Raw genomic sequence first — 66,664 nt, 5'->3', positions numbered from 1 at the left:
CAGCTTAGTCCCTCCCCGCCACCCCCCACTTCCCCAGGGCAGCTGTGACAAGCTTGACCGAGTGGATGGCCACAGTTAAGGGAGAAGAGGGTGCTATTTGTTTCGTTCGCTCACTGCCATGCTTGCCCAAGCAGGCAGCCCCGGCTGGCAGGATGCCCGAGGGAGCCCTTCCCTCGATCAAGCCAAACATGACTGGTGCTGGGAGGAGAGTCGCGTTCAGTGGGGACAGGGCCGTGTTTCCATTTCCTCTCCTGGCAGCGACAAGAAACTCACTTGTCAATCTTTCAGCCCAATCAGAACAGGACGGAGGCAACAGTGCAGCAAGAGGGATTGCAGTCAGACGGCAAGGAAAGAGAAGACACACTTTCCAGGAAAGGAAGTGAGGGAGAGGGCCAGCATGTTAACCTAGGAGTGACAGCCCCAGGCTAGCCCCTGGCTGTCTGTGAGCGGGCAGGTCATGTCTCGCTTGGCCTGTTTCTCCATCTGCACTGCAGCAGGGGGAGGCCTGTATGAGCTGAAAACAAAGGTTGCTTCGAGTTCTGGGATTCTCCATCTATATCTAATTCCTGCCCCCTAGACACATGCAGGAATGGAGCAGGGTGGCCCCTGACCCCTTGGGGGATAGCCAGTACTTGCTGGAGGAGCCGACACCTCACGACCAGGTCCCTGCAGACGTGACAGCTACTGGGTCTCAGCAGGCGACAGGCCAGATTGATAATCGACTCCGGCCATGGGGGAGCCAGCCTGACCTAATTAGTATGCAGTGCCTGTGCAGAGCGCTTAAGAAAAACTTATTAATTTCCCCTCCACAAAGACTGAGAGTTCGACAGTAATCACAGTATCAAGTTGTAATAAAAAAAAAAAAATCCCTCTATTGAAAATAGCGGTTGGGGCTCTGGAGAGTTCAACAGGAAAAGATTGTATTAAGATAAAGGAGATTATAGCAGAGCAGACATTAAAGGTTGTCATTGTCTGGTAAATCACCTCGGGGAGGCCCTGGGACTGCTATTGCCCAGCAAGGTAGCAAGGACCAGGTTCCTGACCCGGCAACCCGCCAGCTGGCCCATCTCTCTCTGGTCTCTCTCCTGCCCTCCAAGGCTGGAGCAAACTCAGTAATCTGATGTCACTGCCCCTTGAAACTGGCTGAGGACACTCATTAGGGACAGAAGGTGGAACAGTCTCCGGATTCTGGAAGACAGATCTCCACTGAGGCACTCTTATAGTCTAGCCTGACGGTGGGGGCTTCAGGACATTTGTCCAGCAGTGGAGGGACCTGGTGGGGCGGAGTGTTTCTGTGTCACCTATCCTGTTGGCATCTTCATGGTAGGGACGGAGTCCCAGTGTTTGAATCCTCCGGACTCTGCCTGACCTGCTTCCCAGACACAGGCTGAGTCAGAGAGAATGTCCTTACTTGCCCATGGGGAGGTTCCAGTCCTGGTGGAAAAAGCCCAGAAATTCTAGTGAGAAATTATCAGGATTGAGACTTCCCTGGTGATCAGGTGGTTAAGAATCCACCTTCCAGTGCAGGGGATGCAGGAAAAGATCAGGGCATGACCGTCCCTGGTTGGGGAGCTAGAATCCCACACACCATGGACAACTAAGCCAGCATGCTGCAAGTACAGAAGTCCTTGCACGGCAACAAGAGAAACCCCCGAGCAAGGCAACTAGGGAAAGCCCACTTGCAACAGTGAAGACTCAGCACACCCAAAATACACTCAGGTCCTAGATGGTCGTCGCCCCTGGGACTCTCACCAAGTAGTGGCTGGCTCGGTGTGGTGCAGGGCAGAGCCAGGGAGTAGGACCCTGCTCCCTTTGACATCTTTGCTTGGGCCAAATGAGAGGTTGTATAGACTCCAGAGGTGCAGTCTGATCTGAAAGTTACACTGAAATCAGGACAAGAAGTTTCCAGTTGTTAATGGCTGGGAGGCTGCCTGTAAGAGTGGAGTGATGGTGTGCTGAGGGGTTTTGTTACCTGTAACGGGATTGTAGGGAGAGGATAGTTTCCTCAGCTTTGAGTCCTGACTCTGCTGTGTATGAGCCGTCCTTAGGTGAGTTACTTAACCTCTCTGTGCATCAATGTCCTTATATATAGAACAGTGGGAACAGTAGTAATGCAGCCATAAAATTAAAAGATGCTTGCTCCTTGGAAGAAAAGCTATGACAAACCTAGACAGCATATTAAAATGCAGAGACATCACCTTTTCAACAAAGGTCCATATAGTCATGTATGGGTATGAGAGTTGGACCATAAAGAAGGCTGAGTGCCGAATAATTGAAGCTTTCAAACTGTGGTGCTGGAGAAGACTCTTGAGAGTCCCTTGGACAGCAAAGAGGTCAAACCAGTCAATCCTAAGGGAAATCAACCCTGAATATTCATTGAAAGGACTAATACTGAAGCCTTATTAATACTGAAGTCTAATACTTTGACCACCTGATGTGAAGAGCCGACTCATTGGAAAAGACCCTGGTGCTAGGAAAGACTGAGGGCAGGAATAGAAGGGGGCGACAGAGTATGAAGTGGTTGGATGGCATCACTAACTCAATGGGCATGAGTTTGAGCAAACTCCAGAGGATGGTGGAGGGCAGGGAAGCATGGTGTGCTACAGTCTGTAGGGTTGCAAAGAGTTGGACACAACTTAGCGATTGAACAACAACAGTAGTAATGGTATCTACTTCGTAGAAATGTGATAAGGATTAATGTATTATACATGAACAGTTATAAATTAAAATCTGCTCTTATCTCCTAATTGCCCTGGCCTGGGTCACACAGTCAATAGGTCGCCAACTCACAGGGCATGGCCACCTTGCCCATCACCATCTTTCCACAAGCCACTTTAAATTTTTTATTTGTTTAATTGGCTGTGCCGGGTCTTAGTTGTGGCATGTGAACTCTTTAGTTGCGGCATCTGGGATCTAGTTCCCTGACCAAGTACTGAACCCAGGCCTCCTGCACTGGGAGCAGGAGGACCACCAGGGAAGTCCCTGTGCAAGCCACTTCCTGGGGAGTGCAGTGTGGTGGCCAAGTGGGTGGAGCCCAGATGCCCTAAGTTCAAATCCTGCTTCAAAACTTGGGCAACTGACTCGGCTTCTCACTCACTCAGCTTCCCCTTGTACAAAACGAGGAGGTCACTGGCCCCAGTTGAAGGTGCGGGTACCATGAGGAAGCCAGAAGGGAACGGTCTCTGCCTGTGGACGACAAAGCCAGCAGGCAGAGCCCTCCACGTGGCATTGCCCTCTGCAGCTGTCAGCCTTGGGCACGGAAGACTGCTCTGAAGTCACCCTGAGTTTATGATGCTGAGCCAAGGGGACCAGGCTTGTTACCTGTAATGGGGTTGTAGGAAGATTAATGTGAGGCTGGGTGAAGTAGCTAAGGCGAGTCTTTTCCCCAGTTAATATGCACATTTAAGGAACGATTTGAGAGTGTGAAAACTTTTAAAAGGAATGCTAATTTTAGTGGGAGAGATAAATTCTGGGAAGGAGAACATTCAGAGAAAGGCTGCTCTGGGATGGAGGTACCAGGAGGGCCTGCTCAGAATTCAGCCCAGTGGGGAGATTCTCTGAGGGCCTTGCAGTGCCCACTGTTTCCAGGACCACAGGCCTATAAGGGGGCAACGGAGGATGAGATGGTTGGATGGCATCACCTACTCAATGGACATGAGTTTGAGCAAGCTCTGGGAGATAGTGAAGGACAGGGAAGCCTGGTGGGCTGCAGTCCATGGGGCTGCAAAGAGACGGCCACGACTGAGCGACTGAACAACAAGATCTTGAGGGACACCCAAAGCAGACACTGGGTTGGCTGTGGTGACCCTGGACCTAGGTTGGGGCCTTGCTGGACTGGAACCGTGTAGTAGTGGGGGGCCCTTGGGTGTATTATGGAGAGTAGGCAGTGGAGGGAGTGCGACTCAGAGGGGCAAAGTCAGGTTAAAGGCTGGGAAGACTTCATGGAGGAGGTGCCACTTGAACTGAGCCTTGAAAAATGGGTTGGGAGGAAGGGGTGAAACCTAATGGACGGCGGACTTTTGGTCCAGGAGATCCTGGTAGGATGCGGTGCCCACAGACAGGTGAGACCCAGGTTTCTTCAGGCCTGTGTCCAGGCTCTAGAAGGGTCCCTGTGAGCAAGCTCAAAGGAGACTAGGGGAAGTAGCCTCTCTTCCCCAGGGGAGCACTTCATCTCCTGGAGCCTCTAAATGGGACATGTGGATTCTCTGCTTTCACACGCTGTAAGTTTCCCATGGTATCCTCGGCCCTGGCAGGAAGACTGGAGGCCAGACGTGGCCCTCACCCCCATGCTCCCCAGCAGGGCAGGCCCTTCCTTCCAGAGTCTCATCTCTCTGCATTAGAAAAGGTGTCACGCAGGTTCTTCCAGGGAACCCTGAACTCTAAGACCCCATCCCATCCCATCCACTTGTCCTGCTCAATAGGGGTGAGGATTTCCCTGGTGATCCAGTGGTTAGGAATCCGCCCCCCAATGCAGGGGACATGGGTTCAATCCCTGGTCTGGGAAGATTCCACATGCCATGGATCAACAAAGCCCGTGTGCTGTGACTGCTGACCCTGCATGCCTGGAGCCCATGCTCTGCAGCAAGGGAAGGAACTGCAATGAGAAGTCTGTGCACCTTAACTAGAGGGTAGCCCCAGCTTGCTGAAACTAGAGAAAGCCTGTGCGCAGCAATGAAGACCCAGCACATCCAAAAATAAATAAAATTTTAAAAGTGGGGTGCGCCTGTCCTCCACTCACTTGTTCCTTCTGTATCCACCGAGACCCAGGTGTTGAGGAATCAGTGCCTGGGAAGCTCAAGGAGATGAAAAGCCTTTCCAAGAGCCCAGTGCGGTTATTAATAACATCTCTCAGCTCCGAATGCCTCTTTAATTCCTCCGCTTAAACCACTCTGGAATCCATAACAGTTGCCCCTTAGCCTGTGGTTATTCCACTCCCTTAATGGCCTTTTATGGAGGGACCTTATTGAAAGCTTTTCCCCAGCCTGAGTAAATCATGTCCTCTGGGTCATCCTTGCCTGCAGTTTTATTAACTTCTTAAGGGAAGTCAGAGGGACCAGAGGGAGGCCAGTGTTCGCTCTGTCCCCCTAGTCCCAGTGCTCACCTGGGTCTCTTACCTGGCTGAGGTCCTTGGAGGAGAAGGTGACTGGGGACCTTGGAGATCAAAGATGTTGGGGTGTCCCAACCCCACGCCCCTCCCTCCCTCTCATAAATCAGTCTTTCTAGGGGGATGGAGCCTGGGAGACTTGGTGATATGAGCTAGGCACAGAAGGGAGCAGGGGCAAGCACCAGGGAGGGCAACACCCACATCAGTCACCTGGTGTGTCAGTCACCTGGTGCTTTGGTTGCCTAGTGCATTAATTAATTGGGGCATCAGTTACCTGGTGCATTAGATACCCGATGAAATTGGTTACCTGGCGCATTGGTTACCTGGTGCATCAGGCATGTGGTGAGCCCTAGATTTGACAGCAGGGAGGGGGAAGCAGAACCAGGGCAGAACATGGGTGCTCAAAATGGAGAACTGGAAAAGGTAAAGGACCACACTGATGCAAGATGTTAATAACAGGGAAAACTGTGTGCAGTGGAAAGGCATGCATGGGAAGTCTCTGTAATCCCTCCCCAATATTTCCATAAACTCCAAACTGCTCTAAAAGTAAAATCTATTAATTAAAGAGAAACTCAAAGGAGACCCCAGGAAATGGAGATGCCTAGAAAAGATCAGGGGGTCCCCCTGGAGATCTGGGATGACTTTCAAGGGGCCCATGTGCCTCTCCCCTGCCACAGAACGAAGAAAGGAGGGGAGCAGCAGATGCTGGGAGAAGTGAGGAGGGTAGCAGTGGGGCTGGGCGGGGACTGGGTGTCCCCAGGGAGTGGAGGGGGTTTCTTAACGGAGCCTGGACCTGTCTCTATGGTCTATTCCTTGGGCTGTGGGCAGAGGTGCCCATAGAGAAATACCATTTCAGACTGTTTTCCTGCTGTCCTTTCTCATCCCAACTCTGAACCCCTCAAAAATGCTGGCTCCTCCCTTCTGGTCCGGGAGAAGGTCAGAGCAGACCCCGTGCCCAGCTCTAGAGCCCTGGAGCTTCCTCCCCATTGGGAGGTTATAAACCATCTTGATGACTACAGCTAGAGGAAGAGGAGAAAGGCAGGACGCAGGGCTGAAGACCACTTAGAAGGGGCCTGTGTCTCTCTGACTGCCCCTGGGAAGGATCTCAGAGGGGCTTCCAGCTCTGCGTGACTGGGGCAGCAGAGGTTTTGAAAATTCTGTCTGTAGCCCAGGAAGGCTGGATCCCCAACAGGCAGCACTATGAGGACCTGCCACCCCTGGTGTCCCACCATCTGGACCCAGTGGGCAGGTCATCGGAGGAGGGGTTGGGGTCTCCTCTTCTCCCACGTCTGGAAGTGGAGTGAACACCAGGAGTCAGGAGTTGGACTCTTCCTGCCCACCTGTAAGAGGGTCCAGGCCTGAGTCTGACCCGTGGGGGAGGAAACGTCAGGCTCAGCTGTCTGGGGCCCCTCCTTCCTCCAGCTCTGGGCTTGGAGTTGAAGGCCAGTTCTGACGCCCTCACCTTCCCCTCCATGTTCCCAGCAATAGTGACTGATGGGTGCCGGCATTTAGCACCCAGCTGTGGTTGAGGGATGTATGTGTATGGTCTCATTACATCTCACCCTATCTAAAGAGATCTCTTTATCCTAATTATTATCTCCCATTGCACCCCTCTTTTTTAAAAAATACTTTTCTTTCTTTAGTTGGCTGTGCCAGGTCTTTTGCTGAGGCATGCGAACCTCTTAGTTGCGGCATGTGGGATCTAGTTCCCTGACCAGGGATTGAACCCAGGCTCCCTGCATTGGGAGTGTGGAATCTTAGCCGCTGGATCACCAGGGAAGTCCCTGTACCCCTATTTTTCACTTCTTAGCAGAGATTGTAAGTCATATTAACTGTTGCCTTGTTGCCTGTCTTCCTTTCGAGGCTATAAATCCTTTCGTTTGCTGTAACATTCTTAGCATCCGTGGTAAATAAGGCCTGGAACACTGCAGATACTCACTAAATATTTGTTGAATAAATGCAGGACTTAATCAAGTGAATAGGCTCAGAGAGGTTAAGTAATTTTCTCAGGGTCGCACAGCTTGGATCTGGTGGACCTGGAGTTCTTGCCCAGGTTGCTCATGTACAGTCTGAGCTCTTACTGCTCTTACTTGTTCCCCTGGTACTGGGAGGAGCTTGAATCTCAGGCCCAGCAAGAGGCTGAGAATAGCCTGAACCCTAGGGCCTTCACATACCCTCCTGCAAAATGGGTTGGGCTTCTCAGTGGTGCTGGGAGTGGAGTTGGATTCTCCCCTGAGCTGGAGCCTGGCCACTGGGCGACCTTTCTGGTCTGAGGTCTCCTTCTTCTTCCCTCCATGTAACTATAGACATGGATTTATAACCTGGCTGGGACAGTGAAAGACAAGCCCCCAGATTGGTGGCTGTGGAAATAAAGGCCACACTCCTCATCCCTGCTGGGAGACGAGGCAGCAGGGGAAGCTGAGTGTATGGACCAGTGCTGCAGCTCGACCTGGGAAACACACCTGCGTCAGTTCCCGTCACCTGGCCCTGGCATAAACCAAGGAGCCTCCCCTCCTCCCTGACCCCTGCAGGCCACTCTCCATTCAGGAGCCAGAGTGATCACAAAAGACAAACTTGATTCAAACTTTAAAAATGTATTTATTTTTAATTGGAAGATAATTGCTGTACAATATTGTATTGATTTCTGCCGTACATCAGTGTGAATCAGCCATAGGTGTACATATGTCCCCTTCCTCTTGAACCTTGCTCCTTCCTCCCACCCCATCGCACCCTTCTAGGTCATCACAGAGCACCAGTTTGAGCTCCCTGTGTTTTATAGCAAATTCCCACTGGCTATCTATTTTACATTCGGTAATGTATATGTTTCCATGCTGCTCTCTCAATTCGTTCTTACCAAACCTGATTAAAACTTTCAGTGGTTCTTCATTCTGGTTACCAAAATATCCCAAGTCCTCTTTGTGCCCTGCGCCTAATCTAGCCCCTTGTGCCTTGCCCAGCTTCCTCTCACCCGTGACCCCCCTCAGCCTCCTGCCACCCTGGTCCTCTCTGGCCCTGGCCGGCCAGAGCTCCGCCCCACTGTGTACCTTTGCCCTGCCGTTCTCTTCTTCCTCGGATCCTCTCAAGGCTGGACCCCTCTCATCCTGCAGGTCTCAGCATCTCTGAGACAGGTCTCTCCAGATCCCAGGCATTCCTTAGCTGCCCTTCCTGTTTCATTGCTGTTGTTGTTTTTCAGTTGCTAAGTTGTGTCCAACTCTTTGAGATCCCGTGGACTGCAGGCTCCCCTGTCCTTCACTTCTGCAGTTTGCTCAGATTCATGTCCGTTGAGTTGGTGATCCCATCCAACCATCTCATTCTCTTCTCCTTCTCCTCCTGCCCTCAATCTTTCCCAGCATCAGGGTCTTTTCCAGTGAGTCGGCTCTTCACATCAGGTGGCCAAAGTATTGGAGCTTCAGCATTAGTCCTTCCAGTGAATATTCAGGGTTGATTTCCTTTAGGATTGACTGGTTTGATCTCCTTGCAGTCCAAGGGACTCTCAGGAGTCTTCTTTTCTCACTTAACACTGCAAGTTTAAAGTCTAACCTGGCCTCATTCATTCGTGGCTTATTCGTTTCATGTCTGTCTGCCTCACTACAACCTGTGTGAGCTCCACGAGCATAGTGACCATGTCTGGTAAATACTGCTCTCAACCTGGACCCTAGACCACTGAATACCTCATAGTAGGTGCTCAATAAATGTTTGTTGAATGAATGAACAAATTTTCACCACTGGAAGGGGACTCCCTTGGGCATCCCTGCTGGGCAGCTCAGTTCTCTCCTGCTCCAGGACTTGAAATGCCAATACTGGAAAGTGGGAGAGGCGGGGAGGAAAGTGGGGGTGGGCCTGGAGCACCCAGCCTGAGTGCTGACTAGTGAGGCTGAGCACCCCGAGAGAGAGCAAGGTAGAGGCACCTGCAGCAGATGGCCACCTGGATCCTGCTTCAATTCCTGGGTCGGGAAGGTCCCCTGGAGAAGGGATAGGCTACCCATTCCAGTATTCTGGCCTGGAGAATTCCATGGACTGTATAGTCCCTGGGGTCACAGAGAGTCAGGCATGACTGAGCAACTTTCAAAAAAAAAAAAAAAGCATTTGCTGGGGCTTCCCTCATGGCTCAGTGGGTAAAGAATCCACCTGCAATGCAGGAGACACAGGAAACTCAGGTTCGATCCTTGGGTGGGGAAGATCTCCTGGAGGAGGAAATGGCAATGAAGGAGGAAACAGACAGAACAGGCTCCATCTTGAAAGCAGGACTCCATCTTGGGCTGGACTGTGGACTCTGAGCTGTATGCCCAGAATCTATGGAAATGACTTACCAACTGGAAAACCAGACCCCGCCCCCCCCGCCCCAAAACAATGGAAGAGCCCCAGGGCTCATACCTAGACTCTCCATTGCCTAAAAGAATACCTTAATTATCTGTGTAACCAAATAGAATCATACATTCTATTGTGCTTATTGGGGTGTGACCACAGGCCTATTGATAATTGTCCACTGTTAACTACCTAGGCTTAAGGTATAGGAATCACATGTTAACTTTGTATCTTTCTTTTCCTTTGTTCAGACTAGTTTCAGAGAATTTGGGGAGGTGTGTTTGAGCACTTACACTTAGGGTATGTTAGGTTTTCACAAAAACTGGTCAGGGTCCTTGGCTAAGAGGAGACTCTGCCTTGGGCCCGCCTGTGTAATAAACTGCACTCCACTATCCGCATTGTCCTTCTGAGTGAGTTTGTTTCCTGGAACACGTGGCTACAACAGCAACCCACTCCAGTATTCTTGCCTGGAGAATTCCATGGACAGAGGAGCCTGGTGGGCTACAGTACATAGGGTTGCAAAGAGTCAGACACGACAGAGTGACTAAGCACACACACAGCATGTGCCAGGAGGTGGTGGGGAAGGAGGCAGCTGTCCCAGAGATGGAATTATGTACTCCCGCTACCCCAACCCTCCACACCCCTCCCCCATCTTCCCCTCCAAGATGGCCCAGAGCCAAATGGGAAAATGGCACCCTATTTTCTAGAATGTAATTTTTCATTAGGGCTGCCTTGTGAATGGGTTTGTGGCTGATCCTGGGCCCTGCATGTGGATGGCCCCTCTATGTGAGTGGACCCCACAAGCCAGCCAGGGAGAGGCAGAGGGATATTCCCTCCCCATCTTTGGCTGTGGCTGGCCCAAGAGAGGCCACACACTGCTGGAAGGGAATAGCCTGGGCCTGGGGGATGGGGGAGGGTGGACTTCTATCTTGCTGGGGGAAGGGAGGGGGTTTGAGGGGCAAAAATCAAGCTGAGTGGGAGGGAGGAGAAGGTAGGGGAGACAGAAAGGGTGCGGGCTGCTTGGTGGCAATCAGGCCAGGGCAGAAAGGCCTGATTCAGACCCCACCTGACACCCGGCTTAGCCCTGGTTTGTGTGGGGGGGCTTTGAGGAGCCAGCAGAGCTGTTGACAGAAGCGGAGTTGAGCTGTTCTCTCTCCTGACAAGAAGATGGACGAATCCCCGTCGCTGTTATGTTTAGGGGAAACACAGTGCCCTGTCACCTCCGGAGAGACCTTTTGTCAGCGGCAGACAAGCAGCTCCCAGTAGCTGCCAAGTGGGGGTGCTGCAGACAGCCCTGCCTCCAGCTCTAGCCTCTCCTCTTGACCCAGAGGCCTCAACAGGACCCTCAGTGGCCCAGCTCTGTGGCTGTCCTGTTCCCAGTTCATGGCTGTGTGGATCCCCCACCTACCTCCCTCCTCACTGGGCTTGACTCCAGCTTGCTGTCTGTCTTGACACCCAGTCCCTCCATCTTATTGTTGCTGCTAAGTCACTTCAGTTGTGTCCAACTCTGTGCGACCCCATAGACGGCAGCCTACTAGGCTCCCCCGTCCCTGGGATTCTCCAGGCAAGAACACTGGAGTGGGTTGCCATTTCCTTTCCATCTTATTGGGTCCTGCTAAAACCAGCCCTGACCCCTCTCTGAGCCCTGATCCCCCATCCTGTGTCCCATGGCCCAGATAGGCCTCCCCCGACCCCCACCACCATGACTTCCACTCTCGGGTGAGACCTGCAGTTGGCAGGGAGGCCTGCAGGCATGTTCACTCAGTCCTGAGCTGACAGTGAATGTCATTAGCAGGTTCCTAACTGGGCCACGCTTCCCCAGCTGTTGAGACAGCCTGTGCACCATGCCAGAGAAATGTCACTCTCTGGAGACCCCCATGTACCTGTGAAATGTCTCGGTCCCTGGGATCCCCCTTGCCACCTTTCTCTGTCGCCTCCCTTTGCTGGGTTGAAGGTGTGTGTGTCTAGGGGTGTCCCTGTGTGGCCTTAGGCATCATTTTTAGCTCTCCTTTCAGTTGAGATTTCTGCTTGGAGCCTCTCCACTGGCTCCCATATCTTCACTTGACCCTGGAATAATCTTCATGACTCTCGAGAGGGTACCTAATATTATCCCCATCATCAGCCCAGGAAGCAATGGTTTAGAGATGTCAAGCTAATTGCATGTGGCCATAGAGCTAAACACTGGCAGAGCCGTGATCAGGAGACCCCGAATGGGTATTTCCAGGTGGCAGAGCCGGGGTGAGGGTCAGAGATGTGTCTGGAGTAGTCTGTGGGCTCAGACACCATGACCTCCTTCCTCTTGGCCTAATCATGTCCCAAAGGCCCCACCTCCTAATACCATCACCTTGGAGATTAGGTTCAATGTGTGAATTTTGGAGGGACACATTCAGCCTATAGCATATAGTGTGCATATAGTATATATATAATGTATGTATTGTGTGTATGCAGTGCACATACAGTGCATATATACTGTACGCAGTGTACACGGAGTGCATAGGTAGTGTATATGTTATTAGCACACAGGTCCAATCCCTGGGTGGGAAAGATCCCCTGGAGAAGGGAATGACAACCCATTCCAGTATTCTTGCCTGGAGAATCCCATGGAATGAGGAGCCTGGCAGGTTACAGTCCATGGGGTCGCAAAGAGTCAGACACGACTGAAGAGACTTAACATGCACGTGTTGTGCTCAATGGTGATGCTCCCTCCCCACCTCCACCACCAACTCCTGGTTGAAGGAGAGAGGGGACACATGGCACTGCCTTCTCCACACTGGCCCCTAGGGGGCGCACCACCTCCCTGCCCAAACCAGCAGGGGAGCAGCCAACATCACACCCCATGGACCCAGGTGGAAACTGCTTTTTAATGAGACTAATTTGTTATCGAAAGAACTTGAATCAACTTCAAAGTAAGTTAAATAAGAGATCATCTCCTCTAGTTTCATAAATCAAGGGGGATACAAAGAGAGAGGGAAATAAAGAGATCATGGAAGCCAGGCAGCAGAGGGGCTTGGGTGGCCCTGAGTTCCTGCCCCATGGGAGGGGGCAGGGTTCTGGCATGGTGTGCTGGGCAGGAATCTTCTTTTCCTTCTTCCGAATGAAGAGCCTGGTCCAGAAAGCTGTTCCTCCTCCTGCTGCCACTGTCGTGGGGGAGAGGCTGGTGTCTCCGAGGTGCAGGTGGGTTTAATCTGGGGCTGTTTGTCCTTCTCTTGTGGGCAGTGGATGTGCACAGAGATTCCTCTCTCCACCAAAGCGTTCCTGCTGCTCAGGGGGTGGGGGTACCTCTCTGTGTTTGGGGGTTGCAGTTGGGGGTCTCTCGTTCCTGGATGCCTGTGAAGCGATTGGATTTGGAGTGTGATTGCAAAGCCATCTGAGGCTGCTTAGTGCGTGTCTACTGTGCTCTGTGTCCCCGTGTATGTGTGTGCATGCGTGTGCATGTGCCTGGGCTTTCAGCAGGGCGTGTCCGGGAATATCAAATCCTCTCCGGATAAAAGGGAGCTGCCGGCTGCCTGTTCTGTTTCCCTAACGACGGCCACCACCTCACCTCGGGCCAAGCTGCCTGCAGCTAGGAGAGGCGTGGGGGCTCCCTCTCCCCACAGCAACCCCTGCCCGAGAGGCTCCACTTTCCCACTCTGAGGCCACCTGGACCCACTGCCCAGGCTCAGGGCAGGGCACCTGTGGCCTTTAGACATTAGAGACAGACCAATTGTCAGCTGAAAGATGGGGGACCAAGAACGGCATGAGATTGAGACCTGGGAAGGGCGGGAGAAAAGTATGGAGGGACATCACAGGGGTAGAAATGCCCAGGGCAGCGAGACAGGTGGGACAGGGAAGCAGACAGGCTGGCAGAGAAAGTGACTCCAGGGGGGTCTGACCCCAGAGAGAGGCAGGTCGCAAAGTACTGAGCAAGAGAAATCTAAGGTGATGAGGCCAGAAACACTGCAGGGGTCAGGAGGCATAAAACCCGGATGGGAGAGACGGAGGAGGCCAAGCTGCCCCTGCAGGGCTGGGCTGGGTGGGGCAGGTGATGCTGACCCCCTCCCCCCCCGCCCCCCGCCCATCCCCCCGCCACCCCCGCCCTTCGCCCCCACCCTGCCCCCTCCCCGTCCCTGGTGGCAGGCGTGCATTTCAACCTGGTCCTCCAGAGTGCCTGCAGAGAAACAAACCCCACTAAACATCTCTCACCGACTGTCGTCTTCATTTCTCTTTTGTCTTCAGAAGAAAGAGAATTAGAAACTCCTGAGGTGGATTTCTGTGCTGCTGACTTTGGTCCTTTCTCCCTCCCTCCCGCCGTCTTGTTTCATTGTTTTCCATTCTGTCCGTCTCTGTCCCCCAGCTACTGGCCCTGGCGCCGTCCTCTCTGACCTGCCGTGCCGGTGTCCATCCAGGTGTTTGTTCCACTGTCATCTGAGGGGTCTGGCTGCCTCACCTCCTTGCCCTCTCACCCCAGCACCCCCCCTCCTGATGAAACCTTAGCCGCCCTCTGGGCCTCCCTCTCCCATCCCATCCCTGTTTGGCCAGATGGATGGCTGTTCCTGATTCCTGCTTCTTCCAGCTGTCTCCACAGCTCAGCCTTCAAGCTGACAGGGCCCATAAATCACCGTGGCAGGCGGGGCCGGGGAGAGGAGTGGGAGGCAAGTGCTGACCGAGCACCAGCCTTGGAGTTGAAGTTCTCAGGTTTGCAGTGAACTGCTGGGGTGCAGAGCCCCCTGGCTTCTGTCTCCGCTAACAAAGCAACCTGGTTATGGTGCCTGTGTTGGGAGCTGGGCCTTGCCCAGCTCCGTGGAAGGTGGACAAGAAGAAATAGTTTGAATATAAAGCAAGGGGGATTTAAGTTAGACCAAAAGAAGAACTTACTGTGGTGAGAATTATCATTAGAAAGAGGAGACTTGGGAAAAGGTGAAATCTCTTGGCAAGGAGCTTATCAATTTTGGATAGATTCTGTCTGGTGGTTTAGATACAGTGCTGCCTGGAGACAGGGGGTTGGACTAAATGATCCACTCAACACAGAGTGTGCACTTTGTTTGAGGGGACACTGAGGGTCAGACACTGATTTCAGGCTCTGGGAGGTTGTGGAGCCAAGAAGTAACCAGTGAGTGCCCGGGAGACATGCAGCCTGGCATCAAGTCCTAGCTGCCCCTCTGACCTGCTGTGTGCTCTTGGACAAGTCCCTCAACCTGGCTGGTCTCCATTTGTAGTGTGGGAATAGTCCCGCTTTGTGGAGCTGCTATGAGGTTTAAAGGATGAGGTGTGTAAATGGCTGTGTGTAGTGCTCGACAGAGAAAACACAGCTGTAATTGTTGGGCAAGTCACTCCGCATTTTTTTTTTCTGTGTTTTGTTTGTGCAACACGGCATGCAGGATCTTAGTTCTCCAACAAGGGATGGAACCTGGGCCCCCTGCAGTGGAGGCGTGGGATCTTGACCTCTGGAGTCAAGCGAGGGAAGTCCCTCACTCCACTTTTCTAAGCCTCAGTTCTTCCATAAAATCGGATGCCTAGCCCTCACTCACCCATTCAACACACACCCACTGAGTCCTATGTGCCAGCCCAGCCTCTACACTGGAGATGTAACAATTCACACAACACGACAGCATTCCTAACCTTGTGGAGCTCACATTCTGATTGGGGGTTGGGTTGACAGACAAAAGACAAACATATGTACTATAAGAAAATGAGACAGGATAAGGGTGATAGAGAATGATGCAGAGGGAGAGGCGCTATTTCAAAGAAGGTGATTGGTCAGGACAGGCAGCTGTGAAGAGGTAACATCTGAAACAGAGACCTACAGGAATCAAGAGAGAGAGCTGCAAAGACATCTGTGGTCGGAGCTGCAGGCAGTGGGAACAGCAGGTGCAAGAGTCCTGGGGCAGGAGTGTGCTTGGTTAGTTTGAGGAACAGTGAAGAGGTTTGTGGAGTAAAGGAGGGGAAAGCAGTAGGAGAGGCCACTGAGGAGAAAACAGAGCTCAAGTGTGTGTGTGTGTGTGTGTGTGTGTGTGTGTGTATGCACACGTGCATGTGTGTTCAGGTGCTCAGTCGTGTCCAGCTCTTTGCAGCCCCATGGACGGCCGCCTGTCAGGCTCCTCTGTCCATGAAATTCTCCAGGCAAGAACACTGGAGTGGGTTGCCATTACCTCCTCCAGGGGATCTTTCCAAGCCAGGGATCGAACCCAAGTCTCTTGTGTCTTCCGCATTGGCAGGCAGATTCTTTATCACTAGTGCCACCTGAGCAGTCCAGCCCATTGTAAGGGTTTCATCCGTTGCCCCAAGCAAACATGATGCTCTTACAGGATTTTCACAGTGGAATTCACCTGCGCCAGAAGGTTCTTTGGTTGCAACATCCTGGAGGGAACTGAACTTCCTGCTGCTCCTACATATTTAGGACCTGGAGACCAGCAAGTGTGAGGCTCCATGCCTTGCTAACCACTGTCTGTTTCAGGTCTATAGAATGTCTGGCTTTTTAATAATAATTTTTAAAATGCAAATCCATTTTGCCAAAGTGGAGGGAAGAATTTAATGCATTCAGCTTTGTCCCAACTTGCAGCATCATCTTTGCTTTGTAAATGTGGCAATGAGGCTTCAGAAGTTTCTGTGCTTGCTGGAGGTCATAGGTAGAAGCCATATGGTGTGGAAGAAAGGGATTTCATTGACCATTGATTTACGAGCATTGTTGTCAACATGTATCTTTCCAAATTACAGACATGCACACAGAGAACCCTCAAGCCCAGAGTGACACAATCACAGGGTCTGTTCCCTAAAGGGCATCTATTGTGAAAACCATCATCAATGCTGAGAAAGGGAACACATGACCCGAGTACCACTGTGTCCCAGGCTGCAGCCACAGCAGACATCCCTAATCAATCACAGGGCTCCTTCATGCTGAGCTCAGATGCAGCTTCTGAATTCTGCAAAGCCTCATAGGGTTGGTTTATAAAAGGAAACGCATTTGCCATTTCTGCTGCAGGGGCAGGCTGTCCTGGGGGTGGGGACAGGATAGCCCAATCTCTGGATTTGGGAACTTTCCTTGCCTGATGTGTAAACTGACATCTCTAATATATGAGAGAGAATCAGGGCAGTCTCTAGGGTGCTGCCCTGATATTTGGTTTTCCAGCCACTGGGTTCTCTGCCCTCCCAAAGGTGTTCAGAGTGACTGGGATTGTTTGAATCTCCCGTGGGATTTGTTCCAGCTGCCAGAAATGGATCAGGCTTGTGACTGGTGAACCCAGACAAGAGTACCTGCTGCTAAATGAACTGGAGATGGATGTTGGTCCCGAAAGCGAGTCTTTCCCTTGGCTCAGGTGCAGATCAGATGTGGAACCAGGAGAGCTGCCTTGCCAAGCACAGTAACCAGAGGGAGAGGAGTGATGGTGATCTGACAGAGAAGAATGAGGCTGAGGAGAGAGGGGCAGGAAGAAGGGAGAAGGGAGCAGGAGGGGTGGAGAGGGGGGAATTGTAGACCAGCCTTTGGCCAGATCCCAGGGCTCTGCTGCAGGCTCCCCAACTCCTAAGGTCTTTTCACACTGGATTCATTTTATCACAGACTCCTGGAGGTTCTGAGCCCTTGTTTGTGGGATTTGTTGGAAGCAACAAGCGAGGCAGAATAATGTGGGGATGACAGACCTCAGTTCAAATCTTTATCCTCCACTCACTTGCCTCAGTCTCATCTACAAAATGGGCATCTTCACGAGGAGGGATATAATGCTTCCAGCCTTCCCTCACACTGTCACAGTCTACCACTGAGCTTTGGGCACATGCTACTGCTGGCATTTAGCCTTTGTTTATGGGGTTCCAGTGCCTCTCTGTCTCAACTGGATCTGAACTCCGGTGTTGAGACAGTGAGATTCTTTACTGGGATCCATTAAACCTTAACAGTACCCATCCCATGGTCTTGGTGTAAGAATGAAGAAAGTGCTGGAATTCTATAGCCATCTGTATCTATATCTACACATATACCCTCTACTGCTGTCTTCATTCCAACTGTCTATACCACACATCTTAGGGCCCTGCACAGATTGGAACTCAGTCTAATTTCACTTGACAGTTCCCTTCCAGACACTTCCTCTGGTGCTATGGTGGGGAGGGGCCAGGGAGGGCCTGGAGCAGTCCTCTGCTTTCCTGGAGGAATAGGGCCAGTTATCACCATGGGGGCAGTTTCGGGCTCCTCAGCTATGATTTGGTACATGAAATTGGCTTCCTGTGCAAAACCTCAGAGAAAGGAGATTTTTAAAAATGATATTTATTCATTTATTTATGGCTGTACTGGGTCTTCTTTACTGTGCGTGGGTTTTTCTCTAGCTGTGGAGAGTGGGGGTTACTCTAATCGTGGTGTGTGGGCTTCTCATCGCTGTGGCTTCTCTTGTTATGGAGCTCAGGCCCTAGGATGCGTGGGCTTCAGTAGTTGCTGCACGTGGGCTCAGTACTTATGGCTCACTGGCTCTAGAGCTCGGGCTTAGTAATTGTGGCCCATGGGCTTAGCTGCTCTACGGCATGTAGGATCTTCCTGGACCAGGGCTTGAACCCCGATCTCCTGCATTGGCAGGTGGAATCTTTACCACTGAGCCACCAGGAAAACCCCGGTCAGGAGATGTTTATAGTTTAACCCTGCTTCTGTCAGCAACAGCAAGGGATGACCTTGGGGAAGTCAGGACCTGGGGCTTGGGGCTCTGAGGGGATTGATGGCAGGACACAGTCTCCAAGAAGGTCAGCGAAGCAGGACAAACTCCTTCCTTTTCCTGATCATCACCCAGTGTTTACGTATGGATGCTCTGTGCCAGGCACAGTGCTGGCTGTGGGGCATGTAATATTATTACACTATCGATCATAGAAAGCCTAAGAATGCTGTTGATCCAGGATTCCTCATAGAAACCTTTGGGGCTAGATGCACTTCCGAGTCTGAAATTTTTCCAGATTTTAGAAATGTAATGTTCTATAAATCACGGAACACTCAAATATATTCATATTTCTGTAGCAAAATACATATGAATAGTTCCAGCAAACAGGATAAATAAAGACCATAAGTACCTCCAAGGTCAGTTCAGTTCAGGTTTTGCTGCCAAATGAGTTTTAAAAAGCTTTTTGGTTTTCAGAGCTTTGGTGCTGCTGGAATTGTGGAGAAGGGATAGGAGACTGTCCCCTTACCAAACTCTGTGCTGGCATTGAGCCAAACATTCGATTAATATACTAAATCCTCATAAGAACCCTATGAGGTTGACTATTTTTATCATTCCAACTTTAATAGAAGAGGAAATCCAGGCACAGAGAGGTTGAATAACTTGCCTAAGGACACACAGCTACTAAGCGGCAGAGCTTGGATTCCAACTGAGGTTTGCTGTGTGCCAGAGTCTGCAGTCCTTACATGTTTATGATACAGTATGTGTTTATGGGGGTGCTTGTGCTCAGTTGCTCAGTTGTGTCCAACTTTTTGTGACCCTATGGACTGTAGCCCGCCAGGCTCCTCTGTCCATGGGGTTCTCCAGGCAAGAATACTGGAGTGGGTTGCCATGTCCTCCTCCAGGGGATCTTCCTGACCCAGAGATCAAACCCGTGTCTCCTTCATTGGCAGGCATATTCTTTACCACTGTGCCACTTGGGAAACCCTGTGTTTGGCAGAGAGAGACATTAACAATAATTACCGCTAGAAAATTATGGGATAAATGCCAGACCTGGGGTGTCTAGGTGCCTGAAGTCCAGAGGAAGGGCCTAGCACAGCTTAAGGGTTTGGAGAAGATGACCCAGAGGAGAGGGGGAGACCTGTCACCTGCTGGAGACCGGAGAGGTGAGTAGGCACTAGCCAGGCATTGGTGGGGGCTTCCCAGGTAGCGCTAGAGTAAAGAATCCGCTGCCAGAGCAGGAGATTCAGGAGACTCAGGTTCGATCCCTGGGTTGGGAAGATTCCCCTGGAATAGGAAATGGCACCACACTCTAGGATTCTTGCCTGGAAAATTCCATGAACAGAGGAACCTGACAGGTTACAGTCAATGGGGCCGACAGGGCTGAGCGTGCGCACGCGTGCGCACACACACACACACACACACACACACACACGAGTTGTTGGGGAAAGGAAAAGCATTTCAAGCAAAGGCAACAGCATAAACAGCAGGCACAAAGGCTGGGAGGACAGAGAGAGCATTAAAAGTCAGGAAGACAGAGATGAGTTGCACCCTGGCATGGGAGCCAGAGTGGAGCCAGAGAGGTAAGTTAAGGGCCAGCCTCCAGAGGGGTGCCTGCTGTTTCTCTTTGGTTCCTCCAGCCCCGCCCCCTCTGTGAAATCCCACGGTTGGGAGGTCAGATGGCGCAAGCAGAGAGGAAATTCAAGGGTATTTTCCCAATGCACAGGAATCCGAGTCTGCATAGCTCGCCTCTTCCAGGGCCAAGCAGGCAGGGCTCTCAGTGGGCACACACGGAAAAAAGGATTATTGATCTTTGAGTGGGCATACTGATTAAACTCCAGGGGCTCGCGAGGCTGGGGTGAGAAGTGGATCCGTCGGTGGAGTATCAGGATTACCAGGCACCCCCCACCCCTGCCCCAGTCCCCCTAGCCCCCAGCTGGCTGGGCGCTTGGCTCCAGCCCTCACCGGGCGGGCAAACCCTCTGAGTTCGAGAACGCACCGGCTGCGTCAGTCCTGTAGACAAGGCCCCAGCCTGACAGATGAAATCTTTATTATGATGATTTTTATTTGGGGGCGTGCGTGCCTGCGTGAGTGCGGTGCACATCTGGGGCCGAGGCGGCAGCAGCTGAAATCCCCGCGAAGGAGGCTCATGAATATTCGGCGTCGGTGCCCGCCGCACTTTGCAGTCATCGATTATTTATACGGGAAAGAACGAAAGCTTCATAAATAATGAAAGCGCCGGCGTCCCAGCTGCATCCTCCGCTTCCCTCCGCCCGGACCAGGTGAGGAGGAGACGGCTCTGCGGTAGATCGGCATTCCCGTGGGGACGGTGTCTGCGTCCCCAAACTCCCCTCTCACATCAGAATCCAGTCCTTCTGGGCAGGAGGCATGTGTGTGAACACGTGTGTTCTCATTTGCACACACGGGGAAGGGGGTCTGCACACACAGGGCTGGGCAGCTTGTCTATACTGCAGACTCTATCAGAGGCTCCAACCGACAGAGACAAAAAGCCTTGCTTTATCTTATGCACGAGCTGGGAAAACATCAGACACATCTCATTCAGTTCAGTTCCAGTCTCATTTCTGGGGCTGTTGTACCAGTGTCCCAGTGTCTGATTCAGGAGGGGAGACTGTTTTCATGAAGTGCTTCCCCCTGTGACCCTTTACATACAGAGATGAATCCTTTACAGAGGTGAATCCTTCCATTCGCCTTGGCCTCTAGACTCTGTACAATGCAGGCTGCTTCTGTGTCTTTGGGGTGGAGGTGTGGCAAGTACGCAGATGTACCCACATCAAGTGGAAGCCCCGCACCCTCCCAGTGGAAGCAAAGACCTACACCCACTTCCTAACCACCCAGCAAACCGTTGACAACAGTTTTGACCCCAAAGGTCTTCTGTTTTCCAAGCTCTCACTGCCCTATGGTCAACCTTTCAGCCACTGCTATAGCAGCTGTGTTTAGTGTAAGCCACTTTGCAAAGATGCTGTGTGAAAGTGGAAGTCGCTCAGTCGTGTCCGACTCTTTGAGACTCCATGGACTATACAGTCCATGGAATTCTCCAGGCCAGAATACTGGAGTGGGTAGCCTTTCCCTTCTCTAGGGCATCTTCCCAACCCAGGGATCAAACCCAGGTCTCCCGCATTGCAGGTGGATTCTTCACTAGCTGAGCCACAAGGGAAGACCAAGAACATTGGAGTGGGTAGCCTATCCTTTCTCCAGAGCATCTTCCCAACCCGGGAATCAAACCAGGGTCTCCTCCATTGCAGGCAGATTCTTTACCAACTGAGCTATCAGGGAAGCCCGAGGTTAAATAATTTGCCCAAAGTTGCAGAGCTGTGAGTAGGAGAGCCTAGGCCTGTCCAGAAGCCCCCTTTTCTCCACTGCTTTGCAATTAAGAAATAGTCTGTTGTGCTTTGTGATGACCTAGAGGGGTGGGGTTGGGATGGGGTGAGAGGAAGCTCAAGAGGGAGGGGATGTATGTATACACATAGGTGATCTACCTTGTTGTATAGCAGAAACTAATACAACATTGCAGAGCAATTATCCTCCAATTTATAAACGAAAAAAGAGATTCTTCTCTGGCTGTTGGGTCTGCCCTAGGTGGACACCCACATCTTGAAGGGGTACATGTTTTCTCTCTGACCACTGAAAGACGAAAGTGTGTGGATTCTACTGATTGGGACATGGAATTCTTCATATTACATAAACATCGAATGAAAGAGAAGCTAGATATGACAAGCTTCCTTATCCCTGGTTGAACAGGATCGTTACAGGGAGCTTTCAAGAATTTTTTAAATCGAACTTTTAATATAATTGTAGGTTTTGACATACATAATTGTAGATTCATGGGCAGTTGTAAGAAGATTGAGAGATCCTATGTATTCTTCACTCTGTTTCTCCCAAGTGTTAACATCTTTCAAAACTATAGTATAATATCATGCCAGGAAATTGACATGAATGTAATCTACTAGTATTACTCAGATTTCATCGGTTTTTTACAGTTTGTATGTGTGTGTTTATATAATTTTATCACATGTGTGTAGAATTTGTGTGTCTATATCTTGTCAAGATGTTCCATCAGCATGAGATTCCTCCTGTTTATAACCACATCTATCCCAGGCTCATCACCTCCACACCCCAACCTTTTCTCTGACCCCTGGCAACCACTGATCTGTTCTCCATCTCTATAATTTTATCATCTTGAGAATGTTAAATAAGCAGAATTGTACAGTATATAATCTCTTGGGACTGACTTTTTTCACTTAGCATATATTTCCTGAAAATTCATCCTAGTTGTTGCCTCTATAACTAGATCATTCCTTTTTCTTGCTGGGCAATATTCCATGGTGTGGATGGACCACAGGTTTTTTTGTAACTATTCACCCACTGAGGTATATCTGGGTGGTTTATAGTTTGGGGATATTACAAATACAGCTGTTATTGGGGAGCTTTTGAAAAAAAACTCAGCCAAACAGACCCCTCCCTTGGAGGTTCTGACTCAATGACGGTAGGTCTAGGGGGCCTAGGGTTGTGTAAAACTGTCTGTGCTTCTATGTTCTTTGTTTATGAATAGAGTAGGGATGGGTTGGGGAGAATGTTCTGGTCTGGATTTTGGAGAATGTGTGTCCCACCACTCTCTCTCTTTGGACTATACCTTTTATCTCATGGTTGTTCAGTCATGAAGTTATGTCCAACTCTTTGCAACCCCATGGACTAACGCCAGCTTCTCTGTCCTCCGCTATCTCCCAGAGTTTGCTCAATGTCCATTGAGTCAGTGATATTATCTAACCATCTCATTCTCTGCTGCCTCTTCTCCTTTTGCCTTCAATCTTTCCCAGCATCAGGCTCTTTTCCAGTGAGTCAGCTCTTTGCATCAGGTGGCCAAAGGACTGGAGCTTCAGCGTTAGTCCTTCCAATGAATATTCAGGATTGATTTCCTTTAGGATTGACTGAGCTCATTATGGCCTCACTGCAGACTCTGTCCATCTGCAAACTGGGAACTGTGATTCACTCCTGTAGCTATTTAAGATAGAAGAAAGCAATCGTGGCTATGAGATTCTTGGGGTTCCTCCAGCAAAGAAACCAGGGATCACCTGAAGGAGGGTGATGAGTTTTTGTCTCTTAGCTGCCTGTGAGTTGGAAAGGATGAATGCATCCGGGAGCAGCTGGTCACTAATACCTGTCCTCTGCAGCCTACACAGCAGACACTGCTCAGATGTGAGCTTGTCATGCAGAGCTCAGGCTCCAGCCTCTGTCCCTGTATCTTAGAGAAAAGAACTGATGAGGCCAAATTGTACACTCCCCCAACTCCTATTCTTGCCCTCCTCCCCACTGGACGGCCCCTTGCCTTAATTCTCTCACTCCCCTAGGCACTCCCTCAGGAAAGGAAGTCAGACCCTCCCTGTTTCCAGACCAAGGCTGGCATTATTTAATGTCAAATCAGTAAAAGTGTCAGCAGCTTGTAGGTGAACTGCTAAGAGGAATGATTCATAACCCCATGCCAGGCACCAAGTATTTCCTCCCCATCTTCACGACCCACCCCTCGAGAGAAAGGAGATAAATTACTGTCATTGCCTTTTATGGTACCCATAATCGGGTGGCAACTTGGAGACTCGACTCATCTCAAAGTCATTTACAGTGAATTATTCATTTGGCTGAAGAAGTCTTCAGCTGGAGGGGGAAATAGCCTCTTTACACTCTGGCTTTGGGATGCCCTCTCCATACTAGCCCTGGAAGATCCAGGTTCCACTTGGCTACCGCTGGACCTCAGAGTCCTGGAGTGCAGTGAGGAGGGCAGAGAAGGGTGTCTGAGCTGCAGGAATCCTCTTACCTAATCTACTCCTGGAGGATACAATTGGAGTCCGATGTATCTGTGTCAACTTCTGCTCAGAGGGGACCATGGGCTCTTGTTCACATCCCTGCCATCTTCCTTTCTTCCTTCCCCCTCTCCCTCCCTATTCTTTATTTCCTTCTATAAACATTTATGAAGTCATTACTAATATGTGCCCTATTAGTCAGGAAGTGGTAGGGTAGTGGTTGCTGCTGCTGCTAAGTTGCTTCAGTCGTGTCCGACTCTGTGTGACCCCATAGATGGCAGCCCACTAGGCCCCTCTGTCCCTGGGATTCTCCAGGCAAGAATACTGGAGTGGGTTGCCATTTCCTTCTCCAATGCATGAAAGTGAAAGGTGAAAGTAAAGTCGCTCAGTCGTGCCTGACTCTTAGCGACCCCATGGACTGCAGCCTACCAGGCTCCTTCGTCCATGGGATTTTCTGTAGGCAGTAACAAACATCCCCTAATTTCAGTGATCACCAGACATATTTCTCATGCAAGTTCCTTGTCGTCACAGGCCATCCTTGGGTTCTGCTGTATGTGATCTTCAATCTAGGAATCAGGATGGTGGCTGCTGCTGCTGCTAAGTCACTCCAGTCATGCCTGACTCTGTGTGACCCCATAGATGGCAGCCCACCAGGCTCTTCTGTCCATGGGATTCTCCATGCAAGAATACTGGAGTGGGTTGCCATTTCCTTCTCCACAGGATGGTGGAGTAGCCACTATCTTGAATCGTGAAATCATGGTCTAGAACAAAGGGCAAGGGGATGAGGCAGATGCACAGTCTATGGTGATCCAGGGGGCTCAGTGCCAGGAAAGAGGTTTTCTTGGAATGCGTGGGAGGCAGGGTGATGTGGGATCTGGCTTCCAAGGGTGACCCCTTGGGGCTCTTTAATTGTGGACAAGGGGATTCATTTCTCTGTGCCTCAGTTTCCTCCTGCTTCCTTTGGGGGTGATGATGGTGACGCAGTAGCGCCTGACACACAGGGTGGTTGTGAGAGATGCATGAGGTAATGTCTGTAGAGGCCTTTGCTATGAATTCATTTACACTTTTTAAAATAACAACACTGAGTTGTTTCTCACAGGTACATTTAGTTCCTGAGCATGGCCCCCACCTTCTGTGCCTCTAGATCAAGGTTTTACCTGGTCAGTGTGGCTTGCTGGGATTCTCCAAGGAGCTGCCCTCAACTCTATGGAGATAGCAGTTATCTGGGAAAATGCCAGTGTGAGCTGGGGCTGAGAGCTTCCCCCTGGCACAAGGGGCTTCAGGCTGTAAAGACCTGCCCCAAGGCCCAGCCACAGCTCCTTCTAAGCTCCAGATCTTGGGACATTCATTCATTTATTTGACACATATGTACTGAGTGTGGCATCTGCAGGCATTGTGCTGGGGTTGAAAGAAAGTGAAAGTGAAGTCGCTCAGTAGTGTCTGACTCTTTGTGACCCCGTGGACTGTAGCCCGCCAGGCTCCTCTGTCCATGGGATTCTCCAGGCAAGAATACTGGAGTGGGTTGCCATTTCCTTCTCCAGGGGATCTTCCCGACCCAGGTCTCCCGCATTGCAGGCAGACGCTTTACCCTCTGAGCCACCAGGGAATCCCTGGGGTTGCGGAGACAGTAAATGATATGACAGTCAGTTCCCTGTCCTCGTGGCTCTGGCATTCCAGCAGGGGAAGAGGTCGTTTTTGGAGTGGATGCTGTTGGTTGACCAAATGCCCCGGGGAGCCCGGTGACGGCTTCTGTGTGTGCAGCTCTCAGCTTCTGTGTGCTTTGCTTCTACTGCCTCTGTGACTCTCTGCAGAAGTCTGCCCTTGGGCTACCTGAGCTGCTGTGTGTACGTGTGCAGAGAACCAGCATTTTCCCCAGAGGTGGCCCTTAGCCAAGGACTGATGAGAGTTGGAGAATTTAAGTCTCATTTCTTTGCCTGGAGTTGGGACAACGTTTGAGATGCAATTTCTGCTCCAGAGGTCCCTGAAGAGCTTCTCCGTCTGCTTTCCTGCTCCCTTGGCAATTTCTTCTAGGAGCACTTCCTTGCATCATCCACCAGCACACAGACTTCATCTCAGGGCTTGCTTCTGGGGGCCTCACTTAAGACACCTACCTGAAACCCTTCCTTTTTGAGAGGGGCCGACTTTCAGTTTTGTTCCAGGTTCTTTCCTCTCTCCATGTGAGTCAGATGAATACTGGTTAGTGTGACTAGTTGTACTCACTTTTACTCCCTTGCTCTGGAGTGGGTTAACAGGGAGAAGATGATCCAGATGTGGCCAAGGACACTTGATGGGATATCCATCAGGGGCTTCTAGAAATGGTTTTCCTACAATGAGGCACAGAAGAGAACCCACTTCCCCTACTGTTCATATTATGTGTGGTGCTGGAGCCTTTACGGCCACATGGAGGGAGCTAAAGAGACACTCAGAGGATGGGCCAGCTCATAGGTGAAGGGCGCCATGGTCCTGGATGATGCTGGCTGAGAAATGGGAGTATCTCCTGCCGTGTCAGTAAATAAGGTTGTCACAGATATCAGCAATGTCAGCCCTCCGGGGCATCCAGGAAGGAGAAGAATACCTGTGGGATCTGGCTGGTGAGTGCTGTGGAACTCAGGAAGTGAAAAACACAAGATACTGGCCCCAGATAGCTGAGATGCATATGAAAAGAATGATTTCAATGAGCTCAGACTCCTGCATCTTCCCATACATAGAAAAGTGCTGAATTCTTAACTTGAGATTTCTGGTTTTCTTTGATTCACAAAAACACTTTTGATGGTCAGACTACTTGCCTTTTGTTGCGAACTTCTATATAAACTGACTCTTCCCCACCCCCCACCTCCTCGAAGCAGTTCTCTTAAGGTTACTTGAGCTGCTGTCACCCGGGCTTGAAGTCCTGACAAAACATAACACCCAAATTTTAGGTTGTGACTATATTTTAAGTCAACATAGTGAAGCTCAGAATTCACCAGTAGAGTCAGCCAACCTCAGAATGATTCTATGAAATGACAAATCCCGTATTTGTGGAGCTATTTCGCATCAGGTCTGTTGTGATTTGCAACCAAAAACATCTCAATGGCTGTGATTTTAGATGATGATAGCTATTGTGTAAGAGGGTCCCCTTCCAGGTCTCTGTGTATTCAGTAGGTGGGCCTCATCTGGGTTTTCTGTTTGGGAGAACGGAGATGCACAGGTTTGGGATAAATTAAACAATATCTCCTTGAGCAAACTCCAGGATATAGTGGAGGACAGAGGAGCCTGCTGTGCTGTAGTCCATGGGGCCACAGAGTCAGAACAACAACAAAACAATATCACATGGCATGGTTAAGGATGAGGCTTTATTGGAGAAAGAGAAAACTAACAAGAAAGGGTCAAAAAGCAAAAAAGTGAAGGCAAAGTGTCAGATGCTGAGTGGGGAGGACTCCAGGTAGCCTAGAGTTGTAACCTCATAGAATTCTCCCAACATCCAGCACTTCTCCTGAATAATTTTTTTTTTCTTTTATGGGCTCTTGTTTCCTTCTTTGCTGTGGCCACCAGGAAGCTCGGAGTTGGATTTGTGGCACACCTCGCTCATTGTTAGGACCTTGCAGGTGCACAGTTGTGTTCTCCCCTCAGCCAGGCATTATCTTATTTTCCCTTTACCCCGTGTCCCTCATCTATTTGCATTTGTTCTGTCAGGCTCTGTACACGTCCATAAATCCTGGGAGTTGTGCTTTAGAGTGGAGCAGGATGTATCTCAACCAGCCCATCCCCCACCTGAAACTGCACTGGAACTTCCCCGAGGATGGGGGCTGCCAAGGGGCTTTTGCGAGCCTCCCCTAGGCATCTGGCAGACTGAAGAGGAGCCCACAAGCCCTCTCTCTCTGCAGCTTCAAGGAGGTTTTTATTGGCCACCTTAACTGATGTTTTTGAACTGTGGTGCTGGAGAAGACTGTTGAGAGTCCCTTGGACAGCAAGGAGATCAAACCAATCAGTCCTAAAGGAAATCAACCCTGAATATTCATTAGAAGAGCTGAAGCTGAAGCTCCAATACTTTGGCCACCTGACGTGAAGAGCCAACTCATTGGAAAAGACCCTGATGCTGGGAAAGATTAAAGGTAAAAGAAGAAGGGGCTGGCAGAGGATGAGATGGTTAGATAGCATCACTGATTCAGTGGACATGAACTCTAGGAGACAGTGAAGGACAGAGGAGCCTGGCATGCTGCAGTCCATGGGGTCACAAAGAGTTGGACACAACTTAGTGACTGAATAACAGCCCCATCTCAACTGTCAAGTTTATTCTCCTTTTCTAGGCCCAGGGGAGAAGGATGGTTCAACTCAGTCTCTTAAATGCTAGGCCTGGGCAAGGGAGTGGAAAGTCCTTTGAAATTTCCAATAAATAAATAAAAATAACTTTGAGGGCTTGTCACCATGGAGACCAAAGGTTTGTTTAGTCGTCATGGCGACCCTGGGGTAGGCTCTCTGCTTGAAATGATCAACATCATCGAAAAAGAGGGCCAAGAGAGGGAGAGAGAGGAGCACATGCTACAGAGTGAGAGCTGGGGGCCAGCAAATTTCTAGAGGCAGATCGAGAACAGGGGCAGTGTGCGTGTGTGTGTGTGCATGCGCGCGCACCAGTAGGGAGGAACAAAGTGTCTTCTGGAACTTTTTTCCCCAGCAAACTGCTATTCTGATAGTCACATCATTCTAAGAGGCTTCTGATCCCTTTGCCTCCTGTGTCCTGTGCCCCTTGGGTTGAGAAGGGAACCAGGCCTCCAGCCTTGGCAATGCTGCCGAGGAGTTTCTATGACAACATCAGCCCTCACCTGTGGAAGTGGAGCCCTTGGCTGGGACCTCCAGGGAGTTGCCTGGGTAACCAGGCTCTCTTGCCCCACTTCCCCACCAACTAAAGCTCCTCAGCCCTTCCCCCCAGTTAGTGCTGAGAAGGTGAGTGGACAGGGTCACCATGGAGACCTGGCTTGGCTGCCTCTGCCCCTTTCCAGAGCACCTGTCTCAAGATGGCTATTGGGAAGATGTCTGGGTGAGATCCTCATCCAGCAAAGGATGAGGAGTCTACTGGGTGAGGAGAGAAATAATTAGGACTCTTCTTCTGACCATAGAAGAACGTGGACCTATGGTGACCATTCGCTTCCCGATTCTTCTAGAAGTGTCACTCATGGCATTTGCCTGGGGTACGAGTCAGGAGTCTGGCTGGTCACCTCCTCGCCCCTTGCCCTGGTGTCCCTGTCCCCCATCGAGCTCTGGGCTGAGAAGCTGTGACTCATTCACCAGCTGAGAACACTCAGGTAGTTAATGAGCATTTATTTCCCAGACGAGGAGACAGTTACATGATTAGTTGTTATTTTATCTCGCTAATGAAAATGCATAAAAAACAAAATGGCCAATTAGCAAGGCCATTCATTCCCCAGGTCTTGGCTGTTTCCTTTTGGAGAGTGCCATTCTCTAGGCAAAGGCTCGTGCCTCCATCAACTGCCTGAGGTCCCTTCTCCCCACCTCCACTCTCCACCCCTTCCATCCTTGCCTTTGGTTCCTGTTGTGACTCATCTGCATCCAGGTGACCCTCACAGGACCCTCCCCTCTTCCACAGCTGAGAAGATACCCTTGGTCTCACTCCTCCTTCCCTAACCATCTCCTTCTCTCCTCTCCAATAGAAGTTTTCATTTTCTCTGCTTCTCCCCCAGCCAGACTTCCTCACCATTCCTACCCTCAGTTAGTTTGAATCCCTCCTCTTCCAAGAAGCCCACTCTGATAGAACTGGGTTAGGCCAGTGAAGAATTTTCACTTGCTTCCCGTTCAACCAAGCTTCTAGGAAGCCACCTTGTCAATTTATCCTCTGGTTTATCAACCAGAAAAACTGGAAGAATCCACCCCCCCCAAATCATCAGAAATGTGAAATTTGGGACTTCCCTGGTGGTTCAGTGGTTAAGAATCCACCCGGATTTGGACACAGGTTCGATCCCACAGGTTCGATCCCTGGTCCGGAAAGATCCCACATGCTGCAGAGCAACTAAACCCATGCATCACAACTACTGAAGCCCAAGTGCCTAGAGCCCATGCTCTGCAATAAGAGAAGCCACTGCAATGAGAAGCCTGTGCACTGCAACTAGAGAAAGCTCCTGGGGAGCCAAAAATAAACATTAAAAAAGAAATGTGGAATGTGGGCTCCAGTGTTGGTGCCTTTGGGTTTTGCCTTGACCCTGGACCTCTCAGATTCTGCGAGCACCTAGGCCATTGTGAGGGCTCAAGTGCTCAAGTGCGTGAGTGGAGCCCTCAGGCCTCTTCCATGGTGGTTGGGAAGGTTCTCCTACTCCTTGCAGAAAAGTGAGATTGATATGTTCCGTATTTATGGCCTGGTGAATTAAAGGGGGAGCGGTGGAGAGCAGAGAAAAGGCAGTCAGTGAGGGGTGCTGAAAGGGACCTCAATTGGCCCGGCAAGTTTGGTGAGTAGGAGTCAACGCAGCATTTGACTGATTCCACACAAACACAGGTATGCTTCATCCTCAGGAGGTGAGCGAGTGTCCCCAACCCCTAGCAAAAGAAAATACAACTGTGTCAGTCTGCATCATTGTAGAAGACTAGGGCGATGGGCAACAAAGTCAAGGAGACACTGTGGGAGAGGGGAGTGACACAGAAAGGGATTTGTGGATAGGGATCCCCATGGGCATAAGCTGCAGAACTCAGAAACCCCAAATCCCCAGGAAGCTGGCAGCTACAATGGACCCAGCCCGACCCTTACATGTGCAACCTGCAAAGTGGTTACTATCATCCCCATTTTATGGATGAATAAACCAAGGCTCAAAGAAGTAGCAATACATCCACAAGGAGGCTGTAAGCCAAAGAGGTTAAGAGTATGGATTCCGGAGTCACTCACACTGCTCAGCTTGGTACTTCCTGACTGTGGGACATCACGTGAACACACACTTCAACCTTGGTCTTCTTGTCATAAATGGGCTTATGATTACTTAACTCATATGGTTGCTGTAAGAATTAAATGAGAAAAATGCATGTCTAAAGAACTTAGTACAGCTCTTTGCACAAAATTCAAAAATGGTGGCCAGTATCACAGAGTGTCTCCTGAGCAGATCTCTTTCTGTCTGTCCACCCATTCATCCATCCATCAGTGAACCCATCAGACTTTGATTGCCAGACATCTAGTACAAGAATGATTAAGGAACAGTTCCTACAACAAGGGGCTTTGCACACCAGTGAGGGAAACAGGCACACAAACACACAGTCAAATAAGGTAGAACTGTGGGAGAGGTTAGAACAGAGCTCCCGACAAGGGGTATGACCAAGGAGGGACCGGACAATTTTACTTACAGAGGAGGGTCTGGGGCTAGACAGCTGACCCCAAAAGTGAGGGTTGGCGTTACCAAAGGGGAAGCAGGGGAGAGAGAAATTAGAAGCTTGGGATTAACATATACACGCTACTAGTGTAAAATGGGCTTCCCCAATGGCTCAGCGGGTAAAGAATCTGCTTGTAATGCAGGAGGCGTAGGAAATCTGGTTTCTATCCCTGCCTCAGGAAAATCCCCTGGAGGAGGAAATGGCAATCCACTCCAGTATTCTGTATTTTTCAGTATTGCCTGAAAAAATCCCAAGTGCAGAGGAACCCAGTGGGCTACAGCCTCCGGGGTCACAAAGAGTCAGACATGACTGAGTGACTCAATACACACACACACACACACACACATAAAATAGGTAACTAACTATTCCTGTGCTATTGTATAGCACAGGAAACTATACTCAATATTTTATAATAACCTGTAAGGGAAAAGAATCTGAAAAAGAATATAATATATCGATATATATATAAAACTGAATTACTGTGCTGGACACCTGAAACTAACACCACTGCAAATCAACTATACTTCAATAAAAAATAAATAAAACAAATATACTTTGATAAAAAAAAAGGTGAGGATTGGGAGGTTCCTCTGAGCTGGGAAGCCTTCCCTTCTGGGAAGTGTGGGGCCAAACCTGCCTCGCCTTCTTGGCCTCGCTACTCCACCCGTTCCAAGGATGCCTTTGGGGAACAAAGGTTATTATGCGAGCAGCTAACTTCCGCTCCCACGGCTACAGTGGGCGAGGCCTCACATGCCGGGAGCAGGTGTGCTGCAAGTACCAGATGCCCCCGATGTCTTCTCAGGTCAAGATTGATGAGGAGATGCAGGGGTCCCCCAAAGACTGCCTTCTTCTCTCCACCTCCTACATGATGTCCTGGCTTCTGAAATGTTTTGAAGGCTTTGGTCCACTGCCACGAGCCAGCTCAATTACCCACAAGTCCAGGGAGTGAAGTTTATGAACCCTAAACCCAAACACATGGTTGAGTGCATTATTTGGCAATAGGACAAGAAGTTCAGATGAAAATTTCAAACACACACGTGGAGAGTTGTACTCGTGTGGTGTGGCAAAAGGGACTGAATGACATGGGCCCCCAGCAACATCAGCCCCCCATGCCCTAAACCTGCTCCCAACTTAGCTCATGATACCTGGAATTTCACCATCAGAGACTCATTCCTGTGTGGTTTATTCACACATTCAAGCCCCCTTGCGTACATGAATGCTTTCAACAGACACCTATTGAGCAGCTCTGAAGTACCAAGTTCTGCGTCATGCATGGAGGATCAGAAATGAATGAAACCTAGTCCCTGCTCAGCATCGTAAAACTTGCTCTTAGCTGGAGAATGAAGATGTAATAACAGGCAAACAAAATGTAGCCAAGCCTGAATGAGGCCTGTGCTGGAACGTTGTCAGGGATCACCAAGCATTGTTGAAGGCTAGCCTTGTGGAGGGCAGGGAAAGCTTCCTGAAAGAGGTGATTTCACAGAGGGACATTGAAGCTTTAATAGGAGCCCACTTAGCAAAGGGGTTGGGCTGATGGGTGGTGTTTCAGTCAAAGGTGGGGCCTGGGTAAAGGTACAGTGAGGTGTCCCTGGCACGTGGTTTTCTCAGCTACCACTTGGGGTGTGAGTATCATGGAAACTCTCCTGAGAGTACTTGAGAGTGGAGGGGAGAGGCTGTCAGTGGTGGATCCGGAGGCCTGAGCCCTGTGTCACATAAAGATGTGGGTGCATGCTCAGTCACTCAGTCATGTCTAATTCTTTGCACTCAGTGGATGGTAGCCTGCCGGATTCCTCTGTCAATGGGATTTTCCAGGCACAAATCCTGGAGTGGGTTGCCATTCCCTTCTCTAAGGGATCTTGGTAACTTCTCTGGGCTTCAGCAAGGAGGGAACAAGGCTGGGAAGAGGGAAGGAAAGGAAATGCCACCACCAGGTACTCACTTTGATTTGATCTTTTATACTTGTTATGACAAAATGTGGCTATTCTGTTGCTGTCCCTCATTTGGGGGTATTTATCCTCAGCTGGCTTAAAGCTCAACATTCAGAAAATGAAGATCATGGCATCTGGTCCCATCACTTCATGGGAAATAGATGTGGAAACAGTAGAAACAGTGGCAGACTTTATTTTTTTGGGCTGCAAAATCACTGTTGATGGTGATTGCAGCCATGAAATTAAAAGATGCTTACTCCTTGGAAGGAAAGTTATGACCAACCTAGATAGCATATTCAAAAGCAGAGACATTACTTTGCCAACAAAGGTCCGACTACTCAAGGCTATGGTATTTCCAGTGGTCATGTATGGATGTGACAGTTGGACTGTGAAGAAAGCTGAGTGCCGAAGAATTGATGGTTTTGAACTGTGGTGTTGGAGAAGACTCTTGAGAGTCCCTTGGACTGCAAGGAGATCCAACCAGTATATTTTAAACGAGATCAGTCCTGGGTGTTCTTTGGAAGGACTGATTCTAAAGCTGAAACTGCAGTACTTTGGCCACCTCATGCGAAGAGTTGACTCATTGGAAAAGACTCTGATGCTGGGAGGGATTTGGGGCAGGAGGAGAAGGGGATGACAGAGGATGAGATGGCTGGATGGCATCACCAACTCAATGGACATGAGTCTGAGTGAACTCCAGGAGTTGGTGATGGACAGGGAGGCCTGGTGTGCTGCAATTCATGGGGTCGCAAAGAATCGGACACGACTGAGCGACTGAACTAAACTGATCCTCAGCTCCCCTAAGTTGGCTGGTTGAACAGTGTCTGGGCCTTCTGTTCCTTCTATTTTTAATTTATCTTTTAAAAGGTTATATTTGTTTATTTGGTTGCTTTGGGTCTTAGTTGCAGCATGTGGGGCCTTCATTGTGTCTTGTGGGATTTTTGCTGCAGTGCACAGCCTCTCCAGTTGTGGCACACAGGCTCCAGATTGCACACAGGCCCAGTAGTTGCAGCACGTGGGTTTAGTTGCCGCAGCATGTGGGATCTTAGTTCCCCAACCAGGAGTTGAACCTGCATCCCCTGCATTGCAAGGCAGACTCTCAACCACTGGACCACCAGGGAAGTCCTTCTGTTTTTATTAAAATAGCTTATTTAGGCTCTGCATATAGGAAGTGCTTAATAAATGGGACTTGAGTTTTCAGAAAATGTACCTTTGGCATTCACACTCCTCCAAAATGTCCTCAGGACACCCCAAGAGGTAGGTGTTCTTGCGGGAATCAGGGGCTCTGGGATCATGGGAGCTTGGCTAAGTCCGCAAACCTCTCTGGCTACAGTTTCCTCATCTGTGAGACAAGGTGAGGTTCTCTGAAGCAGGATACTCTGTGGGAGCCCCACTCCATGCTGGCATAGTGTCAGCTTATCTACATGCCCTGTCCTGTTTTTCCTCCTTGGCCACCAGTGATATCCTGGGAAATTGTTACTTCATGGCAACTACTGGATCAGTAATAGATTCTTTTAATAAGTCCATCTAGCTACAGGAAGGTTATTCTGTCTGTACTTGTGTGTCCAGCCACTGCCCTCAGTCTCTGTGTATCTTGTAGGTATTCCGGAAAAAATTCGCATTGATCAGCCCACTGTGACCACTCAGTACATTTAGGGGAAGGAGTTCAGGCTTTCCCTCTCTGGTGGGTACAGGAGGAGGGAATAGAGGGGAGGAAGAGAAGCAAGAGGATTGCATAAGTAATCATGTGTATTAGTTAGCACAGTGCAGGTTATGCTGTGTAACAAATCAACCCCCAAACCTTGGGCTTAGCACAACAAAGGTTTATTTCTCACATTATATGTCCAGGGTGGTTTAGAGGGGATGGGGGAATGCTCTGCCCAGTATAGTCACCAAAGGACCCAGACTGATGGAGGAGCCACCATCTTGAGGTGCAATATTTGGAAGTGAGATCGCCATGGTTGCCATCACAGGGGGTGAGAGAAGTGAAGATCACACACTGACTTTTAAATGTTTCAGCCTGGAAGAGAATCATGTGACTTTCTCTTATACCCTTTTGGCCAGAACAAGCCACATAGCCCTTTTTGACCACACGGAGTGTGGTAAATTGGAGGAGAAGGTAGGTTTTTGGTGGGTCTACAAACACCTCTGCCACAGTGACTGAGTGAGTGGAGAGGGAGGGATAGAACATCGAAGTGAAGAAGTGAATGAAGTGAGGAGTGAATGAATGAAAGAGCAAGTGGAGCGGGTGAGTGAGCACTGGTTTCCCAGCCCGGGAGCCCTCTCAGGCCAGGCCAGAGCCCCAAGATCCTGGTAGCCACACAGAGCCATCCCTCCCCTGGGGGCTGTGCTGGCTACAGTCTACCTGCCACTTCTGGGATTACATTTCAGAAACTCATTTTGAGAGAGACAAGCTGGGCCCAGGGGAGCCGTATCTCTGTGTCCTTGTCCTTGGAAGGTGGGGAAAGGAGAGGGGGAGGAGGAGAAGGAGGGGCCGTGGGAGGGACGGGCCAGACTCTGAAAAGCAATTAGTCAAGAATGGGAAATTACTTTTTCTCTGTGTGTTTGGCTTTGGTGATTGAGCTGCTACCATTCCCTGGGGCTGCAGCAGGGCTGTGGTGAGGACCAGATGGTATGGCCTTGGATAGGGAATCCCTCTGGGGTGGGGGCTTAGGGCTCAGTGGACTGAGGGCTGTCCTCTAGCCTCTCCCTGGAATGGCTCCTTGACAGGGCCTTGGCTGTCCTGTGTCCTGTGCCATAGGATCTTTCTGCAGGTTATTAAGTTGATGTGTCAAGAGCAGACAATGATGGCCCATTTCATCCCCGCATTCTTGTGGTATCGGTGAGTACCTGTTTATCTTAGTTGGGATTGGCCCCTGCAGAAAGCAGAGCCTGAAACAAGGTCTTGGGTGCAGGTGTTTTTTTTTTTTTTAATTAAAAAAAGTTTTGATCGAGATTGCAGGATCTTAGTTCCCTTACTAGAGATCGAATACAGGCCCATGGAGGCTCAGAGTCCTAACCAATGGACTACCAGGGAATTCCTGGGTGCAGGCAGTTTAATTGGGAAGCAGGAGTGAGTGGGGAGGAGAGTCATGGAGGGAGGGAAAGCCACACAAGGTGCATGTGGAGGTTGCTGCTATGGCTAAGAGATGCTTATTCCACAGGACTTCAGAAGAAGGCAGAACATCTCCCAGAATGCCCGCCTGAGGGACAGGGGGTCCCAGCATTCATCCATTGGCTCCCTCCCATTGGCTGAGGGTTGCCCTGGGGGTGTCTACTCCCCTTACTTCTGGGCAGCATTTGCCTGAAAAGGTCTTTGATGTGCAGTACATGAAGACAAGAGGCTGCCAGCCGAGTCCTCACAGAACTCGGAGGTCGTTTGCAGCTGTAGCTACCACCAGAGTTAGACTCGGGGATGCAGCACTGAGTCCCAAAGCTATAGAGGCTGCTGCATTACCAAGTGATGCTGGGAGGAGTGCAGCCTTAGAGGAATGGGATCTAGAGCTCCCTGTACTGATGCTTCTCACAGACACCTTTCTCCACTCTCCATTTCCTCCCCTAGGCTGTGAGAAAAGGGACCCTGATTATACATTTCTTGGTTCCTGGTGTCCTGCCCAGAACACAACATGGGGCTCAGGAAATATATGTTGTGGAGAAAACCAAATCCTTGGAGGGGGCAGGAGTCAGGATGTGTGCAGGACCTAGAATGGCTTCCTGCCTGGTCACCTACATGGGCAAGTCCAGGGATGCCCAGAAACTTCCCTGGGGATGTAACCCCTGGATCCCTTCACCAGCTCTGGGATAAATGATCTCCTAAAGGGCTAATACTCAGTTGAATTTGACCTACAGGGAAAATGCAACCTACGCTGGTGTCAGGGTTGTAAGGGTGCAGGTGCCACTGGAAGGGTAGAGGGTTTGTCTGTGGTTCTGAGTCTGTCCTGCTTCTCCCCTTACTGTGACAATGCCCTCTCCTTTGGGAGAATTGGTCCCTCCTCACTCTTTCCTCACTCCATGTGCTTCTGAAGGGGCTGCCAATCACATTACCTTGTGACCACATGATCCAGCCACAGTGATTGGCTCAGAAATGGGCACATGACTCAAGCTGGGCCAATCAAAATCCTTCCCTGAGACTGTACACATCGACACTTAGAGAAAGAGAAGCCTTTCCTTCCAGCCCAGACTTTGGACTGGAGGGTGATCCCTGAGGTCCAGGGGCCATGTCTTTCCAGGTGAGGTGACCACCCAGACAGAAGGTAAAGGGGAACAAACTTCTGGCTGTCTGCTGGTTTGTCACTTCTGGATGAACCCAGGTAGGGCCCTGAACTCCTGTCTGGAGACTCTGTTGGGGCAGCCTCCTCTGGCCTTTTCAATATGCCATAATGATTGGCTGCCTGTTCTAATTTAGGCAGCCTAGCCATCATAAACAAAGCCCGACTACTTTGCAGGTACAAAGGTTAGATTTGCATGAAGAGGCCTGTGTAAATCCCACTGCTTTACCATTACCATTCCTCGCCTCTGACGTCACAAGTTGGGGACTGGTTGAAACATAGGGTGTTAAGCTGCCTGGTCTCTTTTCTTCCATTGGACCTGAGCCTGACCTCCACCCTGCTCTCCCGACTTCATGGGAGGACCCTCCTCTGGCCTTAGAGCAACTCCCTCTTCTAGACCAGCACTGTCCAGTGGCAACATAATATGAACCATGTGGGCAATTTCAAATTTTCTAGCAGCCATATTAAAAGAATATAAAAAGAAACAGATTAATTTAAAATGATTTTATTTAATACAGTGTATCTAAATTATTATTTCAACATATAATTGATGTACAGATTATTAATGAGACATTTTATATTCTAGGCTTTCCAGGTGGTGCTAATGGTAAAGAACCCCCCTGCCAATGCAAGAGACATAAGAGACACAGGTTCAATCCCTGGGTTGGGAAGATCCCCTGGAGGAGGGCATGGCAACCCACTCTAGTATTCTTGCCTGGAGAATCCCGTGACAGAGGAGCCTGGCAGGCTATAGTCCATAGAGTCACAGAGAGTCAGACATGACTGAAGCGACTTAGCATGCATGTATGAACATTTTATATTCTATTTTCATACTAAGTCTTCACTCTCATAGAACATGCCCATTTGGACCAGCCACATTTCAAGGGCTCAGTAGCCACACATAGCTGGTGATCTTTGGGCTGGACAGTGCAGCTCTTGATCCCCGCCTTGTGCAGGGAAGCAGCTTGCTGCCTGCAAAACTTTGGGTGATTTCAGTGTTTTCATTTCAGCTCACTTTCTCATTTGCACTAAAATGCTATTGTGTGTTCCTTACTTTGGAGCTGTGGTGGGCTCTTGGCAGTTAGCCCATAGATCTGGAAGGCAAGATCTCAAGGTCAGAAATTCCTCCCTCCTCTGGCAGGCAGAAGGAAGTCATGGGGGTTACTGTTTGTTTTTTAATTTTTTGGGGTAATTTTAGATTTACAGAGAAGTTATAAATATGATACGGAGAGTTCCCGTACACGCTTCATCCTGTTTCCTCTAATGATAATTTTACCTAATTATAGTACATTTATTAAAGTTAACAAATTAAGCCTGGTACAATCTGTTAACTAATCTCCGGACTTTGTTCAAATTTCATCTTTCCACTGATGTCCTTTTTCTGTTCCAAGAAAATACTTGATTTTTAATAAATAAATCTATCTATCCATCTACCCATTTATCAGTCATCTAACTACCTATAGATACATTGAGGTAAAATTGATATATGGTGAATTACATGTATATAAAATATTCAGTTCAGTTCAGTCACTCAGTCATGTCCGACTCTTTGCGACCCCATGGACTGCAGCACGCCAGGCCACACTGTCCCTCACCAACTCCCGGAGTTTATTCAAACTCATGGCCATTGGAGAAGGCAATGGCACCCCACTCCAGTACTCTTGCCTGGAAAATCCCATGGACAGAGGAGCCTGGTAGGCTGCAGTCCATGGGGTCGCTAAGAGTCGGGAACGACTGAGCGGCTTCACTTTCACTTTTCACTTTCATGCATTGGAGAAGGAAATGGCAACCCACTTCAGTATTCTTGCCTGGAGAATCCCAGGGACAGAGGAGCCTTAGTGGGCTGCCATCTATGGGGTCTCACAGAGTCGGACACGACTGAAGCGACTTAGCAGCAGCAGCAGCAGCAGCATGTCCATTGAGTTGGTGATGCCATCCAAACATCTCATCCTCTGTTGTCCCCTTGGACAAGTCTAACATTTGTATATATCTGTGAAACCATCTCATGGTAGATATGAACCATAAAGTAACAAATAGCCAAGCCTATTTAGAGTTTTTTTTAAGTCTTTAAGTCACTTCAGTCATGTCTGACTCTGTGCAACCCCACAGATGGCAGCCCACCAGGCTCCCCCATCCCTGGGATTCTCCAGGCAAAAACACTGGAGTGGGTTGACATTTCCTTCTCCAATGCATGAAAGTGAAAAGTGAAAGTGAAGTTGCTCAGTCGTTCCCGACTCTTAGCGACCCCATGGGCTGCAGCCCACCAGGCTCCTCAGTCCATGGGGTTTTCCAGGCAAGCATACTGGAGTGGGGTGCCATTGCCTTCTCCGTATTTAGAGTTTACTAAAAGCCAAACATTATCTTAAACACTTCACATGAATAAATATATTTAACCCTTGAAACAGTTTGTTTTAAATCAGATTACTGCTGCCATTTCTTTATTCCTTGATGTAGAATTATGCCCCTACACCCTTTGCTGTGTGATATGACAGGGGCTCCCTCTAGAATAAGGGGAGTATATTTCCCACCTATTATGGACTGAACTGTGTCCGTCCAAATCCTTGTGTTGAAGCACTAACCCCCAGTGTGACTGTCCTTGGAGATAAAGCTTTTCAGGGGGTAATTAAAGTTAAATGAAGTCCTATGGGTGGGGGCCTAATCCAACAGGACTTGTGTCTTTATAGAAAGAGGAAGAGCTAGCAGGAGAATGCACACAGAGGAAAGGCAATTTGAGGACACAGGGAGAAGGTGACCATCTGCAGGCTGGGAAGAGAAGTCTCGCCAGAAACCAATCCTGCAAGCACCTTGATATTGGATTTCCAGCCTCCAGAATGCGAGAAAATAAATTTCTGTCATTAAGCCATCCAGCTTGTGCTGTTTTGTTATGGAAGCCTGCCGGGAGCCAGCATGAGGAACTCCGCCTGTGGCAAAGGTCATGAGGAAGGAGGCTCGGCATACGCAAAGGCGGGATCGAGCCTCAGGAGTCCCCCTGGAAATTCTCGAGCATCTACCCCCAAAACCAGAGTCTGCCTACTTTACTGCTTTGTGCTCTCACCTACACCTCTGACTTTACGGGGGCTGTCCCTCACCACCATCTCTCTCTCTGAAAAAGAGTTAACTTACAGCTCCAGTTAATAAAATTCCTGGGCGTGACAAGAGTGTTTTAGTTCACAAACTCCTTTGGAAGTTCTCTAGCCTGCCTGAACAGGTTCTTCTGGCCACATATGATTGTTCACAGCCTCCCAACTGTGAGAGGCATGAGATGTTCTAAACTTTCTAAATACAGATTCCTTTGAGTAGTTAGAAGATTATTAGTATAGTATAGTGGGTTGATTAGAAATTGTATTGGTGAAGGGTTTTTCACTTGTTGGGCTAATGTTTGCTGCTAAGTTTCCATATCCTTTACCTACTGTGTCCCTGGGAGTGTATTGATTAATATAGTTGGTGTATAGGAATGTAAGTGGTAGCTTTAATGTTTGTAACCTTGGACCCTTGAGTTAATTCTTTTCTTGTTATAGCCCACCACACCTTTGCCCTATAGGAATGCAACTTTATCTAATGCTTTCGGAGGGTGGCTGACTTTAGAATAATCACCTTTAGAGAAAAATAAGTTTTCTGAAGAAAGGGTCATAAAATGTTAACAGGCCTCCTGGCCAGAAGATGTAAATCACCTAAACTTTTGCATATGATAAGTTTGCAGGAAGAAAGCCTGGCTTACTGCTGACTCTACCCCCTTCCCCCATTATCCTCTATGCACAACTTAAGGTATAAAAACTACTTTGGAAAATAAAGTGCGGGCCTTGTTCACCGAAGCTTGGTCTCCCCATATCGTTCTTTCTCTCACCTTCTGGCTGAATTTCCATCTGGAATGTGGAGGCTCGTCAAGCCTACTAATTTTGCCTGGGCTTCTAAGATCTGACTGGGGAGGCCTTAGTGTCTCCTCTCCTTCGGGAGAATGGGAGGACGCCTGTGGCCTACGTAGGTGATGCAAATTCCTTGTCTTGGAATTTTATTGGCTTTCCACGTAAACCAAGTTATTCAGCCTCTTTTCTCCACTGAATTTTCTCACTGAGCTATCCTTATTTAACCACTCTTTATATCTTTAATTCTATTGTATCCTGATCGCCAAAGCCGTCTCCCCTTCGAATTCCCTGGATCCACCAGGGCTGGACCCCAGCAGCAGCCCAAGTAGACTAATAACATCACTCTGTTGATAGTGAGCTTGGCCGTGTGACTGACCTTGGCCAATGATATGTCAGCAGTTTGCCTCTTTAGTATGGCTTTAGTGTGTTTGGAGGACTTGGCTTGCCTGCCTATGCGCCTGTGATTCCTTATGAGAGAGGTAAACCTGGAAAACTGCTGGTCCATGGAGAATGAGAAAAAAACACAGAGCCAACCTGAACTCAACCCACGATCTGCAGCCTCAGCCAAGACTTGCTGATCATGACCCAACCCAGCAGAACTTCAGCTGACTGCAAAACCCATGAGAAAGAAAAGGAATGTAGAGATTGTAAGCCATTGAGATTTTGGGGTTGTTTGTTATGCAGCCAAAACTGACTAATAAGCAGTTAATTGAGATAATATTGTTAGCTCACATTTTATCAGTGAGGGAAGTGAGACACAGAGAGGCTAAGTACTTGTCCAAGGTCACACAGCTAGTTTGTGGCTGATCTAAGATATAAACTCTCCATACATGACGGCTGGAGAAACAAACAAACAAAAAAGAAACAACAACAAAAAAAGATATAAACTCGAGCAGCCTGGCTCCAGTGTACATGCTTGCAACCACCACACACACACTGGTCCTTATAAAATCAGAGTTCTCCACCATTTTTGACTGGATGATTTAATTAATTCATTCTTTGACTTGTTAATTCATCAAACATAGATATTAGGTTTCCCCATTATTTTTTCTCATAATATCCCTATCTTCTCCTTAGCAGTTATCAATAACTGTTATTTATATGTGTCTTTTTCTATGGGTTTTCTATCCCTCTTGCTAGACATTCAGCTCTGTGAGGGCAGGGAATGTATCTTTTTTGTTCCCAAAGTATACTGATCAATAACAGTAACTTCCTGTTAAATATAAGTGAGTTAATTGTTAAATGCCAGCACTGGTTATGTTTTGGGACAGTAGAAATAAGGCATTTTACCCTCTCTCAGACACCAAGATTATGATGTAAGTAGCTAAAGGGTGAGCAAGGTATAGAGAGCAGTGGGGCACAAAGATGGATCATTTATTCTGCTGTCAAGGAGGTGCATTAGGGGTTTCACAGAGGAGATAAATAGTTGGGACTTGAAGGAAGAGTAGAGAAAACCCCTGATTTACTCTGATTTAGAAGGCAATCCCTAGCAGAGAGAACAACCAAGGAAAGGCATGGAGGTTTAAATGCATGGTGGGTGCTGGACTTTGTGGGTTATCCAGGTTGGTTGAAACGTAATGTGTGCGGGGGAACTGTCTGGAGGTCAGCTGGAGGAGGGGTAATGGTCTGATCCCCAAATGCCAAGCTAAAGAGCTTGGACTCCACCTACAGGTCATGGGGAGGAGTCAATTGCCCAATCCTGGAAGTGTTTGAGCTGACACTGCAGGTACTTTTCTAAAATTGTGTAAAGAGTATTTATGCATCAGAAGAGGGCAGAGGCTATGCAGATTAATAAGGGGAAACCTCACTAAAATGGAGTCAAGAGGCCAGAATGGGAGCTCTCAGGCTCGTACCAATCAACGCCAATATATATCCCAATAGGAAGATGTACCTTGCATCTCTGGCAGGAATGAAACTAGGAGGAAGAGATTTTCTTCTTGCCTGGAAACAGCTCAGCCAATGAGAGGCTGTCACAATTTAGCTAATGGAAAGATAGTATACTTCAAACTCCCAGTTTCCTCCAAAGGGCTTTTTGCTTATAACAGCCCCACCCAACTTTTCCCTTCTCTGTAAAAGAGTTCCCTCCTCCTTTACTTAACAGGACTTGCAAGTGATTCACTGTAGTTGCATGTCTTGAGCTGCAATTCTTTGCTGCTCCCAAATAAACCCATTCTGCTGGTAAAATAGCCAGCAGTTTCATTGTTTTAGGTTGATATTACACGGGGGTTCCATTAAAATGTAGAGAAGATCACCCCCGACCCCCGGCCCTAGCTGGAAAACTCTGAGGCTGGTGAGCGAACATCCTGGTACCCACAGAGCCCACTGAGTTCACTGCTTTCTCTCTGATCCTGGAGTTTTAGGGTAAGTTTTCCTCCTGAATCTGAGCTCCACTCTTTTTGCATTCTGAAGCTTTCCAGGCCTTATCTGGGGTCTAGTTAAAGGCTTTGTCCTTTTTGGTTTTGTTGATGAACACTCAGTTGGAATTTTGGCCTCAAACTTTTGAAATCAGACTTTTCCTACTGGAACTCTGTGGGTATTTGACTTGTGTGCTTTTTAGGAATGATTCTTTTGCTCTTGAGAAAAACCTCTGAAAAATGGGACCCAGTTATCCAAATGCTTTGGGGGCACCTTTCTTTCAGGAACGCTGGGCGATTTTATGTTTAAAAGCCACTGTCCTTCCTCATGTGATTTCTAACTAAATGGACTGACTAATCAAAAGTAATAAAAAAAATTGATGGCCATTATGGAGAACTTTTGAATTCCCCAAACTTACATTTCTCAAAATTGTATTAAACAGTCATGGCTCTGAAATCATCAAAACAGAATTGGACACCTATTTTAATTGGTATTTTGAAGCTTCCAAACTTTATCAGGAGTCTAATATGACCTCTTTGAAAAACAATAATTAAATTAAGAGGGAAACAAATGATTAAAGAAAAACAAAATGGCATCCAAAGCCTCGTGTTCATCTCTCCTTTTCTTTGTTTCAGTCTCCAGCCCTGGTGCCATCTTACTCTGGGCCCATCAGAACTTGACCCTTAAAAGGTAAATCTTCAGAGCATCCAAATAAAGCCCAGGTTACCTATATTCCCTGGATGAATTGTGAACCATAGTTAAGGAGTTTCTTAAAGTAACTGAGGAACCTCATGGGTTTGCTGAAGATTTTCACATAGTTGTTCAAACCAGCCAGTCTGGTTTCTCAAATTTATATCAAATAGTTTATGTGCTTGTTGGTGAGAGTCAGGCAAACACGGGATGAAACTAGCCCTGTGGGAACATCCTGGAGGGGTGTTAGAAGTGCAAATCCCTAACTTTTGGCAAGAGGCGAGAACACTCAATGAAAACCTCCACCAAGCAATTACAGTAGCCTTTCCTAAGCCTGTTGATCAGAATGAAATTCAGCCTTGCACACCAAAATCTGGTGACCCTCTTCTAACCAACTTCAGGTTACTTTTAAAGAAAACTCTGATCTTCCTTCAGATGTTGAGTCCATTAGGGTAACTGTTACCTCCATGTTTATTAACAGACAGAACTGGGATCTTTTGTTAAAAGGGCCTGGATGGAATGGGGAACTATGTCCATTCCAGATTTAGTTAATTTGGCAAGTCAGCTCACTTGCACCAAAAAGAAAGGCCACTAAAATTCTTAATCTTCATCTCCAGCAAATGAAGGTCCCTAAACAAAGTAAAAAACCTTCTAGTTTCCACTATTGCAAAGAGCCAGGGCATTGGAAAAAAGACTGCTACAAATTCAAGCTTTCAGCCCTTTCATCAGCCTTTCCAATGTCCTCCTAAGGCCCAATGAGGGGGCTCCAAGGAACTATGAGGCTTTTCACAATTTTCTCTCTTAATCTGCTTGAAGAAACATCTCTCCAAATTAGCAAGGAACTTCTGTCTTTACTGAGAGCAGAGCCACACTCTCGGTGCTCAACCCCACTGCAGGGAACTAATACCGCTCAGATAGGGGATCTCCAATAACCCTCAACAGGCTCCTGTCTCTCAGCCTTCTCCCTTTTTTTTTGGGCCCTTTGAGAGATACACACCCTTTCTCCTTAGCTCCTTTGCCTCCATTCATTATTAGGTTAAGGCTTCTTGGAAGAGTGTTATACAAGAATTCCTTTCTCCCAAAAGGGGGAAATAATTCTAAATTTGACAGTACCCGTCAAAATACCCAGCCAGGTAAATTAAATGATCTTTTGACATCTTTTTTCTGTTTCCAACAATCTTGGAGCTGATTCTTGAAACACTGATTATTTGTCCCTATTAAATCAGTTACCACACTCCTCAGTTGGCAAAAATCTCCAACTTGTATTGGTGAAATCCACAGCGCACCTTCCATCAGGTTTCAAATAGATCACTTCAAACCTCTCCCAAGAATTAATCAATTTCCTATCAACCCACTCCAGTATTCTTGCCTGGGAAGTCCCATGGACAGAGGAACCTGGCAGGCTATAGTCAATGGGGTCATAAAGAGTTCGACATGACTTAGTGACTAAACAACAACAGTAAGTGAGGAAGTTCCTTCAATGTATGCTGCTGCTAAGTCGCTTCAGTCATGTCCAACTCTGTGCAACCCCATAGATGGCAGTCCAACAGGCTCCCCCGTCCCTGGGATTCTCCAGGCAAGAATATTGGAGTGGGTTGCCATTTCCTTCTCCAATGCATGAAAGTGAAAAGTGAAAGTGAAGTTGCTCAGTTGTGTCTGACTCCTAGCAAGCCCATGGACTGCAGCCTACCAGGCTCCTCCATCCATGGGATTTTCCAGGCAAGACTACTGGAGTACTTCAGTGTATAAAGCCCATGAAAGAGGATCTCAAGGCTCATGGCCTCATTATCCCTTGCACTAACTGTGGTGTTGGAGAAGACTCTTGAGAGTCCCTTGGACTGCAAGGAGATCCAACCAGTCCATTCTAAAGGAGATCAATCCTGGGTGTTCATTGGAAGGACTGATGTTGAAGCTGAAACTCCAGTACTTTGGCCACCTGATGCAAAGAGCTAACTCATTTGAAAAAACCCTGATGCTAGGAAAGATTGGGGGCAGGAGGAGAAGGGGACGACAGAGGATGAGATGGTTGGATGGCATCACCGACTCAATGGACATGGGTTTGGGTAGACTCTGGCAGTTGGTGATAGATAGGGAGGCCTGGCGTGCTGTGGTTCATGGGGTCGCAAAGAGTCGGACATGACTGAGCGACTGAACTAAACTGAATCCCTCTAATACCCCTGTTTTACCTGTGAGAAAACCCAAGAGATGACCTCTGAACAACAAAAGCACTTTTATCCTTTGATAGGGCTTCCCAGGTGATGCTAGTGGTAAGGAACCTGCCTGCCAATGCAGGTGACTTAAGAGATGCAGGTTCAATCTCTGGGTCAGGAAGATCCCCTGAAGGAGAGCACGGCAACCCACTCCAGTATTCTTGCCTGGAGAATCCCATGGACAGTGGAGCCTGGTTGGCTATAATCCATAGGGTTGCTAAGAGCTGGACACAACTAAAGCGACTTAACGTGCATCCTCTTACACCCTGTTGTTCCTAATGCCCACATGCTACTGACATCTGTTCCCACTGGAAGCTAAAATTTTCACTGTAGTTAATCTATGCAGTGTATTTTTCAGCATTCTACTTGATAAGGTTAGCCAGTATCTTTTGCCTTCACCTGGGACAGACAACAATACACCTGTACAGTGATGCCCCAGGGTTTCACAGAAAGTCATTACTTTTTGCAAATCTTGAAAACTGATTAGGCTGATGTAAAGTTTTCTACAGGTTCTACTTTCTTACAATATATAGATGATTTGCTCCTATGCTCTGCTTCTCAAACCTTCTCACAGGAAGACAGCATCTACCTGCTAAGAATTTGGCCTTAAAGGGGCCTAAAATCTCCAAAGAAAATTTCAGTTTGCTTAAATTAAGGTTTGGTATACAGGGCACCTGATCTCAGAACAGGGACTGCGTTTGGATCCAGATAGGCTTCCTAGCATCCTGAACTTCCCCAAATCAAAAACTAAGCACCAGGCTTCCCTTGTGGCTCAGTGGTAAAGAATCTGCCTGCACTGCAGCAGATATGGGTTCGATCCCTGGTCTGAGAAGATCCCACAAGCTGTGGAGCAACTAAGCCCATGCACCACATTGGAGCACATCTAGAGCACAGCTATTGAGCCTGTGCTCTAGAGCCTGGGAGCCGCAATTACTGATCTCACATGCCGCAACTACAAAGCACTCGCTCCAGAGTGCTCCCCAATGAAAAAAGCCACTACAACGAGGAGCCCGCACACCATGAAAGAGTAGTCCCCACCTGCCAAACTCGAGAGAAGCTCGTGCAGCAACGAAGACCCGGCACAGTCAAAAAAGAAAGAAGAATGAATGAATAAATAAATGAAAAGTTGAGTTTAAAAATTAAGAAAGCAAAACAAAGACTAAGCGCCAATTATGAAATTGCCTCAGGCTATATGGCTACTGTTGAAATTGGATTCCAAATTTCACTCTTATGATCACCCCTATATGCTTATTAAAACCCAGCAAACTCAACCCCATTAATTGAGGAGAGCAAGATGACACAGACTTTGAAGACTTAAAGAAAAACTTAATGAGACCACCTGCCCTTGGACATCCTAATTACCAACTTCCCTTTTGCCTCTTTGTATATGAGAAGAAAGGGACTGTCCTCAGAGCACTCACCCAAAAACATGGGGACCATCATCGACCTATAGAGTATTGTAGCCAACAGCTGGACCCTATGGCACAGGGATCTCTCTTGCCTCAGAGCCTTTCCTGCCACTGCCCTCTGGTTAAGGTTACTAAAGAGATAATCATGGGATTCCATTCAACCACCTTTGTACCCCATGTAGTGGAAGCCCTCCTGAAAGTTGAATTGGTGTATCACTACGCAGTTACAGGAGAAGGCAATGGCAACCCACTCCAGTACTCTTGCCTGGAAAATCCCATGGACGGAGGAACCTGGTGGGCTGCAGTCCATGGGGTCACACAGAGTCGGACACGACTGAAGCGACTTAGCAGCTGCAACAGCAGCAACACTTTTTAGTCAGTTGCCTCACCTCATATGAAATTCTTTTGCTGACTTCTCCTCACATAAGCCTTTCACATTTACTAACTTCAGCCCTGCTCCTCTTCTCCTCTCCTTCACTACAAAACACCCCAGCGCTGCCTGACACTGTCAAAAAGACAGCATCCATGAACCAATACTGGTGGGAAAATATTAATAAGACCATAAAAAGTATCTGCCCTCTTGTCCCATCTATCCAAAATATAAGCCAGAGAAACCTGTTTGCACTCCTCCCAGACATCTTGAATTGCTTAATGAGCCATTCGAGGCTTGGCAGATGGAATTCATATAGCTGTCTCCATCTCATGGATATAAATATGTTTTAGTCATGGTCTGTATATTTTCTCACTGGACTGAAGCCTTCCCTTGCAGACAGGCCATTGCTTCTTCTGTGGCTACAGTTTTAGAAGAGGCAATCTTTTAGAAAAGATTATCCCTACCATGGGAAACCATCTTGAACTTTATACTGATCGTGGAACTCATTTTACTGGTCAGGTGCTTCAGCAAGTCTGTGATGTTTGGCTGGTTTTATAAATTTTTTTACTGTGTTTACTATCTTCAATTCTCAGGGTTAGCCGAATGTACTAATCTCACTGTTAAGGCCCAATTGGCAAAATTTGTAAAGATCCTCCAAATACCCTGGCCCAAAGTGTTGCTGTTAGTCCTTCTCAATCTCAAACCCATTCCCTTTGGAACTCTCACCTTTTAGTCACAGATCACCCAATGCTCCTGGCCCCTGCCTCTTTTGATATGCAGCTGATAAAAGAAGATAAAACTCAATATTGTAAAGGCTTAATTGCTTTAATTCCAAATAGCCATGCATTAAAAGAGCAGTCTTTTCACAGTGCACTCTCAGGAGAGGAGAACCTTAAGCATCACACTTTTCAACCTGGAGATTTCATCTATTGGAAAAGACACCTCTAGAAGGACTGTCTTTAAACTCACTGAAATGGCCCCTATCAGGCACTGAGAACCTACACTTGTGCCAACAAACTGCAGGGAATAGATTCCTGGATGCACATGAAACATCTAAGAGAAGCACCAGACCCTAAGACTGGGCTTATACACCATCTGGTGACTTGAAGGTAAGGATTTCCTAGAATTGAAGCAGACATCTGATGAGATAGCTTTCCCAAGATGTCTGGACAAGGCCTGCGAGAAGGTTTAGAATTCACAGAAGTCTCTCTCTTTCATGTAGACTATAAACAAACTCTGGATTTCTATCCAAATTCATGGTCTCTGAATTTACAAATATTGACAAAACATTTGGTTCTAAACAGTTTCTTTTGAGATAACAAACTGTTTAATTACTTCTTGTTTATTCCTGCAGTGTGTCTTCATAAAGACTTAATTCCTTCAGTTTTAAGTGTGCCCTTGCTGTAGAAATGGCAATCCACTCCAGTACTCTTGCCTGGAAAATCCCATGGACAGAGGAGCCTGGTAGGCTGCAGTCCATGGGGTCACAAAGAGTTGGACACAACTGAGCGACTTCACTTCACTTTGCTATAGTCACTTTTTTTTTAAGATACAGACCTTAATGGGAAATGCCTGAGATATCTCTCTTCCATCCCTTCTTGTTACTCAAATATGACCACCATAGCTTTCTAGTCTGCATTTTTTCCTTCTGATGTAGGACATGGAGCCCAGGAAAGGTCCTTCCTGGCACTGAGGGACAAAAGGCCATTGAATGCTGGTAACAAACAAAACAAAGCAAAAAACAAGACAAAAAATCCTGGCTCTTCACTATTGATGCTTTTGGAGAAATATCTTGATCAAAAGGGGGAAATATGAAAATTAATAAGGGGAAACCTCACTAAAATGCAATCAGAAGGCCAGAAAGGGGAGCTGTCATGCAAGCACCATGCAAGGTCAATACAGATCTCAACAGGAAGACAAGTAATTTGGGTCTCCAGCAGAAAGTGACTCTACTAAATACCAGCAGGAGAAGAAAAAATTTCCCCTTGCCTGTTGAAAACTCAGCCAAGGAGTGATAGTCACAATTCAGCCAATGAAAAGACACTATACTTCAAACTCCCAATTTCCTCCAATGGACCTTTCGTTTATAACAGTCCCTCCTCATTTGCCCTCCTCCTCTGTAGGAGTTTCTTCTCCAGTGCCTAACAACTTGCACGTGGTTCACCATAGTTGCATGCCTTAAATTGCAATTCTTTACTGCTCCCAAATAAACCATTTTTTCTGGTAAAAATACTGGCTATTTTATTGTTGTTGGTTAACAAGGGAAAGACTCTGTCTAGCTCTGAGATTTGCTGATTGGATTGACAATGGTGTCCACACCAGCTGTAGATAGGGGTGGAGAAAACTGAGGGGCTGAAGCAGAAGTTATGTGAGCTGGGGTAAGAGGAGGCAATAATGAGAGAAATGGGGTGAATAGGGTAGATATTTAAAAGAATGATGACATGAACCTACTGAAAGAGAAGGGAACTTGAGCTCCAAGTTTAAAGAGATTGAGCATAACCTTCTTTGAGTTGAGCCTGGGAGTAGCTGATGATGCAAGGTGAAATGTGGCTACTGGTCTGGGAATCGATAGCCAGTGACTGACATTTCTTATGCACTTCAGTCTGGGAAGCAGGTGACTTGTGATCTAATTAATGGCAGAGTAGTAATTGTATCCAGGTCATCTAACTATGTTGTTTAAAAATTTTTTTTATTATGGTAAAACATGTAAAATAAAAATTAGCATTTTATTTATTCTTAAGTGGATACTTTAGTAGCATTAAGCACATTCACATCATTGTGCAACCATCATCACTATTCATTTCCAGAACTTCTTCATGACCCCGGACAGAAGCTCTGTACCCATTAAACAATAACTGCCCATTCCTTCCCTCCAGGACACTGAGAACCTCTATTTTACTTTGTCTCTATGGATTTCAAATAGAGATATTTGTCTTTAAATATTTCAAATAAGTGGAGTCACACTGTATTTGTCTTTTTGTGCCTAGGTATCTGGCCTATTTCACTTACCTTAATGTTTTCAAGGTTTATTCATGTTGTAGCATGTGTCAGGACTTTTTTCATGACTGAATAATATTTGATCACATGGTGATACCACATTTTGTTTACCTATTTATCTGTTGATAGACACTTGGTTGCCCCCCCACCCCCCACCACCCCTTGGCTATTGTGAATAATGTAGCTGTGAATATGCAAGTATCTCTTGAGTCCCTTTTTTCTTCTTTTGGGTCTATACCTAGGAGGGGGATTGTTGGGTAACTTATGTTTTGCCATCAATTTGCTGTGTGCTTCTGCTTAAGCCACTTCTACCATTTGGAATTATTTATTTCATATCTTTAAAATGTAGTGTTTAAATTTTTTTTTTTTTACAAGGCTTAAAAAGCTAGAAGGGACTTCCCTGGTGGTCCAGTGGTTAAGAACCCACCTGCCAATGCAGGCGACTTGGTTTTGAGACCTGATCCAGGAAGATTCCACATGCTGCAGGGCAACCAATCCCCTACACCACAACTACTGAGCCCGAGCATCACAACTGGGGAGTATCCCTCACGCACCGCATCTCGAGAAAAGCCTGCTTGCAGCAACGAAGACCTAGTGCAGCCAGGGAAAAAAAAGCTAGGGGGATGGCTGACCCTCGAAAGATAAAAAGGAGAGTGTGTGTGGAGGGCTCAGCTTTGGTGGGAAGCTTCCAGTTACAAGGAGGATTGGTGACAAAAGAGGAGCTTGCAAAGGAAACAGACAAGGAGTGTTGGTGGAGGAAGAATGTCTTCCCTGGGATCAGGACGAAGGCTAGGAACAAGGTGGTGAGAAATAAAAGCCTGACCCAAAGGAGTGCTCACAACGAGGTTGTTAGTTTGATTTGATGAGCTGAGGTTGGGCTAAGCATAAAATCTGGGGTGAGAGCCAGAGGTCTCATCCTCCGGGAAGCAGGAATTGTGAGCAGGAATGGAGGTCACTGGCTGCCTGTGAGGGCAGGCTGGGGGCTGGAGAGGAGGCTGGAAAAGCTGTTGGGTATACCAGGGTCAAGCTGGAGATTTAAAAGGACTGCTAAACCAGCCTTTCACCACTGAACTCATGGAACAGAAATAACATTTCCAAAGGGAAATCGACATTTGTGATGGATGTGCATATTTATTTATACACACCCTACCTGGCTTTCTATAAAATTTAAAGAGGATCAATTAGATATTAGATAATGAACACCATACTTTTTGGATTTGGGAAAAGATTGTAAATATATATATATATATATATATATAAAATTGTGATAAGCCTCTGTAGTTCATGTTTAATAGTAACTATAATTTATTGAGCTACAACTGACCCAGGATTATCTTAATTAATTCTCACACCAACCAGAAAAGTCTTGGTGACCTTTTTAAGGTATTCTTGGCCAATCAACACCTCTCTGAATGTGTGTGTGTGTGAATGTGTGTAAGTGGGGGTATGTGTCAGTGTGTGTGTGTAAGAGTTTTGTGGTGTAGTGTGTCAGTGTGTGTAAAGATGGGTGTGTATGTGGAGGGACTGTGCATGAATGTGTGTATTGTGTGTGTATGGATGTGTGGGGTGTGGGTGTGTGCATTGATAGGTGTGACAGGGTGTGCATGGGTATGGGGGAGGTGTGTGTGTGTATGTGTGTATGCGTGTGTTTCTGTGTGTGTGCCTGGCATCCCCACCCCACTTGCTTTCCCACCATCAAGTCTGGGTGCTCCAGGCAGCAGCGTGGCTGCCATGAGATGCACTAACAGCGGCCTTGGAGCACCTCCCCATCCCGTGCTCCCTGCCTCCTCCCCTGCCCCAGTCTATTCCCAGATGGGGAACCCCTAAGCTCCCTAACTGAGTCCTGGGCACAAGAGTGCTCTCAGGGCCAGATGAGATAGCCTTCCTGTTCAGCTCCCAGGGTTTTTCTGCCCTTACTCAAGAAGACTTTTTAATTCCTGGCTTAGGGCAGTTATTGGGGTCACCATGACCCACTCATTTCAGCACCTGCTCAGATGTGCTCCATTTTATACCCAGACAGAAGCTTGATCTTAACCGCCCAGGATGAGGGGCACAAGGCCCCCTCTGTTACGAGTTGGGGAGACCCACTTCATCAGTGGCTAACTACAGGGTTTATAAGACTCATTGTCCCCTGGGCTCATGACACAGCTGATATTTAAAAGAATTCACAAGCAATTTGGCCTGGTACCAACCATACAGAATGGATTCCATGCTTGATGGATAGCCAACCTTTTCTGGTCCCCCGCCCCCTGCTTGCAAGGCCCATAAATAATCATCTGCAGAAAGACAAGGTGGGAGCAGGCCTAAGTCCCAGGAAACCCTGACACTAGGGCAGCTTGACTGTCCCTGGTCTCTGCTTCTCTTACTACTAATAAGAACTCCTATTTATTGAGTGTGTGACTCCACTGTGCCAAGCACTTTGCACATACGATTGCATATAATCCCCACATAACTGTCTGAGGTAGTACTATTTTCATTCCCATTTTACAGATGGGAACATTGAGCCCAGAGGAGTTAGGTCCCTTGCCCAAGATCACACAGCCAGTAAGAGCTAGAGCTCAGGTTTAATCTGAGCTGGTCTGAACTCTTTGAAGTCTCTCAATGCCCCCATTTCCCTGGTGGGGAAACCAGCTGCAGGTGGTGGGAGTGGGGTGGAGACTGCCTTGGAGGGTGCCTGCTGCAGTCCTCCAGGCTTCTTGCAATAGAATTCCCTGTAATTTGATTATAAATCATATTTCCAACCCAGCTGGCTCCGAAGGTCGCCGGTAATCAAACTGTCAGCAGGCCATCTTCAGCGGCTGCCGTAATCAGGGCACTGAGCCGGGAAAGCCCGTGGAAATCAAGCTTCCTGCCCACACTGTTGGGGGTGGTGAGAGACCAGAGACGGGAACTGGTCCACAGGGCTTGGGGCTGGAGGCTGAGTGACAGCTGTGTTTCTGCTGCTGGAGAATGAGGGAAGGGGTGAAACTCCAGCTTTGTCTCGGAGCTCTGGGTGGTTCCAGCTGTCAGCAAAAATGGCTGAGTTGAACCTTCTCATCCAGGAAAGGCAGCAGGTTGCAGAGTTCTGATGACATCACTTGGACGGGAGTTTGGGGTCTTCCCTGGGGACACAGAGCCTTGGGGAGGAGGCAGAGGAGTTACATTTTCTAAACCACCAGCTAAGTCACACACACACACACACAGCATCCTGTGTAATCCATCAACGAGTCCCATGTGCTGGGTAGTCTCATATGCTCTCCATTTCCTGGTGGCTCAGATTGGCAAAGGGCCCATAGCTTGCACGTATCCAACTTGCCATTTAGATGGATAGCTAGGTTTTATCTATACCTCGTGGGTGCTCAGTTGCTGAGTTATGTCTGGCTCTTTGTGATCCCATGGACTGTAACCTGCCAGGCTCCTCCATTCATGGGATTTTCCAGGCAAGAATACTGGAGTGGGTTGCCATTTCCTTCGCCAGGGAATCTTCCCAACTCAGGGATTGAACCCAGGTCTCCCACATTGCAGGCAGACTTTACCATCTGAGTAAAATAGTATTTTTCAATTTCAAAATTTTGAAATGAGGCTGGGAAATATTGGTGATATAAAAAGTAAACAAGTGTCTTGTCTGCAGGACTGTTCATAGCCTTTAACCCACTGTATCATGTCTCTTCATGGGAGGAGGGACAGGAAGCAACCTGGGACCCCCAGAGGCTCCGGAAGAGAGAGGAGTGGTACCTTGTCTCCAATCCACCATGTGGAGGACTCCAGCCCACCAAGGGAGCTTGCTCTCCAAGCCCCTGTCCCCCATCTTAATACTGTGGGGTGAGTAGAGTGAGGAACCCCTGGGAACAAGGCAAGCTGATATCAGTGAGTGCCCACGTTTCCTGGGCTGCTGGAAGGCTCACAGCTCACCAGGGGCAGGTGGATTGTGTGGCCCCATCCCCTGGCCTCGATTCTCCCTTCTCATGGAGCAGCAGCAGCTTCCACGTTCCGGGTCCCCGTGAACCTGGATTTCAGCTTCCTCTGAGGAAGCTGCTCCTTAGGGATATCCTGGGGCAGGGCTGAATTGACTGGGACTCTTATAAACCTCCCAATTCACTCTCCATCACTACCACCCATGTGAGCTCCTGGACTTCATCTGTGGGCAGTCCTGGGCCCCCAGCCTGAGAACAGCAAAGGAATGAAACGGATAGGCTGCGTCTGTAGACTCTCTGCACTGCTCCCTATTGAGAGTGGGGACCCAGCTTCCTCACTGTGGCTCAAACCCTCCTAAAAGCCTTCTCCTTTGCTCCTGGCACACAGCTGGACTACATTTCCCAGCTTGCTGTGTGTCAGGGCCCTGGACCCCATGACCAAGTTCTGGCCAGTGGAATGTGGGTAGAAGTGGTGACTGCCACACCCAGACCTGGCCTATGAACCTCCCAGACAATCCCTTTCTCTCTCTCTTCTCTTCTGTTGATGAGATGCAGAAAATTCAACAGAGAACTGCAAGATTTTAAGAGATGGTGGGGAGCAAGCTGGAAGGAGCTGTTTAAAGTGAGATTTTTCTGGGTAGAGATTCCAACTCCACATTTAAAGCTGTGTAATCTTGGGCAAGGCACTTTACCTCTCTGAGCTCAGTTTCCACTTCTATGCGATAGTGCCTTTCCTTGTAGGCTTAAAGGAGATTCTTTGATTTGAGACAACTCTGAAGGGCCATCTGAGCCTCAGAGCTCCCTGTAATATTATCTGGGGCTTCTGCTATCACTGCATCACAGTCCTACTTCTCTCTCTGCCCAGTTCTGTTCTTCTCCTTTACTGAAGTCCTTACCCGTGAATTGTGATTGAAGACGGTGTTGAAAGAAGTTATTGGAAGCAGGCTTTCAAATAGGATTTTTGAGCTGTATTATTCAACTTAATTAGCAGTTGCTAAACTGTCAGTGGTAGGGAACTGGAATGGTGAATCTGTGGAAGGGAATGAATTAGTGGATACAATACCTCAGGCATTTGAGAGGGCTGGAGGATGTAATCATTATAAGGACTAGGGAGTCAGATCACTATTGCTGGGGATGGGGCAGCTACCAATGTAAGAGAGAAAGACTATGAGAGGCTGAGGGTGATTAATCACCAATTTAAGTGAAGTATGAAATCCTGCTTGGCAGCATACATCAAGAGACTCTCATCTCCTGCAGCTTGAGGACAGCAGAAGCTGAGGATCAGGCCTATTTCATTATAAGTGGAGCTACAGAGAGGACTGAATTCTCAACTCTGGCAAGTCAGCTACTCCAAGGTCAGAATCCTGATTAGAAAGAGTGGGTCACTGATAGATGATAGAGGGGTGGGGACATCTGCGTTGATGCACTGAAAATCTTGAATCTCTAGATCCTCCTAAACCCTCTGGTCCCTGCAGAGCTTGCCCGATCCTCTTTGTCAAAGGCAGGCACTCCCTGCTTGCTTGAGATCAAGCAGGGGCCTGTGGCTTGCAAGGCAATAAGTATTTCCACCTTCTGGTCTGGCCACCTAACCTTAGTAATAGTTGTTTCAATATAATCCAATTATGCTAACAGGAGAAAGGGACTAAGAGCATGCAGGATCTAGTGGACAGGTACTGGCAGAAATCAGAAGAGCTTCTGTGGGTTAGATCAGATCAGGAGGGTTCTTGGGTGAGAGGCAATGAGACATGAAGATGGATAGGGAGACGGCATCCACATGGGAGCATTCTCCCAGGATGTAGGAGCCAACAACTTGGCAGGGGCCCCAGGAGATGCAGCTAACCTGATGCTAGGAAGCTTGGGGAAAAAAAAGGGCTCACACAAAGTCAACTGGAAATGCCAAAACTGCTGTGGTAGATAGTGAGGGGACATAGCAAAAGGCTCAGGGAAGTGGGCAAGTTGGCACTGACATGGCTCTCCTGCATGAAGCCAGAAAACCCACCTGCTTACTGTGCTCCATGGAACAATCCACGGACAGTCCATGGACACAAATGTTGTGCAACGAACTGATGAGAGGGCTGATGGCAGGATGGTGCCCTTTAGAAGCCGAGGCTGACAATGGGAGATGCTGTGACAGGATTGGGATCCCTGATAGCAAGCGGGATGATGAGATCCTGAAATCATAGCGGTCTGCTGGTGGAAACTTAAACTTTGAAAATGAGGTGGGCAAAAATGACTGCAGTGAGCATCAAGGTCAGAGTGGCAGGCAGGGAGCCTGGCCTGAAGAGAGCTATAAAGATAGTTAATAACAGAAAATGGTTCCCTAAGGGCAAGATAGGTGGGCAGCCAACAAGAGGGTTATGTAATTTACTCTGTCAAAAGAATTCAAGGGTGGAAGACCAGATAGACGCTGGAAACAGTCCTTCATCTTGGTCAAGGAAAAACAAAACAAACAAACCCCAATATCATACCTCAGGAAGAGATTAGTGTTGCCTTTAAAGACCTAAGATGCCTGGGTGGTGATCCTCTTCTTAACTTTATTCAATTCAATAGTTTGGCCCTGCAAAAAAAAAAAAAAAAAAAAGAATTCTGAAAGATGGAGAGTGGATTTCCATAAGTGCAACCAAGCAGTAGCCTTGATTGCAGCTGCTGTGCTGCATGAATCTCTGCTAGGGCAGATCAACACAGTCTCTGCTACATGGTATGCAGCCATGGATGTGGCAAATGCATTCTTTCCCCATTTCTATCAGGAAGGGTGGTCAGAAGCAGTTTGCATTCATATGGGATGGATAACAGTGTACATGGACAGTTCTGTTTTACGCATATGCTAACTTTGCCACCCTCTGCTATAAAATAGTGCTAAACAGTGGGTCTCAACGGAAGCATTGGGCAATGTCTGGAGATGCTTCAGGTTGTCAGAACTGGAGCAGAGGATGGGGTTAGGGACAGTATGAACATCTAGTGGACAGATGTCAAGGATGCTGTTAAACATTTTATAGTGCACAGGCAGCCCCCCAAAGAAAGATTTACCTGGTCCAAAATGTGAATAGTGCCAAGGCTGAGGAAGCCTGGACTAAAGGAATCTGGCCCACTCCATCCTTCTGTGCTGTGCTTAATCACTGCCGTGTCCAACTCTCTGTGATCCCATGGACTGTAGCCTAACAGGCTCTTCTGTCCTTGGGAATTCTTCAGGCAAGAACACTGGAGTGGGTGGCCATGCCTTCCTCCAGGGGTCTTCCCAACCCAGGGATCGAACCCAGGTCTCTGGCATTGCAGGTGGATTCTTTACCATCTGAGCCACCAGGGAAGCCCAAGAGTACTGGAGTGGGTAGTCTATCTCTTCGGCAAGGGATCTTCCTGACCCAGGAATTGAACCAGGGTCTCCTACATTCCAGGTGGATACTTTACCAGCTACCAGGGAATCCAGTCTTTCTGTAGAACACCAAACTGTTCATAATGTCAATGATATTATGTCAATGGACCCAGAAGAGCAAGCAGTGGCACACACATATGAGGTTTTGAAAAGATAGACACACTTCCTAACGCGGGGAGTTTATATCTGTGAACTTTTCAGGGGTACAGTGGCTTGGGGCATGCCAGGACACCCTCCTTCAAAGGAATGGACAAACAACTGTATCCTGTACCTCCCCCACATCAGAAGGAAACACAACATCCGATCGGCCTTTTTAGCTTCTTTAAGCAGCATGTACCACACTCGGTAAATATTGCCAACCCATTGCACCAAGTGACATGGAGAGCTGCCAGCTCTGCAAGTGCTTAAGGCAGGAAAGAGTCTGCAGCAGCTCCTGACTGACATACAAGCCATTCTGCTACTTGGGTCATGTGACCCAGCACACACAGATAACAGACATATCTGTGGTGGGGAGAGACACTAGGAGGAGTTTATGGCACGTCCTGATAGGAGATTAACAACACAGATCCCTAGAGTTCTGGAACAAGGCCATGCCATCTGCAGTGAAAAATGATTCACTGCTCAAAAAATAGCTTCAGTGTGCTTCTGGGTCCTGGGAGAGTTGAAGCATCTGATCAACCTGAGAGAGACAGCTTAGATGACACCCTGTGAGCTTGGAGAGTCACCCTCCAGCACACGACACATCCCAAATGAATGACTGATATCTGGTGCTGTGTCCCCAGTAGGTAGATTATATGAGTCTGGAATCTATGGGGTCAAGGTGGATGTGGCTTCACTTACTACACTCAGGAAACATATGTGTCCTGTCCCTGAAGCGTTAAGCTTTGTGGGTCTAAAGTCTATGCTGGTCCCCTGATGGGGAACACATTCACCTGAGTTCCAAGTAAGAGGTCATTAGACTTTAGCCTACATCAGCCACTTGGACATGTAAGATTCCTTGTACCAAAAGGCCAGCTGGCAAGGAAAAGAGCCACCAAGTTGGCAGGAGTAATTGACCCCGATCAGCTGGCAGAAAGTGAGATTGTGCAAAGAGGGCAGTTGGTGTTGTTCAGTCTCTAAGTCATGTCCGATTCTTCTTAACCCCATGGACTGCAGCACGCCAGGCTCCTCTGTCCTTTACTATCTCCTGGAGTTTGCTTAAACTCATGTCCATTGAGGTGGTGATGCTGTCCAACCATTTCATTCTGTTTCCCCCTTCTCCTTTTGCCTTCATTCTTTCTCAGCATCAGGGTCTTTTCCAATGGGTTGGCTCTTCTCATCAGGTGGCCAAAGTATTGGAGTTTCAGCTTCAACATCAGTTTCCCAATGAATATTCAGAATTTATTTTCTCTAGGATTGACTGGTTTGACCTCCTTGCAGTCCAAGGGACTCTCAAGAGTCTTCTCCAGCACCACAATTTGGAAGCATTATTTCTTCAGTGCTCAGTCTTCTTTATGGTCCAACTCTAACATCCATACATGACTACTGAAAAAACCATAGCTCTGACTATGTGAACCTTTGTGGGCAAAGTGATGTCTCCACTTTTTAATATGCTATCTAGGTTTGTCATAGCTTTTCTTCTAAAGAGCAAATGTCTTTTAATTTCATGGCTGCAGTCACCATCCAAAGTGATTTTGAAGCCCAAGAAAATAAAATTTGCCACTGTTTCCATTTTTTCCCCATCTATTTGCCATGAAGTAATGGGACCAGATGCCATGATTTTAGTTTTCTGAATGTTAAGTTTTAAGCCAGCTTTTTTACTCTCCTCTTTCACCTTCTTCAAGAGGTTCTTTAGTTCCTCTTCGCTTTCTGCCATTAGGGTGGTATCATCTGTATATCTGAGGTTGTTGATACTTCTCCCAGCAATCTTGATTCCAGCTTGTGATTCAACCAGCACAGCATTTCACATGATGTCAATTCTGGTACCCAAGTGATCCATTAGGTTGTCTCTTGGTACTCCCTTGTCCAATTTTGACAGTATATGGACAAGTGCAACAACCATGAACTAAGAATGCCATGGATACCATGCCAAAATGGCTCAAAATGGCTGTGATGAGCCAGAGATGAACCTGGCTCATCCCATGAGGTAAAATTCTCCAGACAAGGAAGAAGATGGATCAGTTGCAGCATCAGGAGCAACTTTTGTGCCAGAGAAGCTGTAGTTCAACCCACTATCTTCTTTTACATTTTGACAGGGAGTCCTAGAAGAACTGTCCCTAGATGGGTGGGCTTAACACATGGAGCAAGTGGATCCCAGCAGAACAAGGAGCGGACTGTAGTGGATACTGTAGTAAGCCACATAGACCTCCCATTGAAGACCAAGGCACTCATCTCCCAGCTTCTGGTAATGCTGGCTGCTGATGGTCCCTTCCCCAGAATTGCCCTTGGTCAAAGGGAGTTGTTTCACCCAAATTGTGACCCCCTCTCCAAGGGCAGCCAAATTCCATGATGGGTTAATTCAGAGGTGCAAACTTTTGAACCCCTCGCTTTGGTTTGGGACAGTTTCTAAAGGTGAGGCCAGCTCCAAATCCCCCTGTGGGCTCAGCTGAGGCCTCTGTTGCAGCTGCATCATGTTTCAAGGTCTTCCTCTGCCAAATCCTGTTTTCAACCTCCTCTCAAAGTCTGTTAGGAAGGGTCCTCTCCAACAGTATTCCTACCTGCACATCTTTGCCTCAGAGCTTGCTTCCTGGGGAAACTGACCTAAAGACACTGTGATGATGAAGCCTGGGGTTGTTTTTGCTCCTGGCTCATTGGTTTAGCTTCAGGGAAACCACATGGGGCTGAGCTAAGCCATATCTCTTCTCCTCTTCCATACCAGGCCCCAAGAGGTCAACAGGCAGCTCTGGGGTTTCCTAGTGACTGCATTTCCTCTGTGGATTCAGAAATGATCACAGAAATCTATGGCATGAGGAGGAGACATAAGAGCCAAAGATGAAAAATGCAGCACAAATGAGCAGATGAGAAATATAGGGTTGACTAGGTAGTAGCACATAGACTTATACCCCAAATATGAGCACCCCATACAAGCTTACAAAGCAGGTACTCAGAGAAGCTTGTTTTGTTTGTAAAAAGAATCACCCAGCACTAGTCATGTACAGATGTGACATTTGGACCATAAGGAAGGCTGAGTTTTCGAGTCAAGGTGCTGGAGAAGACTCTTGAGAGTCCCTTGGACAGCAAGAAGATCAAACCAGTCCATCCTAAAGGAGATCAGTCCTGGGTGTTCATTGAAAGGACTGATGATGAAGCTGAAGCTGAAGCTCCGATACTTTGGCCACTTGATGCGAAGAGCTGACTCATTGGAAAAGACCCTGATGCTGGGAAAGATTGAGGCCAGGAAGATAAGGGGGTGGCAGAGAATGAGATGGTTGGATGGCATCACTGACTCAATGGACATGAATTTGAGCAAACTCTGGGAGATGGCGAGGGACAGGAAAGCCTGGTGTGCTGCAGTCCATGGGGTCACAAAGAGTTGGACATGACTGAGCAACTAAACAACTTATAGAAGCTGCTTTTTGTACGTTTAATATACACTTGAATAATAAAATGATAGTTGTGGGTTTATGGATGGTGTGGTTTCCAGGCACTATGCTCTTGATAAACACTCACAGGAACCCCCATGAGAATGGAACTATTATCATCCCTAAGGGGAAATTGAGGCTCAGAGAGGTATAATGGGTCACGATCACAAGCTAAGCAGCAAAATCATGTGTCATGCTCAAGTCTGCTGCCACCAACAGAAGGGACAATGGTAATGAAGGAGCCCTACTGTTTGGGGACCTCACCCAGGAGAGCATGACCTTTCTCTGTATTCCTTTACCGATGCATTTATCTCACACCATCTTTTGGGCAAGCCCTGCTCAAAGTCTAGTTGTGGGCCTGGTGAAAGGACATGATGTAGACCTCCAGGTGAAGTCCTTGTCCCTCTGCCTCCCTCTGCCTCCCCACCCCTGCTGCCCTGTCTCTGGGTCTACCTGCCTCCCATCCTCAGTGTTCACACTTGCCGAGACCTGCCTGTTGGACTCAGGATGTGGCTTCTGGAACTGGCCTCAGAAAGTCCCCTGTCTCCCACATCACTGATCTTGTGTTGGTGCCAGGAGCTTGCAGGAATCCCGATCTGATAATGAGTTCAAAATGGATGCCCGTGTCGCCCCAGTCCCCCAGACATTGGAGTCAAAGGCTCTTTCACTGTGTGCCTTTGGCAGATAATCCAACCTCTTTGAGCTCAGTGTTCTTACCTGCAAAACAGGTGCTATATCATCTTCTTCTGAAGATAATTGTGTTAAATTAGAGGACTCGTGAAAAAGTGTTCAAAAAACGTTGGTTCTCAGAACTTCCCTGGTAGTCCAGTGTTAAGAATCTACTTTCTGCTAGAGGGGATGCTGGTTCAATCCCTGATTGGGGAACTAGGGTCCCACTAGGATGCTGTGGGGCAACTCAAGCTGTGTGCTACAACAGGAGAAAGCCTGTGTGCCGAAACAAAGACCCAGCACAGCCAAAATAAAAATAAATAAATAAAATAAAAAATATTCAAAAAACACTTCTCTCCCATTTCAGTCTTCTGTTTGTATTCCTGGTTCCTGGGTTCTCCTGTGCGTTCATTCCTCAGATGCCCCAGATGGAAAGGATCTTCATTTACATTTCAGAAGAAATACCAGACTCCTTGTCTAGACTAGATCTAACATCTCCCCAGTCTCCCGGGAGAGCAGCCCTGGTCTTTCTGTATGCAGCCTTCTCCCCTGTGGTGTCTGCTAAGCTGGCCTCATCCCAGCCCCTCTCCTCTCCCTCGCCTCCTCCTTCTCCTCTGTCCATCCATCCCAGGCCTTAGAACCTCTGCCATTGTTCACCTATTGCCCGCAACTCAATTGCCTCCTGGCTTCCTGCACACAGTTCATTGCCGTTATTTTTTTATTAAGTTTCTGGTCTGTTTTCCAATCTATTTCCCCAGGGTCTCCTGGCTTGCTTGGAGACAGGTGGCTGAATCTCTGGGGATGGCTGGACTGTCAGGAATGATGAGGGGAGAGGCTAGGGAGAGCAGCCATTCCCACTCTGGGGGATGGTACCCAGTACCTTCCTGATGCTCAGTATTCACATCCTAGAGTGGGGGGCACTGAATTGACATCAATGGGAACCCTCTTTCTCCAACTTCTGCCCACCCCCCAACTATCCCAGTCCTGTTAGTTCCTTTCCCAGCTTCACCGGCTGGTCCTATGCAAGTCCTAGTACCTAGAAACATTTCTTGCAGCAGAAGGCTTGCCAGCCCAGCTCAGCCCATGTTCTCTCTCACCCCATCCTGAGATCACTGGAGGGGATGGGTGACCAACTGCTATTCCCCCTCCTGACTCCCCAAACATGTGTCTGCCTTGATTTCTCTTCCATGCGACCTTCTCTCCAGCTACCATCTGCAAGGGCAGGACTTCCTTGTTCTGCAGGAGGGATGGTCTTTTAGTTTGGGCCAGCCCATGATAACCTAGGCCTGGGAATAAGCATCCTGAGCCCCAAGCCCACTCTGTTTATCTGAGCCGTTGTGTGACCTTAGGGAACTCATGTAGCCTCTGCTTGTGAAATGCTCTAGGACTGGATTGGAGATTATCTTGAAAGTTCCATATTTGGCAGTATCTCAACTTGGTAGCCGGTTCATCAACCTTCCTGAATCTTACATTCCTTAGTGCCCACCTCATAGGGCTGTTGGGAAGATCAGAGATGAGGCATTCAAAGTGTCTGGTTCAGAATCCAGCTCATGTCATAGTCTGCACTGAGTGGTAGTTATTATTACTAACATTGGAGTGGGGAGCCTTGACTCTTCCTTTGAGTGTGGAAGACTAAACTTGGCTTCACCAAGAGGAATTCTGGTACCAAAGTTATAGAGGCACCTTTTTTGTTTACCCTGTTTGGGCTGACCTGGGAACACAGGCCAGGAGGAGATTTCAACAAAGAGACAGTGAAACCACGTGACGGAAGAAAGGTACAGGAGAAGAGGAGGAGATATGAGAGGACGTGGGGAGGAAATCGAGTTGATGGTCAAGCTGCATGGTGGAGAGGTGCAAGTGAGTGTGTATGAGAATTAAACAGGTATTTTTGGGGAGGAGAGGGCTGTACCGTGTGGCTTACAGATCTTTCTCCAACCTGGGATTGAACCTGGGCCATGGTGGTGAAAGTGTCCAAGTCCTAACAAGTGGAACGCCAGGGAATTCCCTAAATACCTTGTAAAATTATTTATTCATTTATTTTTGGCTGCACGGGGTCCTTGTTGCTGCTCAGGCTTTCTCTGCTTGCAGCGAGCAGGGCTACTCTTCTTTGCGGTGTGCAGGCTTCTCTTGTTGTGGAGCACAGGCTCTAGAGTGCCGGCTCAGTAGTTTGTGGTACACCGGCTTAGTTGTTCGGCAGCATGTGGGATCTTCCTGGATCAGGAATTGAACCCATGTCTTCTGCATTGGCAGGTGGATTCTCTGCCACTGAGCCACCAGGGAAGCCCCTTAGATAAGTTTTTTAAGAAGAGGATGCCAAATACTAAATGTCCTTCCATGTCTACCGCCTCTGCTCCCCAAACCTTCAATAAAGTATTTAATCACCATAAAATGCCCTTGGAGGGTTTCACTTTTCCCTGTTGAAATCCAGGAGGGGTACCTAATGCAAAACAAGAAAAGCCATGTGGGATGGCAAGTTCGACTAAACTGAACTAATTTGGGTGAAGACAGCTTCCGAGCCAAGGTGACCACTACAGGACAGAAGAGGCCCCTATCTCCTGTCACGGAAAAGCCCAGAAAAATTGGGAAGGATCATTTGACTCCTTCTTAAAGAGTCTTTTCCTCTTGAGTGTTTATTTTTAGATTTTGAAATTTTCAAACCTACAGAAAACATGAAAGGGCAGTCCATCAAACGTCTGTATATCCTTCCCATGGATTCATCAACTCTTTAACATTGACTGCCTTTTGTTTCTCTTTTGCTCTCTGATCACTTTGAGAGTAAATTACAGCCATCACAACTCTCCGTCTCTAAATACATCAGTGCATATCTTCTTTGAACAAGGACCTTCTCCTACATGACTGCAACGATATAGTTATCACAGTGAAGGACTTTAACACCAACCCAATAATGTTATCTCCTATGCCACTTGTATTCAGATTCCTCAGTTGTTCCAAAAATGTCTGTTATAGCTGTTTTTCCTCTCATTCAGGATCCACTGAGGATCGTGCATTGCATTTAATTGTCATATTCCTTTCATCTCCTTTAATCTAGTCTTTTGGTGTTTCTTGTAACTGACATTTTTGAACAGCCTGTATCAAATGTCTTGTAAAATGCCCCACAATCTGAATACATCAGTTTTTTCCTTCTAATTTGACTCAGTACAAATATTTTTGGTGACCCCTTCATGGATCACAGCCTTGTTGTAGTGAAGGGGCTTGTATAACTCAGTGAAGCTATGAGCCATGCCTAAAGGGCCACCCTTGGCCGACAAAGGTCCATATAGTCAAAGCTGTGGTTTTTCCAGCAGTCATGTATGGATGTGAGAGTTGGACCGTAAAGAAGGCTGAGTGGTGAAGAACTGATGCTTTCAAATTCTAGTGCTGGAGGAGACTCTTGAGAGACCCTTGGACTGAAAGATCAAACCAGTCAATCCTAAAGGAAATCAACCATGAATGTTCATTGGAAGGACTGATGCTGAAGCTGAAGCTCTAATCCTTTGGCCACCTGACGTGAAGAGCCGACTCATTGGGAAAGACCCTGATGCTGGGAAAGATTGAAGGCAAAAGGAGAAGGGGACAGCAGAGGGTGAGATGGTTAGACAGCATCAGCGACTCGATTAACATGAGTTTGAGCAAACTCTGGGAGCTAGTGAAGGACAGGGAAGCCTGGCATGCTGCAGTGCATGGGTTCTCAAAGAGTCAGGCATGTCTTAGCAACTGAACAGCAACTACAAAACATTTTTGGTGAGAATAACCTCATGGGAAGTGCACTTATTACATCACCTGCAAAGTCATTTAATGTCAGTTTGCCCTATTTTCAGTGACCCAACCTTTGATCACTTGGTTAAGGGACTATCTGCCAGATTTCTCCTTTGGAAAGGTTTCCTTTTCCCTTAGTGATGAATGAGTTATCTGT

General features: G+C 48.0%; 3 long non-coding RNA genes across 3 annotated transcripts; 1 reads left to right on the top strand and 2 right to left on the bottom strand.

The window, feature by feature from the left end:
- Window positions 1-12,251: 12,251 nt before the first annotated feature.
- Window positions 12,252-13,774, bottom strand: LOC129653993 (uncharacterized). Its single transcript, XR_008715338.1, has 2 exons — window positions 13,592-13,774; window positions 12,252-12,736 (listed from the first exon to the last, which is right to left on the bottom strand). It is a non-coding gene; the product is annotated as an uncharacterized LOC129653993 (long non-coding RNA).
- Window positions 13,775-29,980: 16,206 nt separating this feature from the next.
- On the bottom strand, window positions 29,981-31,837 carry LOC129653992 (uncharacterized). Its single transcript, XR_008715337.1, has 3 exons — window positions 31,721-31,837; window positions 30,691-30,797; window positions 29,981-30,347 (listed from the first exon to the last, which is right to left on the bottom strand). It is a non-coding gene; the product is annotated as an uncharacterized LOC129653992 (long non-coding RNA).
- Window positions 31,838-35,648: 3,811 nt separating this feature from the next.
- Window positions 35,649-40,223, top strand: LOC129653991 (uncharacterized). The gene is made up of 2 exons (XR_008715336.1): window positions 35,649-35,936; window positions 40,047-40,223. It is a non-coding gene; the product is annotated as an uncharacterized LOC129653991 (long non-coding RNA).
- The last annotated feature ends 26,441 nt before the right edge of the window (window positions 40,224-66,664 follow it).

Source organism: Bubalus kerabau, chromosome 5 (assembly GCF_029407905.1).
Source record: "Bubalus kerabau isolate K-KA32 ecotype Philippines breed swamp buffalo chromosome 5, PCC_UOA_SB_1v2, whole genome shotgun sequence".
Taxonomy (NCBI): domain Eukaryota; kingdom Metazoa; phylum Chordata; class Mammalia; order Artiodactyla; family Bovidae; genus Bubalus; species Bubalus kerabau.
The sequence above is the reverse complement of the archived record's forward strand: the minus strand, read 5'-3'. Positions and strand labels throughout refer to the sequence as shown.